Genomic DNA, 72,089 nt, shown 5'->3' on the forward strand with positions numbered 1-72,089 from the left:
TTTGAAGTACGACTAATAGTGGTGAGTACCGAAACACTGTTGTGGGGCAAATAAGCTAACAGCTGTAAGCACTCATCTAGATATATCTAAAAAACTAACTACTGCTATTGGATGCAATTCACATTTAAATCAACAAGAAATATGACAATTAACAAAAAATTAATGCCACAATGATAGATAAAGGAATATAGTCGTTTTACCTAGCACCATAAAGATGCCGATTACATAATGCAAGACTGTAAAGATACATAAAATCAATCTCCTTTCGTGCAGATTCCTAATGTAGCCGGGGGGGGGGGGCAGAGCATTTTATTTCTAAACTTCCTATCACAACCACTATTCCAAAACACAGTTCAATCAATAATCAGATTGATTATGCAATACAAAATTACATATAGTTACATGCAGACATTTGCTTCTCCATTCCGTTTGGCAGAGGCACATAGTTTTGCACTGCATCAGAGTTGACTCTATTGCATGACCTATCAAGTGTGACATTACATTATTATATATTGACAGGAAACGTCAATATGGTTGATGTTAGACAGTGTAAAGAGAAGGTTTCAGTGTGCTACCTTTGTAGTTTATAATAACAGCATTGATTTATAGTTCAGTGACACAGTTTTCAAAAGTTCACAGCTAATTTGCACAGATCTGCATTGGGCCATGGAGCCCAGTGGAAAAGAAATGCAGCCATGGCTCTGCAACATTTGATCAGTTGCTGAAGAGTTACGACTGAGTCTTGTTTCATTATATTAACTGCAGACCCACTTTCAGATTTGACTATGGAATATTTGTCATTCATTTGCAATTGTTGTGCTCTTAGTAGCTACCATTTTTCACAGCCAGCTTTTCCTTTGCAGTCCATCTTTGTCAAGAGCTTTCAAGCAGGTTCTTTCTCAAGCAGATGATACCCAACTCTACCTCTCCTTCGAATCAGAACCAGTGAGGGCAGTAAAGGTCCTGTGTGGGTGTCTGGAGGTGGTTGGCGGATGGATGGAGGCTAAATCCTGACAAGACAGAAGTACTGTTCTTAGGGGCAGGTGGTGGGTAGGTATGGGGGACTCCCTTGTCCTGAATGGGATAATCATGTCCCTGAAAGACCAGGTGCGCAGCCTGGGAGTCATTTTGGACTCATAGCTGTCCATGGAGGCACAGGTCAATTCTGTGTCCAGGGCAGCTGTTTACAAGCTCCATTTGGTATGCAGACTGAGACCCTACCTGCCTGCAGACTGTCTTGCCAGAGTGATGCATGCTCTGGTTATCTCCTGTTTGGACTACTGCAGTGGGCTCTACGTGAGGCTACCTTTGAAGGTGACTACAACTAATCCAGAATGCGGCAGCTAGACTGGTAACTGGGAGTGGCCACCGAGACCATATAACACCAGTCCTAAAGGATCTTCACTGGCTCCCAGTATGTTTCCGAGCACAATTCAAAGTGTTGGTGCTGACAGTTAAAGCCGTAAATGGCCTTGGCCCAGTATACCTGAAGGTGTGTCTCCACCCCCATCGCTCAGCCTGGACACTGAGGTCCTCCTCCGAGGGTCTTCTGCTGGTTCCCTCACTGCGAGAAGTGACGTTACAGGGAACCAGGCAGAGGGTCTTCTCGGTAGTGGCGCCCTCCCTGTAGAATGCCCTCCCTTCAGATGTCAAGGAAATAAACAACTATCTGATTTTAGAAGACATCTGAAGGAATACTTGTTTAGGGATGTTTTTAAGGGTTGATGTTTTTATTATGTTTTTAGATATGTTGTAAGCTGCCCAGAGTGGTTGGGGAAACCCAGCCAGATGGACGGGGTGTAAATTATTATTATTGTTATTATTATTATTATTATTATTATTATTATTATTATTATTATCAGTAGTAATAGTTGTGGTAGTAGTAGTAAGTGAACGTAACTGGAAAAAGTGCTGAATTGTCAAAATGATGTGAGGAGGAGCACAGATAAACAGAATTAGAACCTACTGCAAATTCTGCATGCAGAAGACATGATTTAAAAATAATGTTGTTCTTGTTTTAAAAAATGGTGGGTTGTTGAAGCATCTTTTCTACTGTGGGAATATCACTTGGTCATCCAGGGAGACATCAGTATAAGCAGAACTTCAGACATATCCCTTTTTCTGTGTGAAGATATGTAGCTATTCTGTGGTTTTCCTCAACCAGCTTCTCCATCTGTGGGTGGGGTCATGAACCACATGTCCATTAGTAAGACTGAAGCCAAAATATATTACAGACCTCAAAAACTGTCCCAAGTGTACTGTGAAAAGAACATAGTTGGAAAACCGTGATAGAGACTTGCTTGTCCAATGGATAAATAGTCCCCTGTGTGACAGAATAAACCCAGAATACCTGGCAGGTATATGCTATCATGATTTATGCTTGTACTTCATAGCTAAGATTGCTGTCTGAGAGACCAGGAAACACTTCCCTAAGTGAAAATCAAAGTACCCCTCTTGGCCCCCAGGCAAAAGTAAGAGTTGCTATTTTTTCCTCCATTAACTTTTCCTTTACTGCAAAAGAATAGTTTAGCTTTTTGTTATATTATAATGTCTTCAGTCTTTTCTGCCGAACAGTAGAAAGCTTTGGATTCCCAAATCATCAGAACACACAGAAATTACTGGAGTTACTGAACAATAGAATGCTAAAATGAAATCACAAAAAGTTCAGTGTGAAGATCCAATGTAGTAGATTTTAAGAAACAAGGGTCACAAATACAAGTCCATGCTGTATTTGCATTTCTACGAATCCTGGAACTACACAAAACTTATTTCAGCGCTCAACCAAATCTAGCATCTTGATGAAAAGTGTTGCATTGCAGTATTGATTCAAAAGAGGAATCCCAAATTCCACTGATTGAACTCAAGCAGCACTGTTTGGGCGCAATACATAATGACACACTCTATATTAGCTAGGATCCTAAACCATGAACTCATGCAAGCCGAAACTGAGACTGCTGCTTGCATATGTCTGCCTCAGGAGAAAATGGAAGAGTGTGCCTTCAAGGATGAGTAGCAGCAGGGCGCACCTTCTCAGCATGAGTAGCAGGTGCAAAGTCGGTTCATCCTCAACAGCTTGGTGGCTGATCCCTCCTCTCTCCATCTTCTAGCTATGTCACATGGTATTGTGAACAGTGCTGAAAACACCTCCTGCCCATTCTTTGAATTTATGGGGAAAGATCAAAAGGCTTTAATGAGTTATTGTGAATGTGCCCTGCTTCTCTGAAGCAGCTTTATTCCCATGAAACGGGTCATCCTGTAGTGTCCAGCAAATTGTCAGGTAGCCCTATGTAATTTTCAGAAATTGAATTATTAATTCATAATTCTCAGAAAGCTTACCTTCCTGCACCTTTAGCCTTTTCTACAGCTTGACTTGGCTTTCTTCCTCTCACTCTTTTCTTCCTTTTCAATTTAAATAATAAATGGCCACTCTTAGTCCCTTCATTTTTAAATTGTCAAGCAAGGAGAGACCACGACCTTCTAACATGCACTTCTCCAGTAGCAAACCTGTTGCTGTTGCTATGGTAAAAGGTGGTCCCCAAATGCTGAACCTTGGAACTGCTTACAGTGAAGAAATGATTTCCCATAAAGAGAAGCTCTGTAAATCATCAGACAAAGAGCTCACAAATAATTACAAATTAATCGGCTCATCTGAAATAGGGCTGGTCATGGATTTACGGTGCAAGGGCAAGTAGGCCGCATTGTGTCACATACATAGGGAGAACATAATAAATGCATGGCCATGGCAGGTCACAGATCGTAAGAAATAAATATGCACCAGACTATTTTCTAATGAAAATCTTTTTTAAATGACTTGTTGACATAACAGGCATTAGGAGATGGGAGCTTTCAATAGAAGGGACTGGAACAATTTTGTTTCTATGCTTGAATTGAGTTCTGTGGTCTTCTGAAATGCTTAGAGTGCTGGAACGACATATTAATGCTCTGCTTTGGAAAATCTGGAATATGCTTCAGCAAGTTTTGCATCCAGAGAAGAAGCATTGTGGCAGGAGCATTACATACTAAGAATTTTCATCCGGGTTGACATAATGTCCTAGGATCTGCCCAGCCTATGATGGTGCAGGCTCTTTCTTAAGAATGTGGAAGAAATCTTTATTGAGGGAGAAAATAAATTCAAGCTCAGCAACACAAAATGAGTCCCAGAAGCTGCTGTGGTCAGGCTAGATGACAAGAAAAGGGGTGCCAGCATTGAGGAGCAGTGGTCTACATTTAAGGAGTCCAAGGTCAGGGCAAGGAGATTAAAACTGCATGGAAATTTCTGTGTTTTCCCAGAGGGTTGGCTCACACACTCTGCCATGCTTTTAAAGATGGAGAAAAGTGAAACTACTACTACTACTATTAAAATTGTTAGTCATTTTATCTTGCCCAAGGCAACCCAAAGAGTCTTACAACCAACCAACCAAGCAGACAAAAAATATCCCACCCATTTCTAAATGGCCATAGATAGTTAAAAGCCAAATGCTTGGTTGCAGAGGAAAGTTTTTGCCTGGCACCAAAACATATATAATGATGGCACCTGACAAGCCTCCCTGGGGAGAGCATTCCACAAACAGGGAGCCACTGCAGAAAAAGCTAGTTCTCATGTTGCCACCCACTCTCTTGGAGGGGGCACATGACGAAAGGCCTCAGACACAGACAATCTCAGGGTCTGTGTCAGTTCATATGGGGAGAGTAGGTCCTTGCAGTATTGTGGTCCTAAGCCATTTAAGGCTTTCTAGGTCAAAACCGGCATGTTGAATTGGGAAACTAACTGGCAGCCAGTGTAGTTAGACCAGGATTAGTATAGTATGCTCAAACTACCTTGCTTCAGTGAACAACCTGTTTTCTGAATTCTGCACCAGCAGAAGTTTCTGAACTGTCTTCAGAGATAGCCTTTCTTATAATGCATTGCAGTAATCTAGCTCCAGGAGTCAATATCACTGGTGTACTGTATATAGCATTGTTTACTAGACTTTAAAACAGAATGCAGTATCCAACAAAGTCATACTCAGTAGAATCACAAGTAGGAAGGGTGCTGCTCTGGTCCGATCCTCCTTACAGGGTTCCCATAGGCATCTGGCTGGCTACTCTGAGACCAGGATGCTAAAACTGATGGGCCCTGGGCTTGATCTAGCAAGGCTCTTATTAGGTTCAGTGAAGACTCGATGGAAGTTTTAAACAGGGGGGTGGAAAGCAATGCTGCTTGAATTAGCACACAAAATAGCTTTAAAGGCTCTTCAATTAAGCATATAACTTAGGCATGGTGGAGTTTTACCTTTAGGTGCAATGCTGTGCAAGAGAAAAAAAATCATTCAAGCGTCTCAGCGGAGAATGAGAAATCATGAAGTATGAAATCGGACCAAAGTTTCATTCTTCTCTTCTTCTTCTTCACAGGATGCAATTGTTTAACAAATGACATTTGGTAATATATGTAATTGCCGAGTTTACTGCTCATTACTTCTTTTTAAAAAACAAGAAGAATAGTAAGAGGTCTTTGATTTCCTTAAATAAGAAAATAATTTTCATTATAAAGGTTAAAACAAAATAAGTGATCTTTCTTTCTAAATTTAATGGTTTAGTTCCTGCTTCTGTGTGATATTTAAATTTTGTGGATTAGCATTTCAATTACATCTGGGCAGACTTTTCAAAAGCTGACTTGAAAGGTGAACTGTTAATTTCACTCTGTAAAATGATTTCCAACCCCTCCCCCTCCCCACACATAATGTTTTGTTGAAATCTCTTGGAATCTCCTGAGATGAATGGTGTCAGATGTAACTTAGCACAGTAATTTGGTTTCTATTTGTGCACCATTTTTTGTCATGTACTACAGTTCAACCTTTCAGTCCAAATGGTCTATGGAGACATCCAAGGCAGGTGAATGACAAGACCTGTGCTTCATTCTCTTGTGGAGCTGTCTGAGAAGACTGACAGGAAACTTAAGATAGTGCAAAATCTAGTGGCTTTGCTCCTGCTGGGGGTGGGGATGGTCACCAGTTTGCAATGCTCCACTGTTGGAACTAGATTAGACACAGGTTCTAGCTTTAACCCACATTATCTTGAATTAGATTTGATTCATACCCAATTTTGGCACTCTGAAAAACAGACCTATTTGGCTTAGACTAACTTAGAGATTGCCCAGTTCAGCCCAGGTGGTCTGTGCTGGTTTATTTACTCCACCCATGTTGAAAACTGGGGGAGATGGCTATAACACCCCACTTTTGACAGAAATGGATAAAATTTGCAGGTGTAGTAGTTTCTGCAGAGACAATAAAGTCTGCTAAACTACAGGGGGAAAGGTTCAGTGGTTTTTGTGTTGAACACGTCTAAAATGTAATTTTCCTCACAAAAGTATTTCTTTAAAAAATTAGCCAGAATAGGATGAAAATTGCAGGCAAAATTGATATTTCTGAAGGCATGCATCTAATCAAATTCCAGAAGGCTGGGTGCAGTGGTTTTCTTGCAAGGACAAATGTTACAATTTAAGGGTGGATGAAAAAGAAAATGTAATTTACTTGTTTTGTGGGCAATTAGTATGAAAATTGTAGATGTAAGAGGCATTTTCCTGAGCAATAAACCTGCAAAATTTCAGACAAATGGATGAGCCCAAAGTTACTAACAAATTTAATAAATAATAATAAACAAAGAGTAATGATTGAGGTAAAGGTAAAGGACCCCTGGACAGTTAAGTCCAGTCAAAGGCAACTGTGGGGTGCAGTGCTCACTTTTCAGGATGAGGGAGCCAGCGTTTGTCCACAGACAACTTTCCGGGTCATGTGGCTATCATGACTAAACCACTACTGGTGCACAGAGGACTGTGACGGAAACCAGAGCACATGAAAATGCCATTTACCTTCCCGCTGCAGCAGTACCTATTTATCTACTTGCACTGGTGTGCTTTTAACTGTTAGGTTAGCAGATGCTGGGACAGTGCAACGGAAGCTCACCCCGTTACGCAGATTTGAACCGCTGACCTTCCAATTGGCAAGCCCAAGAGGCTCAGTGGTTTCGACCACAGCACCACCCGCTCCCTTACAACATAAGGAATAAACAGTGACACAACATAACTTATTTGGAAGTCCTACTGAATTCAATAGATTGAGTGCAGAGTAGATACGGATAGGTTAGGTTTGCATTATCCATCCCCCTACCTATGTACAAGACTGTTTTTGTTCTTGTGTTCCTGTACAAATTGTTAAATTGAGAGTAACTTCCTCATTGTTTAATCCATGACACATGTTTGAATATTCACTCCTGAACTATAGAACCCTCTTTCCTTGGATAATTCCTTAAACTGTGGGGATTTTTTTTTTTTTTTTTTTTATGAAATCAAAATTTTATTTTTACAGAAACATTAATGTTGAGTACTGGTTTTAGTTTTAGTTACAAACTGCTATAATTTTCCTCTTTCTTATTATATGTTTGTTTCATTCTGATCGCAAATTGCCCAGAAAACTTCAATTAAAGGGTGGCATGGCATGTGAATCTGACAGGTGAACATGAAAATAAAATATATTGTTGTACGACTGGTTCGGTTATATTTGCCGTGGAGAGGTTAGTTGAACATTCACAGTTGTGATGTGGTTTAATTCTAGGCCATGAATGATTAAAAAATGCCACAGGACTGTACATATTTTCACCTAATAAAGGGCAAGCAAGGTACAAACACATGTTTAATTAAAGAAAGTCTTTAATCTTCCCCATCTAAATATGAACTTGATACTAAGGGAATAATGGAAAAGCTCAGGGTGCTTGCGAGAAAGAGGAAATGCTACCTCTAGAGATCTCATAGCAGCTGATGCCATTCTTATTTTCTATTCTCTTCACAATTACCCTTTTGACAACTCTGGAGACAAGATATTTTATCTTCCCCTCATTCCATAACTCTAAGGGAATCCAGGAGCAAATAAGCCCATTTTGTTTCTAAGGGAATGAACACTCTCAATGGTCTGTTAAAAGTCAGCCACTTCCCAGGGTAACAAAATTACATAGAGTTCTGATGAAACTAATCTCACATGGTCTTAAAGCAGGAACTCATGAAGCTGGTTTTTTAAAAGGAAGAATGTGTACAATGAGTGGGGGTGGGGGGTGGAACCCCAGCATGATGAGAATGATATAAGTTTGCGCCTTAAAATGGATGGAAAACTCATGTACCTTGAGACTTGCAATACTTCTCCTTTCTTCCAGGTTGTTTTCTTATGTGTTACAAAATATGTCATTCTGTACTTAGGTGAGATCCTGTTAGCAGCGCTGCCAATGAGTGGGCTGGCAGCACACAGGAAGGCCTTCTCAGTGGTGGCCTCCAGGCTGTGGAATACCACTGTGATATCTCTTCCAATCATTGTATAATGTTCAGAGATTAGTAAAGGCACATGTCTTGGCTCAGGCTTTTGGGAAGAGATGTCGGAAGACATTTCTTCCCCTGCTGTTCTGTGGTTGCAATTTGATTACTGTTTTCATTTGTTATTGATAACTGTTGTATGTGAGGTTTGTATATTGGTTGCATATATAATAATAATAATAATAATAATAATAATAATAATAATAATAATAATTTTTATTTATACCCCGCCCTCCCCAGCCAAGGCCGGGCTCAGAGCGGCTTACAAGCAATAATAAAAACAAGATGAACTTAATGCACTTAAGGGGAAGGTGGGTTGGAAATGTATGCAATAAAAAAGAAATGAAACGAATTTGGCTCTGCAACTTTGTGACATGCCAAGTGTGATGGTGCAAGTTTAGAAAATTGGTGCAAGTTCTGATGTTTATGTCTATTATTTTAACTTTTCAAAAGGCTTAAATTGTTTTTTTTAAAAAATCTTATTGATAAATTGATACATTTATTATTTACAATAAGAAACCGAGGGGTTGTTCTGCAATCAAGCAGTGCATAAATTTTATGAAAGAAGTGTGGGTTGAACAATGTTATTGATTATGATGTCTGATCAAGGGCAGATTAACGATATGGGGTGTGATCCTAAAGCTAGCCAAAGACTCGCTTGGAGAAGATATTGTTGATGGTTCAGTGGGAGAACAGCATTTACTCTGCCAGATGCTCCTCAGGACATTTTACATATTACTTGGGAAGGCAGGCGAACTAATGCCAGTGTACTGGAAGAAGCAAAGATCACCAGTGTCGAAGCAATCATTCTTCAGCATCAACTTTGCTGGACTGGTCATGTTGTTTGGGTGCCTGATTATCATATTCCAAAGCAACTACTCTATTCCCAACTTAAGAATGGAAAGCGTAATGCCAGTGGATAACAAAAGAGTTTTAAAGACACTCTCAGGGCAAATCTTAAAAATAAAATAAAATAGTGTAAATACCAACAACTGGGAAACACTGGCCTATGAGCACTCCAATTGGAGAATAGCCTCTACCAAAGACATCATGGACTTTGAAGAAGCATGAACTCATGACAAAAGGGAGAAACAAGATAAGAAGGAGGCACTGGCCTGGTGGAAGACTGACCATATAGCATGATATGAGTTAGGAATGATTGGGAGAAAAGAGATACAAAGGTGAGGAGGGTGTGTGTTTTTTGGCAATGCAGCACAGACATCTCAATATCAAGAGATACTTCTACACCTGTTAGAAAGAAGTACACCTGCAGAAATCTCCATCAGCAGCAAGGTGGTTGTAAAATCCCTGGGGCATATGAGGGGCAGCTGAGGAACTGCTGGATGCTAAGTCTCGTCCTTCACCTGAAGCAATAAGCGGTGGTAGCTCTGCCATGCAATCTCTCCTGTCAACACAGGATCCTAAGTGGACCCTTTTTCTACAATCCTCAGTACAGGAGGATATACCAACTACAAAGGGAGAGGGAGGAGGGAATGCCTACTGATTCCAAATTTGGTAACACACCCCACCATAGCTCTGATGCATAAATCTATAAATCTATTTATGTATAATGTATGCATTTTAATGAACAGTTTCATTGTATAGAATTAAGGTGAAAAGAGATAATTAATAATAATAATAATTTATACCCCACCCATCTGGCTGGGTTTCCCCAGCCACTTTGGGTGGCTTCTAACGAAAGATTAAAAATACATTAAGAAAAATACATTATAGTGCGAGTCCATGCCATACTGGTCATTGAACAGAAGGAAATCCACTTGATAGTCCCTAGTAGCTTCCTTCAACACTTTAGTAGGCAGTGAAAGTTAAAAACAGATCAGTGGTAGATTGCTTCTGCATAGGAGTATCAAGATCAAGTAATTTGAAAGTCCAAGATCTGAGTGTTGGTTGGGAAAGAATTGTATTACCATTCCTACCCATTACCATTTCTGTCTTTGTGAGTTTTATGGATTTTTAAAAAATAAATCAGCTCTTGGAATGACATTTGAGGTCAATAAAAATGTATTAAAGTTATCTATGAATGAAGTCAGATCTAAATGCCCTTTAAGAAATGTCCTTTAAGAAAAATAAATGCTTTGGCCTGAGTTGTAAATATGAAAAACAACAACAACCATCTATTCATGATAATGTGTCCTGGAACAGCAAGCCAGCCATGGAAATTCAGCTTCAGCTTTTATAGCTCCACCCACCTCTGATACCATTTGTATAGCTTTTTTTTTGTCTGCACATATTTCACTTCATGACTGTAAAATCATGTGTGAATAAGCAATCACAGCTCAAACACCCAAGACAGAGCTTGAAGGCAATGCTTCTTTTTTTCAGGGGTTAATCAAGGGTACGCAGTACAGGCACCTCTTTTGTTGTTGTTAAAAAAGTGTGGCACTTACTTCATGGTGAGTACCAGCACCTCTCTTTTTTAGTTAAAAAGTGTGACACTTACTGTAACAACTTCATGGTGAGTACTGGCACCTACTTTTCTAGAAAAAAAGCACTGTTTGCAGGACACCTAGCAACCCCAAGCACTGTTTGTGTGAACTGAATCCTGATTTTTGAGAGTCTGTGTGGAAACTACATCCAAACATCAACACAAGAAATCCAAAGATTAAGTATTCATTTTAGCAGGCTGTGAACTGGAGTCTAGAAGCTTGACCAACCAAGCCACCAAAGACAACTCCAGATGCCCATATTTTCCACTTTTCTCTCTGCTGAATTTTGAAAAGATCCTATTCCAAACTCAATGTACCACTTCTTCATATTTTACACATGCCTATACACTATTCAACCAACCCTACACTTGGGGATGAATTCTTAACATTCCAAAGAGCCATGATTTATAGGCTTGCCATATGGTGTCAATAAATAAACTTCAGTGGGTATCTTGTATTCCCTGAAACATACATCAACACATATAATTAAACACCAATTAAGCTACTGTTAAAAGCGGGCATACAAGAAGTGGGTTTTCCCTCTAGTCAGCTGGAATTGGCTGGCTCTGCTTTCAGCATTTGACTGATTGGTGGCCATTTAAAGTATACGCAACAAGGAAAGCAGAGATACTGTAGTTAGCCAAAATAATAATAAAAAACCCACACAGCACACATTAGCGATATAACTTCCATAGTAGAACAATGAGACACTCTGCTAAAGTCTGGGATGCTCTTTTAGTGCACTGCTAATTATCTGTGGTTATCAGAAAATGAAACGACATAACTCATTTTCAGAAGTACAGAAATCCATCGTGGTTCATAAAAACTTATTTCTGGCTCTGATGGGTAAACAGAAAAGAGAGAGAAGAGCTGGAGAAGGTTCTGTTAGGGCAAATGGGGCACTGCTTACCAACCTCAATCTTCTCTCAGCTTCTTCATACCTATCTCCCTTCCTACCAGGGCTGGCCCAATGCATTTTAGCACCTCTAGTGAACTACAAAATGGTGCCTCCCTCCCTCCCAGGGGTGAGTGAAGATCTGCATCAGGAAAATGGAAGGAATAAAGATTTACACTGGGACCTGCTGCTCCTTGGATCCTGCTGCCTGATGCGGCTGCCTCATATTGCCTCATGGGTGGGCCAGGCCTGCTTCTTACTTACAACTGCCCAAGGCAGTGTCAGTTTACAGTCTCAGAATTGTCCTTGCAGAACAAGGTTGCCATATTTCAAATAGGAAGACCCCAAAATTGTCGAACTTTTTTTTTTACATCTTCGGTTTACTTGCCGAAGATCCAGGACAAACCGCTGCCTTCCGGAAATTCCCCCAGGACGTTTACTTCCCCATTTGAAATCAAGTTAATGTCTGGGAAATTTCAGACGTATGGCAGTCCTATGTAGAACTCAACTGGCAGGAGGATGGGGATAAAACTACAATAAGTTGGCTCTGCCTATCATTGGCTGTGGCTCCACCTGTTCTAGCAATCCCAGCCTATCCTGCTTGCCCCCCCCCCCAGGCACCAAGTTATATGCTAGTTACAGCATTTGGGGAGACCTTAAATAGTCTGCTTATCACCACCCATTCACTATATTGGCCCCCTGTTGAGTACAATCTAACATCTTGAAAGTACTCCCTGGTGAGGTGACACATGGCACATTTTAAACTGTACTGATTCCCCCACCGCACTTGCCTCCTGTTTGTTTATTCAGTGCAATTTTGATGCTAAGCAACAGGCAATTTCAAATTTGCTTTTGCTTATATAGAATGCCCTAAGCAAATGAACAGCGACCCGTACACTCCCAATTCCTCTCCCGTACTCTCTCAGATCACGGGTAACCCAAACTGCATATGGTTGAATTTCTAACATATGAAATTATCTGTTATCAAGATAGTGTAGGCAAAAGAAAAGGAAAAGAGAGTGCTTCTCCTTAGATCAAAATGTTGGAATATAATAAATTTCACTGCAGCTTGATAATGATATGTCAGTACTGTGATGGCGTGCATTTATTTCAGTTCAGAGCCTGGTTTATACCAAGGACTGAGGGAAAGTGAGAGCAATTGTACATGATACAAGCAGCCTGTATCTTTTTCTCTTTTTTACTGCATTTATTTCACCAAAATGTATGCAAGTTGCTTTGTGTAGCCATTTTAATTTCATGTTGTTGAAAACTATGGTTGCCCAATAAAATTATACGTTTACTTCTACAGCTGCTGCTGATACTACTCCTGCATTTGGATTTATTGATATATGTATTTATGCATTATAAAGCACGTATATCTTCAAGGAAGGGCCACAGGTCAGTGAAAGAGCATCTGTTTTGCCTTTGGAAGGTCTCAGCTTCAACCCCTGATGTCTCCAAGTAGGGCTAAGAGAGACCCTTTTCTGAAATCCTAGAAAGCTGCTGTCCATATAGACAATACTGAGATAGATGGATCAATGGTCTCATTCACTGTAAAGCAGATTCCTAAATTCTCCAATGGCTAGTCTGTCCTCCCTCTAAGGAGCTCAGCTCACTGAACAGTACTTTTTGTGTTCCTTCATTCTTGTAGCCTAGCTGTGTTGAAGGTTAGGCTGGGAAATGGCAACTGAGCCAAAGTCATTCAATGGCCTTCATGGCTGCATAAGGATTTAAACTTAGGCCATTGGTCACCCAGCCCAACACAATCCACTATCAACTTAGTATTATCTTATCTACTATAAATTACCTCTGGATGAAAGGCAAATGTAGGAGTTAGTCCCTTAAGCTGAAGCCACTAATGTTAATTGCTCTATCATTTCCCCCCTGGTTCTTCCTTATATAAGTTCATATCTTTCATAAACTTCAGCAGTAAAACTATGCTACAGAATAGAAGATATCAATGAAATTTCCTTACAAATTGTTTTTCTTTCCTTTCTCTCATTTTATTTTGAAAATGATTAATATTATCTGCAACAGTCTGCAGGAGTTCTTGGGCATTGAAAAGATATTCAAGCAACATGAAAATGCTTAGCTGTCTATATATTCTGTGACCAATCAGAGGGAGTAGTGTGGTTCCCTTTAAGGGTGGCATTGCCTCAGGAATGGCCACTTCAGGCCAGTACAACAGCCCACCAACCCAAATTTAGTCAACCTTCCTCACAATGCTCTTGGGGCCATGAAGTCTGAATGCCAGCCAGTGGGAGCCTGTCTCAACTCACATTATATTCTTCAACCTTGGATCTTCAGATGTTGGAATCCAGCTCTCATAATCTGCAGCAATCTTAGTGAATAATCAAAGGTGATGGGAGTCTCTGCCCAACAATCTCTGGGAGTCTGAGGTTGAATAACACTTTTTGTTGTTGTTGTTGTTGTTTAGTCGTTTAGTCATTTAGTGGTGTCCGACTCTTTGTGACCCCATGGAACAGAGCACGCCAGGCACTCCTGTCTTCCAGTACCTCCCGCAGTGGACTTGATGGCAGAAAGTGAGGAGGAATTAAAGAACCTTTTAATGAGGGTGAAAGAGGAGAGCACAAAATATGGTCTGAAGCTCAACATCAAAAAAACAAAGATCATGGCCACTGGGCCCATCACCTCCTGGCAAATAGAAGGGGAAGAAATGGAAGCAGTGAGAGATTTTACTTTCTTGGGCTCCATGATCACTGCAGATGGTGACAGCAGTCAAGAAATTAAAAGACGCCTGCTTCTTGGGAGAAAAGCAATGACAAACCTAGACAGCATCTTAAAAAGCAGAGACATCACCTTGCCAACAAAGGTCCACATAGTTAAAGCTATAGTTTTCCCAGTAGTGATGTATGGAAGTGAGAGCTGGACCATAAAGAAGGCTGATCTCCGAAGAATTGATGCTTTTGAATTATGGTGCTGGAGGAGACTCTTGAGAGTCCCATGGACTGCAAGAGGATCAAACGTATTCATTCTTAAGGAAATCAGCCCTGAGTGCTCAGTGGAAGGACAGATCCTGAAGCTGAGACTCCAATACTTTGGCCACATCATGAGAAGAGAAGACTCCCTGGAAAAGACCCTGATGTTGGGAAAGATGTAGGGCACAAGGAGAAGGGGACGACAGAGGACGAGATGGTTGGATAGTGTTTTTGTCGTTAGTTGGTGATAAAATGCTCAAATCAGTCAACAATGGGTGCTCAGCTTTCAGCCAGGGTGGTTTCATCCACTGGAGGAGATAGATGGAAATTTCCAACTACCTTCTCATGATATATATGCCACTTATGCTAAGGAGTTGCCTTTATATGGCTGCAGATCATTTAAGAAGTCAGATTTCTATGAGTCAGTTCTAAGTATTAGCTTCCCACTGACATTTCAAACAAGAATAAGAAACTTCTGCTGTGAAATAGGTTTTGTCATTGAAAGCTTTGAGTGCACACCAGTCAGGAAGTTGGACAACAAATTACTGTTACTTTCAAACAAGAACAATATAGCAATCAGAAACTTTTGATTTCACAACTAAATCCAGGGCCACCTAATAACATGACACTATCCACACATTTCAAATGTGTGGAGGAATGGTACAAGCAAAACCAATTAGAAGCCAGTTGGACAGTAAATATGGGATCGACTTTTACACGTGCGGTCATCTTTCTTTCTTGGAATAAATGGATATCACAGAAGCGATCAAAGTGTCCAGAAGTCCTGCTCACAATCACCCACTTCTGTTATGTCCTGGTCAATAGCAAAGTGTCTAACAAATGACCGTTTTCTTTTAGTCTTTGTTATTTATTAATGCGGAGGAACAGACACACTAATTAAAAAGTTAGTGAGATTTCATGAAGAGGCTGGTAGGTGTTGCCTCCTAAGATACCTGCTTCAAAAATATTTCTAATCAGAATAGAATCTGGTCTCAACAGCTGGTTACAAATAGATTTTTTAAAAAACACACAACAGAAAAGTCAAAGGACAAATGGGAGCTTCAAAGAGGCAAAAAATGTTTCTCTTCCAGAGTCACAGGCATGCCACAGATCCTCTTTAGCATCAGCTGCTTTGAGTTTCAAAAGCATTTTTCTTCTTGCAAGAGCCCCCAAGCCACCCAAGCTTAAGCGCTTGTATAATATTTTACTCTCTTCTGTTATAGACATAACTATCAGCTAAACCATTTTAGTGCACATGAAAGGGGGGAGGAACACTATAAATTTATATCTGCTTTTGATAGTCGGTGAGTATTATTTATTTGCAGCCGTCTGGGGGTTAAGAACATGATAAAAGCAGCACTGCATCTGAGCAAAGATGCATTTAGTCCACTATCCTGTTTCTATCTGTGACCACCTATGTACAGTCTGGCTACGTAGAAGGCAGCCTTCTCTGTTTGCCTTCTATCACCTGTACTCAGAGGAGCACTGCCTTTCCCTCAGAGAATCTGAATAGCTGTTGAATAGATCTGTGTCCCATGAAACTGCCACAAGCTTCAATTCTTTAGGCAGACAGCATACTCATAATCGGCATTGCTTTAGAGATGTTGTTGATTACCCAGCTTGACATGGACCATCTGAGCAAGGGGGAAAAATGTATTCCACTTACTAACGATTTAAGAACATAAAAGGAGCCCTGCTGGATCAGACCAAAGGCCAATCTAGCTTAGCACCTTGTTATCACAGTGGCCAACCAGATGTCGGTGGGAAGCCTGTAAGCAGGACCTGAGCACAACAGCACTCTGCCTGATAGAGCTCAACTGCAAAATAGCTCAGTTTTGCTGGGGGACTCCGTTACACACCCACCACACACACACACACAACATCCTGGAACAATGCTAGTCTGGCATTGCAGAGGATACAAAATAGTTATCAAGAGAGTTGTTGCTGTCAGTTACAGGCTAGCACACAGTGTGTGTCAAGGTGAAGGGGGAGTGAATGAGTAATAAACTGTACTACCACCAGTGCCAATGGTGAACCCCATCTCCAAGAAACTGTCAGAGAATTTCTCCTCCCTCTGAAGGAATTTTGTGAAATCCCTCCATTCCTATTTCTCTGCTTTCAAATAGGGTGGCGAATTCTGAGAGGCCATTAATTTGCCACTCTAATTTCTAATGACCAGGTGATTATTATTATTATTTTGCCAGTTGTGTGTAGTTGAGTAAACTGGAACATGGAGGGTCCTGTCCCAGAAATCCTAATACAGGAGACACTTGCTGCTTCACTTCCAGCAAACAGGAAATTCAGGCAGGTAGCTTTGAAAGCATGAGTTACCTTCTGTTTGTGTGTGTTTGAGTGTGTGTGTGTATGTGTGTGTTACCTGCACTTGCATGGATTCAGTCCCTTAATTCCCTACAGATGATCAACATTTTCAGAGATGATAGTGCCCATTTGTTTGTTCAGTACCAAATACAGAAGGCTTTTCCATGCAGAGGAACACTTTTTTTGTGACAGATGCCAAAATTTTGCAGCCTTACATCCTATTAGATAACTCTTCCTATCATTAGGCTGATCTGATAGGCGGTTCAATTATGAGGAGAAGAAATCCAAGCAGTTTCTGTGAGAATCACTATAACTATCTCTTAAACCAATACAGTCATATTCTATAACAGCTAAGTATAATGTCAGTAAACATAAAATATTGAATCTGAATATAATAGCCGAAAACCAGAGCCCTATCTCCAGCGTCCTTTTAAATTACAGTGGTGCCCCGCAAGACGAATGCCTCGGAAGACGAAAAACTCGCAAGACGAAAGAGTTTTTTGTTTTCTGAGTTGCTTCGCAAGACGGATTTCCCTATGGGCTTGCTTCGCAAGACGAAACGTCTTGCGCCTTTTTTTAAAAACCGCCAATGCATTCCTACGGGAAACCGTCAACACACAGTGGTGCTTCGCAAGACGCAAAAACTCGTAGAACAAAAAAACTCGCAGAACGAATTAATTTCGTCTTGCGAGGCACCACTGTATTAGCTTACAATGGAGTACAGCTAATGATTGAATCAAGGGAGCGTGCAGGATACAGTGTTCATATTGCTGGTATTTGTTTATGTCTGGCCTGATTTCCAGGCTTGTAGGAAGAGATAACTTTTGTTATTACTGGAGCTAAGAGTGCAATCCTAAACACACTTGTTTGGGTCTAAATCTCACATCATCACCACCACCATCATTTTTTAATTTTTTAAACTTATACCCTGCTCATCTGGCTGGGTTTCTCTGTGCAACTCACCTCTGAATAAAACTGCTTAGGATTGCTCTGTATGCCTATTACCAGTTTTTTTTTAAAAAAAATCTTCTAAATATTAAGACTAGATTTTCCTGTGTACTTAGCCATGTGCATTATAAACAAGAAAAAATGCGTAAATGGATGAGCCAAAATGAGCATTTTATCCTGGAAATGCTTCATAGAAATGTCTCCACCTATCTTCTCTATAATATTAGGAATTAGCCCAAGGCAAGACTTTCTGATACCTAGTTTTGCTGGAGGTGAAAGAGTTTTTGCACTTTTGAAATAATGGTTTAAGATTTCACAAAGTTCTTTTCTCTGTAGTATACATACTATTAATTTTGTAGTAATATAACATTGATCAGTTCCAACAAAAACTGTAGAGGTTTCCATCAGTCACATATAAGAAGGGAAATAGAACAGGAACTCTGTCAAATATATGAATCATTGAATGCATTGCCAAGCCTTCAACTGTCCATCACATAGCCTCTCTGTACGTAAGGAAGAGTGGCTGAAAGTCTAACATTAACAACACTTCTATTTACATAGCTGGGGGACCATACCTTGTCAAAATAATTCTGTCTAGTTTAGACTCTAACAACCATTTTGTGTTGTGTTATATTCTAGGAAAGATGCTTGGCCAAACTCATTCCACCTACAACTCAGCCAAACCACAGCCCAGGCAAGCTGTGGAGGAACAGGATGAGTTTCTTTGCAGGACAGCTCTGCAACAACCATCCTGTTCTGCTGCTGCTTCCTTTCTCCTTGGCTTCTGATGCTGCTGAGGTGAAAACAGCATTGTCTATGTGAGGTACACAGCAGCAGCAGAACAGGACTGTTGCTGGGGAGCTACCCTAACATGCCCTGTCCTGACTGGTCCTCTGCGGTTCACCTAGGCCACCTGCCACATGTACTGCTCACCTGAGCTGCCCCTGCACTGCCGGTCAAGGCCCCCTACTTGCTGCTCTGTCACATCACAGCTCACAAACTGCAATTCGCTAACATCCATGCAATGTTATTATATAGCAATACAGATTTTTTAGATTAATTGAAAACAACCTTAAAATTCACTGTCAACAAAATCTGCTCGCCAGTGGTCTTAATAATAAAAGAGGCTTTAGCTGCAGTGTGGACAACCATTTTCTTTTGGTCCTTTCACAATGGAAGGAGAGTATTTGAGTATTTTGAGTATTATGGAGTTCACCAGTCACTAACTTCTGAAATTTCCAAAATAGGCTGCTTCTGCTCTAAACTCTCATGCACACTGCTACTACTATTCAACATAATTCGTGTCATCGGTAAATTGTATGTTAGACAGAATAAAGCTGGCATTGCCCATCTTTCTTTCTTTGCATCTTCCTCCCAGTGCATTATGTAAGTCTAGTCCAGCATTTTCACTCAAGGATTTCTGCAATTTCCATTTTCAGTCAATTTCCATTTTCTGCAATTTACAGAGAAGAAGACTCCTGTAAGACATGGAAGGAAGGCTTGGGAGGAGAAGCTCATCTTCAGCGTGCCTCCCTTCTCCTGCTCTCCCCTGAAGATGACAGCTGCCTTGCTACCCTATGAAGCTCTGAAGCACATCCAAAGCTTTGCGATGAGCCCACTTTGCTTTAGACTGCTTTGGAGAAGACACACTTCACTTCAGACAGGGCCCAAAACATATCTATAGAAGTCTGCTTCAGTTCAATAATCAGAGAGCACACCCCTAAAACATATATAAGCATTTTAGCTAAATAAACGTATTATTTAAAAATAATTTCAAAAACATGTGTGATAGCCAGGCTGGCTGCACTATCTGAAAATAGCTGGTAGGGAAGCTAGAGAGTTGCACGCACACACTCAGCAATGACTCTTTGAATGATACATAGACAGAGATATATTAACAAAAATAGGATCTGAGATCATTTGTACACATATCAAAATTATGGAAAATAAAGCCTAGTAAAGGAAGTGAAGAAAATCATGCAGTAGAACCAGCTTTTAGATTTCCTGCATTAAGCAGGTGGTTGGACTGTGCTTCAAAGGTTTGGGGGACTCTCTGAGACAGCTTTTGGGTTAGGGTGCATTACAAGGTGCCGCAGAGGTGAAGGAGGATTGCTGAAAATTGCCTCCCTCCCTGTTCTACTACCATCAGCACACAGTTATGATGGGGTGCCACTCATTCCCTATAAGGGCTATGACTGTATGGAATCGAGTTCCCCTAGTGAACGCTGGGTATTCGGAATCTGTTTTCAGCAAAGCACTTGATGTTCTTGTCTACATGTTTCTCTCTCTGTGTGTGTTTGCATTTGCATGTGTGAAATATTGATTATATTAAGGAAACTTGTCATCAACCTGCCAGTCACACAGCCAATTCATTGTTGCATTACCTGAGTATAATCCCTTGGGTTGAGTCAGAAGCTTGAGATGAGGTAGATGAACGCTTTTTTTGGAACTGAATAATGAAAAGAGAGTGTTGAGGTCTACTAAATCTTAATAATGCAGCATCTAGGCATTGTGTCAGGCATCTAAGATATTCTTGTTTCCTGGCATCTGCCCAAAGCGATAAATTAAAAGGTGGTATTTGGCACAAATGAGGATTCAATTTGCAGATGAAAGAGCAAGCACCATGGATTTCTATTTCCATCCAACCAACAGCTTTTCACAATGGCAAGGCATGGTTGTTCCAGATTATATGTTATGCTTGGAACAAACAATACATATTTATCACTTTGACCAGTCCTGCACTTTTTATCTCATTTTTATTTATAGTTTTTTAAATACCTGCTGTCTAAGATTATTAGGATGGCTTGCACAGCTGAATATCAACAATAAAGACAATCTAATATGAAAGTAGCATATACAGATCATACAGGTACAGCAAGAAGAGGAGCTTCTAGCCTGATCAAGTAAAACTATCTTCACAGCAGACCAAAAAGCAGGTGAAGATACGTCCAGGTAGGCCTGCCCCTGGAACCTACCATCACACATGGTGGAAGAAAATGGACGCAGCATCAGCGTCACTGATATGGAAACAGTTCTTTTGACCAAGTGCTGGACAACTCAGAGCTGGGGGCCAAATGTGGCCATCTAAGCCTTTTCTTACGGCCCTCAGGATATTCTGGCGGCCACACACCCTTCCCTGTCATGTCATTCAAATGCCTTTTGCTTGTTAGGATGGATGATAATGATGGGTTTGTGAGGGCATGTATAAATAGCACAGAGGTATATTTTGTATTCATTGCTCCACCCACTTATACTTCTGGCCATGCCCATCAGTGGATTTTAAATGTTGTCCAGAGGGGAATGTTGCCCTTAGGCCTAAAATTGTTTTGTCCCCTGTTTTTGAATCCTGGGTACAGAGCTGAAACAGAAAGTTGGTAGGAACCATGATTCAGTGTGCAACATCTGATTCCACTTCAATCCCTGGCATCTGAAATTAAAAAGGAACAGGGAGCAGGTGTTGAGAATGACCACTTCCTGTGTAGCTGCTGCCAGTCAGAAGAGACAGAATTGGGTCAGATGGGCAAATAGTTTGATGAGGTATAAGACTTCCGACATATATTTGAAGTCCTAGTGATGTCTGGTTTGGTGGGTTACACATTTTAGAGATTTAAACCATCATGAGCACAAATTATATATAATACTTCACATATCATCAGTAAAATGCAAATATAAAATAGACCAAGGACTTATGTAGTATGGAAATAGGCACCAAAACCCCAACCCCTATCCCCCGAAAAAATCCCATGAGAGGCTTTAATGTCAATTATAATATCCAACCTATGAGTCAGGATAGTGGTAAGCAAGCATCCATAACCAATTAATGTTATTTTTAAAATCCCACAATCACATAAAGTTGTGGTCCTGACCATTTTAGCCCTTTAGGGCCTTCTTGGTAGTGGCGCCCACCCTGTGGAAGGCCCTCCCATTAGATATCAAAGAGATAAACAGCTACCTGACATTTAGAAGACATCTGAAGGCAGCCCTGTTTAGGGAAGTTTTTAATGTGTGACATTTTAATGTATTTTTAATCTTTGTTGGAAGCCGCCCAGAGTGGCTGGGGAAACCCAGCCAGATGGGTGGGGTAAAAATAATGTATTATTATTATTATTATTATTATTATTATTATTATTATTGCGATAAATGGGTGAAAGCCATCTAAGCTGGCCATGCTCAGAGCAGACCTGCAGAAATTAACAAACTTAAGTAAATTGTCCACTATTCCAATGGGTCTTTTCCAAGGATGGCCTAGCTCATTATCACCCAATATTATTTCCTCTTAAAGCCATTTTTTTTAAAAGTGTCATTAATGCCCCCATTAGTTCTATTGATGCTTCCAGTGAAGCTTCTTTTGCAAAGCATAGTCTTTGAAAAGTCTTTGTATGAGTTAAATCATGCAGTTTTAAAACCAATGGAGCTCAAAGCAGGGCATGTGAAGCGCTTGAGGAGCCCAGATGTGTCTTCAGAATGCACATTGAATATTTTGTTCTCACTTTTGCATAACAAAGAAGCTTCCTTTTACAGTGCAAACATGCATTTGTTCACTGCACTATGGACAGCAGCACTTACTCTGCTCATTTGGTTGTTGTTGTTTATTTTTTCTGCTACAGTGCAAAAACTATTACAGTGGTTCCTCAGGTTACATACACTTCAGGTTACATACGCTTCAGGTTACAGACTCTGCTAACCCAGAAATAATATCTCAGGTTAAGAACTTTGCTTCAGGTTGAGAACAGAAATCATGCTCTGGCGGCACAGTGGCAGCAGGAGGCCCCATTAGCTAAAGTTTGTAATTTCTGCAGGTCTGCTCTGAGCATGGCCAGCTTCAGGTGCTTCAGGTTAAGTACAGTTTCAGGTTAAGTACAGACCTCCGGAACGAATTAAGTACCGTATTTTTTGCACCATAACACTCACTTTTTTCCTCCTAGAAAGTAAGGGGAAATGTCTGTGCGTGTTATGGAGGGAATGCCTACGGGTGGCATGCCTACGGATTTTCCTCCTCTAAAAAGTACGTGCGTGTTATGGTCGGGTGCGTGCTATAGAGCGAAAAATACGGTACTTAACCCGAGGTACCACTGTACAGCATTGCTGGCACAAAGCTGGTGGTAAGGTTTGAACTTTCCTGACCATTGCTTAAAATTCCAGCTAACCTAGGAACCCACTGTCTGATCCTAATCAAATTAGTATCTTTAAACTGCATGTCCCCATTTGAAAAGTGGAATCATAATCTCATATGTTGTGAGGATATCCGAAAGAATTACTGTAAAGCACTAAGAGCTCAAAAGGGCCATAAAAGTGATTAATAACTGTTTGTTTTATAACGTGGCAGTGTGTGTTCTTCATAAGAGACTGTACTGTTCTCTGCAATCTATCACATTTTAAACAAACACTGAATATCTAAGAAGCAGCCTATACTTGAAAGATGATCCAAACAGGACAGCAGGGATCTTATAGCTGCCTATTTACAAGAAGTCTCAGTACCCACTTCAACAGATCCAGCAGTTTCCTGAAGTTGGATTCAAAATTCTACAGACACTAAAGAATTGTCCCTGTGGAAAATACCCAGTCATACCAAGTCTGCCAGACTTTCAGTAGAGAGATGGGGCGTGTTTTTAATGAGCTGCCAGGAATCCCAGGAGAATCTAGAAATGCAGTCCCCTATTGCCAGTGGTGGCTGATACCCACTGAAGCTGGTGGAGTGGAAAGCAAGGAGGCCAATAGCCAATAACAGGCAGAGGTACCACTTGACTGATGATAAATTTGTGGGGCTGGCTGAAGACAGATTGAGATTGGTGGGGCAGTGCCCCTTTGGCGTAGTACACCAGCCTCCATTGCCTGTCACTTAAAAAATATAAGCCCTTTTCAGGTGGAGTGTCATCAAGAGGTGACTTTTCTAAAGGAAACTAGCTCCACCTCACCCCGCCCCTTTGCTGCCTTAGCTACTTTCCAACTTGTGAAAGCTGTCTGTCTGAAGCAAGTAACCTTTTGTACCTATGAAGGTGCCCCATGTTGTTTGGACCCTGGAAAACCAAGCTACACTTATTCAGTTCCATCAACCTTTTCACACAGGGTGTGTTTTCCACATGGCTGCCCATCTTCATTGACCTTGTATATATCCTTCTTAAACTTCAGCAACCAGAACTAGCCACAGTACTCCAAATAAGGTCTCCAAATGTGGTGAATGAGTACAATGGCCAGTTATTACACACATTAACTACTCAACGTCCATTAACCTTGACCACACACAAATACACCTCTCAGTCAAAGGCATGAACAGGGCTTTTTTAGCCGGAACTCGCCGGAACTCAGTTTCAGCACCCCTCAGGTTTAGCTCCATTGCCATTATAATAGAACAAGGGAGGGGTTCATGGTGAGTTCCAGCACCTCTTTTTCTACAAAAATAACACTGGGCATGGAATATGAGAATCTTCTCAGAATCAAGACTTCAAAAATGGATATTCATTTGTGCTATTATGAATTTTTCAAGCTTGATTAATCAATAACACTTATGGAGTTTATAAATGTACAAACTGTCCATTTGAATATAAAGATAAACTATGGGCTTTTAAAACAGCCTATTACCAATGCCATCGAGAAATAGTTAATCATATTTGGACATTTATTTGTTACACTTTAATCTCACCTTTCCTCCAAGGAAATTGGATGGTTTGCTTGTTTGTGTGTAAAACTTTCATGCCTTTCCTTTAACAGGCCAATGGTATCATACAATATATCTGGCATAACAAGTTTACAAAGCAAGTCAATGAGTGGTTCTCAAGTGCTGTTCCAAATACTCATCAGGCCCAGACCTGCTTAGCTCCAGATGTTGAAGACCATGACAATGTTTTCTAAGTCTGTACAGTCATGGATGGCTTAGAGTACACACAAGTGAAGAAGCTAGACAATAACTTTCACTCTCTCAGCCAAGAACAGAACAACCACACAAAGTACAGTACTAAATTTAATAGTGATACTCAAACATATCTAACCAAAAGAACAGGAAATTTGACTTCACTGAGGTCAAAGATGACAAGTCTTCTATTTTTGTTTGTTCACACAAATCTATTTATCTACATCTTGCTTCCTTCTTCCAAAGAGGACAGATGATTTTCTCTGTTCATTCTCATGATAACTTGCCCAGATTGAAGATACAGTGGTACCTCGGGTTAAGAACTTAATTCGTTCTGGAGGTCCGTTCTTAACCTAAAACTGTTCTTAACCTGAGGTACCACTTTAGCTAATGGGGCCTCCCGCTGCCGCCGCCCTGCCGCCCTGCAATGTCTGTTCTCATCCTGAAGCAAAGTTCTTAACCCAAGGTACTATTTCTGGGTTAGCGGACTCTGTAACCTGAAGCGTCTGTAAACTGAAGCATCTGTAACCCGAGATACCACTGTAGTATCTTGTTCCAGGCCACACAGTGAATTTATTAATGGACTGGGATACAATGAATTAGGTCAGACATAGGCAAACTCGGCCTTCCAGATGTTTTGGAACTACAACTCCCATGATCCCTAGCTTACAGGACCAGTGGTCAGGGATGATGGGAGTTGTAGTCCCAAAACATCTGGAGGGCCGAGTTTGCCTATGCCTGAATTAGGTGAAGTGGATTCTTGGTCACAAAAGCATTTGGCACAATAGTCTTTCAGATACAATATTTTTTTTGGATATCTTTGTTTTGTGTGATTCTTGAAAAGTCACAGCATCCAGTGTGCACATCGAAGGAGGATATCATGTCCTCCCCTGGCCATACCTGATCGGAGGCCGTCTCAATTCACCATAGCCATGCTGGACAGTTACCTCCATTCCCCCTCAAGGATGGCAGTAAGCAGTCATTGTCAGGACAGATAAAAGAAAATACTTTTAATGCAGGAACTCCCACAGGGAGCAGTTATAGCCACCAACCTATATGGTTTTAAAAGAGGATTAGACAAATTCATGCAAGAGAGGGCTTTCGGTGGCTACTAGCCATGATTACTAAGCTCTACCTCCACAGATGGAGCCAGCAATGCTTCTTGATACCAGTTACTGGGAACCACAGGAGGAGAGAGTGCTCTTGCGCTAGAGTCCTGCTTGTGGTTTCCCAGGCAAATCTAGTACATGTGGTGTCTTTGCCCTTTAACAGCAACAAGAGTCTCATGGAAATATGGCTAACATTTCCTTATCGAGTCAATAGGCTAAATTAAGGTAATTATTATAAATGGCCTTTCATCATTCTTTAAACATAAAATAGCCCAGTTAGAGCTATAAAATAGGCCACTCATTTGCACTCCCCACCCCAAAGCGATGCAATTAAATGGCAAAAAATTATAATTATTTCAAGACTAGGTTGGCTATGTTTATCTCTCTGAAGGTCAGTCAGTCTTTGGGTGTCTTTTTTAAGGGGGGAAATGTATTTAGTGGCATGCTATCCACTACATTTTACAAAGAGCTTTAGAGATAATAAATCTGTACTGGACTGAAGTGTATGCATGCCAGATTTTATTGGTGTGATATGTCTGCAGGGATTCTTAATCATTACTACATGCCTTATCAATACTGAACAAACAAGCATGCTGCTTCCAAAACACTTTCACACATCTCCAAATAAATGAGAAAGTAGTACTACAGCAGGTGGCAGTGAAGCTAATCTCCTTATGGAAACCCAGTGAGGTCAAATATTTGATCCTGGAAATCTAAACCTAAAGCTAAATTGATTATTTAAAAAATTCACCATAATAAGGAGGATTAAAAGCTGCATAAAAAGCTATGAGGAGATAAGATGAGACATAGGTCCACTATACACCCATCCATTCAAGGACCCCATAAAATTCAGACACAGGAAATGTATGTGTTTGAATGGATAGCTGATAAGCTATTTTCTCTTTTGCTTTGATGTGCATCAACCACTGCATTTCAAGCAGAAGACAAAGCAAATACTGCTACCTGGCCAGATACATGATGACCACTAGTGTCAGGCAAAGGCAACCAGTAGCTGGAGCGCCTAACTGGGATATTGTCACCCACCAAGAAGGCTGGGTCACAATGAGAAAGACCTCATGAGATGTTGCTGAGTCCTGTGAGACTTTGGACAGTTTCTCTCTATTGCTGGCTCCACTGAGTAGCTTTCTGGGGCTGATGGCAATCAAAGTTCAACTGGAGAGTCAAAGATTGTCCACTGGTGACTCAATGAGTTCACAGCAAAGGTGAGGTTCAAACTTCCTTATTGGAAGCTCAGCCATTATCCCATGCCGACTCAGAATTAATCAATCACCTGATAGTCACCAAACCAACTAATCAATATATCTGAGCTTAAACAAATTTGAAGGAAGGCAAATGTGCTAGTTTTGTGGAAGGAGATTTAGTGTTGTTTTGTCAAGGTTTGTTTATTTATAACATTTATAAAAATAGCTTACATAAAGATCAGAACATACATAAAACACAATGAAATTGTAAAAAAAAACCTAAAATAATTTTCATACATTAAAACTGAAAGCAGGGTAAAACAATTCAGTATTTAAACAGGGAGACAGGACCTTAACCCACAAGAATATGAAATGGGAAGCCTTTAGCCACTGGCTTGAAGATAGAAGAGAGTTTTCTAATCAAATCTCTTGTTGATGAGAGTTTCCCAGATTTGGGGCCATCTTTCATCCCAACCAATTGTGCTTCTGGAAGTGGTGAGACACATAGGTTAGTTCAGCAGGTGGAGAGGATAATATGGGAAGAGGAGGAACATCAAATAGCTTGGTCTCAAACTATTTATGTAATTTCATTATTCAAACATATATCTCCGTTTCCAGTTGGACGTTTATGTACTGGCACAAAAAGACAGGACTTCTAAACATACATTTACAATGTCTCTACAGTATCCCTTTTCCTATATCCAAAGTCTAAAATATATGGAAACTAAGGTTTGAGGTCTCACTGTACTTCCAATCTGGCTTTTGTTTGCAAAAACCCAATAAGTTATGATATTATCTGAGCAGGTTTTGTGACAGTGCCATCATTTGTGATATATGATCCAAAACAAATCATATGCACAATAGCAAATGGTGTTGGGACACCGATTTCATTTGGCAACAGTTCCCAAATTGTTCATGGAAAGTGCTCATTTGTTCAGCCATTTCCTGTCTACTCATTCCCCCTCTCAATTTGAAACACTGTAATCCTTTCTACATGCTTCCTTCACTGTGTTACTAACATTATTGTTACAGATCAAAAGAGAGCTTCCTCCTTAAAAGTTTCATTCCCCATCTGTGGAAAGTGTGAGGCAAATCCTTTCACGCAGTCTGATGATATGTGCATCCTGACAGTTTTCACTGTTGCTGGGGCTTTGAAACCCATAGTCCGTTGCCTTCGTACATTGAAAGGAGCCAGGTTTGTCAGTTATAAAGGTACTTTTTGCAGCCTTTGAAGTGGACAACATATTGCTCAAACTCCCAGAATTGTTTTCAAAGGCTGCAAGAAACAGCGGTAAAACTGACAAGCTTCCACAGAAATATGGACGTATCCCCTTCACTGCAGAGATGTAAGTGACAAGATCATCAACAGTTTCACTGATTAGATCACAGGTGTTCTAAATATAACTAAGTTTATCTCTCTGAATTTCTCTACTTGTAAGATTGGTGCATACTTGTTCTTCACGTTCTCTGTTTGTGACAAAATACATGCATTCACCCCCCCCCCCGCCTTCCATTCTGCTTCACTACAGAGTAAATTTTAAGGGCTTTTAGCTGGACATAACTAATCCTGTCTCAGTGCAAGGGGCTGAACTAGGTGACCTTACAATAGCTTTTCATATATTAATTTCTGGTATCTTCTCTCACACCCATGCACATAAGTGTAATTCTTCCAAAGGAGGTGATCTAGCATCTCTTTTTCTAATTATGCAGTTCCAGAGATTTGACGACTCATTAGGGACTCCACTGGAGAATGCATGTGCCACCACTTGACATGTATTAACTTTCTTTTGCCTAGAGCTATTAGACTCTGACCTACAAAATCTATACTGGGCTGAAAATTCTAACACTTCCCAGGCTACACGTATTTGCTTCATGTAAGAATGTTGCACTGCATTAATTTACTTCTAATTTTACACAGATTCAAGGAAATCTGACTGGAAATATGCCTCAAAATGTGCAAGTATCCAAGCTATTGTATCTTGAAGTACTTTAAAGACTACAAGGCATATCAAGAAGGTCATGATACCATTATTTTTACATCTTCTAAGAAACTATCTATTTTCATAGCTGGTCTGTTGCCATAGTATCTGAGTCACCATGACCCATTTGCAGAACTTCAAGTGTCTGGGAAAAAACCCCAAAAGTTTCTTACTAAATAACTTTATCTATATCTTAATGAAAAATGAATTTATTTAAAGAAATCAAAATTGCAATCGGTGTGGATAAGAATGAAAAACAAACCCACAACCATTGAATAACAAATATTATATTTTTATATTTTGTTTTATTTTATTTGCATTTCAGTGTTGGATACGCTCTGAAATAATTTTGCTTAAATGTTGTAGACCCTTTGCTAATCATTATTATTTTCTTCTAGGGCTTTTAAATCCTCCTCTTGTTGGTTCCATTTCCATTTCTTACTGAACCGATCACAGATTGTTGTTGCTGCTGCTGTTGTTATCACTCTTGACCAATTTTTAAAAATTGAATTTGGTATTTGCTCAAAAATGCCTTAGATTCAAAAATGTAAGTGAGAGGTCCTTGTCTTGCATCCAAACAATTATGCATCCCAACCAATTGTATCCCAACCAAACTGAACCCTGGGTGCCTTTGAGTGTAGCAAGATGACTGATGAACCTACTATGTTGCTGAACAGGGATGGGAAAACTTTTTCAGTCCAAGGGCCTCATCTCCTTGTGGGCCACCTTCTGAGAGCCACATGCCAGCAGTTGGAGCAAAGTGGGTGGAGCAACAGATATGGCGGCATCTTTTGTACAGTTGGCTACATTCCAGCCACCCAAAAGTAAGAGCTTTCTACACTCATGCATCTTCTCCCTCCCTCTCTTACACATCTCTCCAGCTTCCATTCAGGCAACCAAAGGCATCACCACAGCTCTGTTAAGTATAATTGTTAAATGTGCATTGAAATGGGAAATAATTATACAATGTATCTGTATTGTATACTGTGAGGCATGACTGGAAATCTCCATGAAGCTGAAGAAGAGTATACCAAGTTAATCATTAACAGCGCTATATCATGGGACTGTATCTCTGCTGGCTCAGCCACAAGGTGCATAATGTCACATGAAACAGATAGTATTTCAGGTCTATGCATATGCTCATTTGGTAGGCATCCATGTTTGGGTGTGAGCTCTTTGTTCCAAGCTGCTAAAGAGAATGGGCATGTTAATCTCTGCCTCCAGTAAACAACCAGAAGCTAATGGAATATGCAATGGAGGAGTGACGGAGCTTTGATTTTATCTCAGGATGTGAGATGTTTGTAATCTTAGTTATCTCACCTTATGCTAGCACCAGTATAAGAAATTATGCAACTCAGTGAATGTATTTTTTAAAAAGGTTGTCTGATGTTAAGTTTTGTAAGTAAAGCCTTTGAACCATATTCTTGGATTAGAATTTTTTTTAATTTCTGTACTATTTCAGCCAGGCAAAAGCACTCAATAAGGGTGCAGAGCATGGCTGGTGAAAGGTATAGCTTGGGGAGAAGGGTGTGATCTGGAGGACTTGATGGTTTCTATCCCTGTTGTAGAGTGATGGATACAAATCTCTCTCTCTCTCTCTCTTCTCCCTTCTGCCTTCTATTCAATGCAATAAATGGATTTTTGTATGAAAATAGCCATGCCTGTTTATTGACTTGGAAAATTAATTATTTTAAATTAATGTGCTTCTGCACCGAATTCGTCATTCAGTGTGTTAATTCTGCCAAACACATGTTTGAGATTTATAGAGAACCTTTTAAAACTACTTTTGGCTCACTCTAATAGCACACGTTCTGCAGATCTGTTCTAAGCAGAAGGAAGGAAAAGGCCACAAGGCAAACTGGGACCACCTGGCCGCCACTTCTATACATTCAGCACCACTGGCCAAATGTCTACTGAAAAGCTGCTATCCAGGCCCCAAACAGCAGCTAATTGATTTTGAATGTTTCCATTGTAATCACTTTAGCCTGAAGAATGCCCTTCCTGCCATGAAATTTCTTAGGAACACTTGTTGCTTCAGACTGCAATTCAGAAAGATTTTATTTGGTGCCGTTGTTCTTTCTATTACCATGTAAAAACACACCAGGGATTTGGAAACCGGCTACACAAGAAAGCCAAGACAAAGAGTGTGAATGTTATTTGTGAAAAGGGGAAAACATTTTCCAGGGTTTTTACATCTGAGTCTTATCTGAATGCCAAAAAGAGGAAAAATCTTAGAATGCCTTGAAGTTATACTATGTCACGACATTATCTCATTCAGGAGTCTTTGGGGTAGATCTGTCAGTTTCTGTTTCTCTCTCTTGCTCATTTCTCCAATTCAGAATTCCAATTTATTTTTCCAATTCACAAACAAAGCAGTTTGTAATTTTTTAAAAAATTAAAGAGTCATAAAAATTCATTAGCATTTTAGTGAGAATTAATCCAAGGAGTCTTCTCTTCTCATGAGGTGGCCAAAGTATTGGAGCCTCAGCTTCACAATCTGTCCTTCCAGTGAGCACTCAGGGATGATTTCCTTAAGAATGGATGCGTTTGATCTTCTTGCAGTCCATGGGACTCTCAAGAGTCTCCTCCAGCACCATAATTCAAAAGCGTCAATTCTTCGGTGATCAGCCTTCTTTATGGTCCAGCTCTCACTTTCCATACTGGGAAAACCATAGCTTTTACTATACGGACCTTTGTTGGCAAGGTGATGTCTCTACTTTTTAAAATGCTGTCTAGGTTTGTCATTCCACAAACCCTTTGGTCTCTAATGCTATGTAGTACATCAGGAAAAGTCCATGAGTAAGCATGAGTAGAATTTTGTGGATTTGGCCAAATATCTACCTACTCCAGCATTCAGTTTATAACAGTGGCCAGTCAGTTGGAGCAGTCTAAATTTATGCAGAATCCTCAAGCAGCAGCAAAATTTCCTGGTGGCCACTAGCACAGAAGCTCTTCTAACCAGCTTGATCCATATTATAAGCAACATTCAAACATTATAGCGCCTTGATGGAGCACTGCAAGATAGTAGCATCATTTTTAGCCAGATAATTGGCCAAGAGAGTTGCACTGTATATAGGACAAAGCCAGGGATTGATGTAATGGAGCCACCTACCAATAGATTTCTGATCATCATAAGTTCTAAGAGCAACTAAACCAAGGTATTTGGATAATACGATGTATATGGCAAATAGTAATCTCTTATATAGTGGAATGGTAGCTGGCTTTTTTCCCTAGCCTCTATGAAGGAAAACAAAAAGCATCAAGGATGAACAAACATGAAACTATCATAAATCTAGCCTGTCCCAGTCCACAAAAGTCCATTTCTGTGCAAATTCCACTCTTTGTATTTACTTCTCCCTTTATTTATACATCAGTGGAACATAATGATCACTTAGCAAAGTTCTGTTCTCTCTCCTCTTTCTCTAACAAAAAAGGCACCCATGATGAGAAGCATCTTTTCTTGGCATCTGACTAGCATTTCTGTTAAAAAGAAAGAGAAAGAAAAGTTTACAGTATTGAATGGGGGAAACTGATCCTTTTCAGTGTCATTAGTCATGGCTCCTTGGGGACAGTCATGCTGGCTCGTCGCTCTAGTACAACATCAAGAGAGGAAGTGCCTTTGGTTTTTTTTGTTGCCGACTCGCCGAAGGTACAGAAATTGCTTTCGCTATATCTCTCTCCCCCACTTTCTCTCTCCTCTCTCCATCCCTTTGTCTCTGGCTGAATAATGAAGCAACGGTTTCAGTTTTAGTGCTCTGGTGCTTTATCTTGTCGAAATAATGTTGCGATTGGTGCTGGTGTAAGCTGCTTTCCTATCCTCTTTGGCCAACCCCCCCCCCCCCCCCGCTTGTTCTGAGGGCTCTATTCGGGTGTGTAGTCTGGTGTTTTTCACTGATGAGTGATATTAAATTGCAGCTACTGTGGCACACAGCCCAGTGGCAGCTCATCTACCAGGGGCTTCTGGGCAGGGTGGCTGGCAGCCCCAGAAGGCTTAGTTCTGTTTGGATAAACTCCACCATCTTTTTGATGTTTGATCTCTGTTGCTTAGATTTGAAAACACAGGCTAGTTATAGAGAGAGAGAGAGAGAGAAACAAAAGGTCTTCTCAAGCAGATTATGGCACTTATGGCTGCAGAGGAAGCAGCACAACAAATATTACTGCATGTAATATTTCAAGGGCTTCTTTTTCTAACTATGACTAGAAAGGGGATATCAGGAATTATTCCAAAGAATGTGGCATGAAGTTGACAGCCAGAGAGTTAGAATAAGCACTCCTTTCCTTAAAGAGCATGCAGACTTAGGGTGCATTCAGATGCAGGGAATTTTTGCCTTGGTTTTCCTGATTATAATGCTAGCTCTTCTGTCTCATTTTCTAATGTTCTAATGTTCCTGTAGGAGGGCAGTACCTGTTGCAGAACTGTGCCTTTTTGACCAATAGCATGCCACATTAAATTTCACTCACACCTGTGGGTGTGGGGTTGCACAACACCAAACATCCATGTTGCTATTCCCCAACCTTTTCACACATGTGTGCTTCTGTTCCCCATGGAAATTGGCAGGAAAGAACTGTATGCTGGTAGAACATCCCAAATTTTCTCATTTGCTCCCAAGATTTCCTGTGTTTATAGGGTTGCAAATGGATTGTTTCTGGAACAAATTAACACAGAAATTAGAACTGAACTTCCACTAGATTCCCCTGTATTTCCAGAAGTGGCTTTTATGTCATGTGAAAGCTCAAATGTAATACTGAAATGGACAATGAAATGTTGGGGGGATGGAATAAACTACCATTCAAATGCACCCTTGATAAGGGATACATAGAGAGAAGCATAGAAAATGCTAATAAAGAGAAATAGACAAGCCAGAAGAATAGCAATTGTATTTTTTCTCATCGGGAAAAGAGACAAAGCACAACTAAGAAAGAGGTTCATCTATTTTCCATTGAAGCCAACGACAACAGAATTTGAATGATTCTAGCTTCTGCCCTAAGACTGAAATACCAAATATACTTACTAGAGAGTAAGTGCCATTGAAAACAGTGAGACCTACTTCTGAGACGAAGTATGCCTAGACTTGCACTACACAGTCTCCTGTCTTGAAAACTGCAGGTGCAAACTATAGCATTGCTTCCATCAGCATGGTTAAGCTGCGTTAAAACCTTGGATTGTTTGAAGAAGTTCTATATAGAGTATAAACAGATATTTACATGCATATCTATGGAGAATCAGATTAGAGAAAAAAGTAAGAGTTCAAGAAAAACAGCTGAGGATCACTCCATAGCCTGAAGAAGTCCCAATTAAGTAGAATTACTGTTGCAATTAAGCAGAATCCTTGCCATTAATCACTGAACTCAAATACTCCCTTTGGGTAACACTCTTATTAAAGTTTCTTCATAGCTTATTTTCTTATCTGTCTAGAAACCACACGGATCCCTCCCCCCCGAAAGTAAGTTTCCGATATTGTCATGCGTGCATATGCATCTAACTTTGAGCTATGAGTGCTTCCAATGGAGTCAAGTGCATACTTACATTTTTGGAGTATCAGGTGCTAAATGAATAAGTAATTCTCCTTACCAGAAGTGTGATAAATTAAATGGAATGTTTTATTGCTGTGTGCTGGATCATGAGCTGGAGTCAAGCTTCAACTTTCCCACAGAAAAATGCAAGGAAGTTTAACATTGTGTTCAGCTCATGTTTGATTTTAATAGCAGGCCTTAATGTCTATGTCAGGAGCAAATGCAGAATGCAGGCTGGATAGATCTGGAGATTCACCAACTACAGCCAGATGCAAAATGGTGGCACAAGTAGACAGCAAAGCCTGACCACCATTACACCAAGAGCTGTGTCAGATTATTTTTTTATAGAACGGTAAAACAAACAAGAACTCAAGATAGCTCACTGTCAGAAGCTGTCAGTGTGTTTTGCTTGAGGTAGTCTACCCCAGTCATCTCAATCCTGGTGCTCTCTAGAAATATGATTTGGACTACAACTTCCATGAGCCCCAGCCAGCATGGCTGTGTTAGCTGGGACTGGTGGGAGTTGTAGTCCAAAACATGTAGAGGGCACTAGATTGGGAAAAGCATCAAAAAACAAAACTACACAAAACCTTCATAGTAGAGTTGCATTACTAAAATCAATGTAATTGTCACTAACCTGCTTGTTCACGTTATAATGAGTCTCACTCTTTTTAAAAATCCAGCATGTGGATATAAGTTGGATATTAATAATATATAGCTCATATGCAATGAAGCACATAGACATATGTTCAGCTTGGGGCAATAGGAATCTGTAACAGTCTCCTCCACTGGTAGTATAATGGGAGTATGTATAACATTAAGAAATGTCAGGCCCAGAACTGCGATCATCTAGATCTGGATGCAGCTATCCTGTGTGGCAAGACACCAGGTTGACAGGCTGAATGGTTTCCTTTCAACTTCTACTTTGTATCACTTTCTTAAAAGTCTTTCAATATATCCTCTGTATGTAAAAGATCAGTAGCAAGAGCAATGCAAATGAGGGCATCATGGATGTTGCCACAACACAACACAACACAACACAACACGTCTGTCAATAATTCTCTTCCAGAACAGGAGTTGAATGAGCACTGTTTCAACAGATGTAGTATCTAGATAATTGCTGTCAAAATTCCTTGGGACCAATATGATTAATCTTGTAAGTTTTCAAGACAAACCTCCCATGCTTTGCTACTTTCAGTGAGTGTCTTATGATAAACAAAATCTTATATCCACAATGACTATATTTGGATCCAGTATAGATGCTATGAGGGAAATGTTATGTGTGCTCTTCTTAGTTCATGCAATGTTGGAAATGTACTTGGTCTTTTATTCCTTCTGAGGGCTCGAATATTGAATAATATTCAGCCATCTTGGATTTGTGCATGGTGAGCAGACATCCTACTTGCAAGAGGGGCAACATGACTTTTCTGACACAGATAGATCATTTCTATCTGAAACAGAGTTTTGCTGTTTACATCAATGAGATGCCTATGATGTCAACAAAATCTGTATAGCCTATTGGTCAGGGTATAACATGTTACTACACATACCTGATAGAGGATCAAGAAATACAGTCATGGTTTGCAGAGTGATATCTCAGACCAGGGGTCACCAATGTGCACAAATGTCCACAGATGCCTTCTATAGTGCCCACGGTGTCCTTTTCCTCCCCTGTACCCTCCACACTGACATTGGGCTTGAAAGAAGCACTCTTCTATAGCCAATGGAATCGACTGTGGTGTGTTCTTGGTTGGGAGGTATGTGTGGGGCCCAGAAGAGATTCTTTGGTTTGTAAATGTGCTCCCAGCCCCAAAAGGTTGGCAACTCCTGTTTTAGCCATCAGCTTCCAATAAACTAGCATTTTCCATTTGGCCTGCCTGTATATCAGTTTATCTTTCCTAACAGTTCATTTGACAATAAGTAATATGATTATTAATCTTTCCTGTGTTTTTATAACTGTAGCTTTATGATATGCCAAGTGTTTAAAGTTCACATGACAGGTATAATGAAAGGTTTGGGAAGAAAACACATCATACAGTGGCGAGTTCAACATAATTAGTAGGTGGCAGCTCCTAAAGCTCACTTGGCAGAAATAAATGAGAGCCTATATTGAGGTTGTCAGGGAACTGCCATCAGTACTGGAGGGGGAGAGCGAAAGCCAGAGGGATTCCAGAGAGCGTCCAGGGATCGGGAGGAGCAGCCCATCTTCTGGGGAAGAGAATCAGCGTAGCACCAGGGGAGAAGGGGGGCAGCTGGGGGAAGTGGCGAGGCGGTCCCATGACTCCTTGCCGGGGACCAGCGGGGAGAGTAGGGGTCCTCCATTGCCCATGCCCTCCCTGCGCAGAAGGCTTCCGCGCAGAGAGGATAGGCGTCAAAGAGCTTCTTTGCTGGAAGAAGTTTAAGAAACGCCCACTGATGGATTCTGCCAGCGATTGAGACGGTCACGGGCGAGTGGCTGCCCGGACAGAAAAGGTTCACTCAGGCAACCCAGCCAGGTGTGTGCACCCAGCCGGGGAGATAGGCACCTGCTTACACACGAGCAATCCCTAGAACCATTACAGAGGTGATGGATGAAAGAAAGAAAGAAAGAAAGAAAGAAAGAAAGAAAGAAAGAAAGAAAGAAGAGTCTATAGTGAGGTGAAGAAAGGAAGAAAGGAGGGAGGGAGGGAAAGGGAAAGGGAAAGGGAAAGGAACATTTCTGTGCAGATTTTCTTTCTTGTGTGTATCAGGTTCATTATTTACTTCAGAACAACAACAACAACAAAAATACTGGTTACAGTACATTGGCGACCTTTTTGGTTTCATGAACCAGCTCCTTTCTCCTTAGTGCACTGACCCAAGCTGTCAGCCGACTGGTGACAGTAAGCATTGACCAAAGGGCACCCTGGGAGTCTGTGGCCTGACCTGTACATAAGTTCACTTAGGCTACCAAAGTTACCCAAAGGGACAAGTTCTAAATGTTTTAGACTGCAACTTCCATAATCCCTGGGCATTGGCCATGTGAGTGTTCTGCCCAGAGGTTCTCCATTTCTTGGGAATAGGAAAGAGAGAGAATGTATCATAAACAGCAAGTTACTGAGAAGGAAGAGTTCGACTGCATACAGAGCTGGGAGACAGAAGGAGCTTAGAAAGAAAGCAGAGCAAGTTGTAATGTGTGGGTTATGAAAAAAGCATAGGAGCTAAGCAGACAGAGGGAGTAACAGAGAAGTAAGCAAACAACAAACATAGGTTGTATATGCATCCAGGAATAGTCAGATTTAAGAATCTGGACCCAGTGAGTGCAGCTTCCAAAAGGGACTGTTTGATTATGAACATGTCTACGGTGGGGAGTGTCTTTTCAACTCAGCTACCTCGGGATACACATGAAGGAAAACTTGAAGAAAAGTCACTCCATGCCAATATCTGCTGAGAGATATTTGGGAATGGAATAAACTTTTGTACCTCATGTATTTTATGTCAAGAGAGGAGCTCTCCCTTAACAACCATATTATATGTATTATTTGGTGAGAGAACTTTTCTGCTAGTGCACAGAACAAAGAGGAGTAAATCATTACTTACTTATTTATTTATTGGTAAAAACAAACCAAGAATTGTGTGCAACACAATAGCTTGAGGCACACAAATGGATGGGGTGGAATTTGATGAGCCTCCCAGAATCCATGTCACAATACAAAATTTTTCTTTTTTAAGATAGAGAAATAAAAAAAAATACTAATGCCCATCACCAGCATCTCAGGAGGACACCTTGAGGGATGCTTTGATGAAAGGGATTTTGAGGATGGGGGCAAAGAGTCTCAAAATGAGGTGTCCTGCTGAGCTAGCTAGCATTCATTTTATTCATTTCAGTGGATCATCTGTGGAGTTCTTATGTGGGTTCCATCAGAAATGATGGAAGCTAAAGGCAACTGCAGTGTTTTCTAGACTGTATCCTTTACCACAAATATATTCAGTGCAAATCCAACAACCACTACAAAACAAGTGTCTTGCATTTTGTCAGCTTTCTCAAAACCATTTTTAACAGAACAAATCCCAGTGGTTTCCAGAAAATTCTGCTAAATATCAGAATTACGCACAAATAATGTGATGTGCAAACAATCGGAGCCAGGGAAATTGCCCTTAAACTGGCTAAGCCCCATTGACTTCAGTGGGACTGAACACAGAATCACTGACTCATAGAATTGCACAGTTGAAGGGACCCCGCATTACCTGCTAGTGAAAATGGTTCATGGCTTGAAGGCTGCAGCTGCAATCTATAAGCAAGTCGCTTCAGAAGAATGGTAGAGCAGTTTCTCAGAGGTCAATGGAACATCACTGGGATTATTTCCGTCAACGTGGTCTGTGGATTTGCAGTCTGAGCGCCCAACAGAGTAGAAAATTTAAAAGGTCATGCAGTATTTAAAAGGGCCTCTAGTAGCTCTTCTGTATCTCGAACCTTTAAGGGTAACAACTGTGCCTTATTTCAAAGCTGGAAAAAATAATATTTCCAGTAGACTAAACATGCAGCTTCTATTCTTGTGGATGTATGAGATTTCAAGCATCCCATGGTGACTATTTAATGTCAAGAACAGATTTATTATGGAATGTATAGAATGGTAGGGGGATGGAAAAGAGACTGGCAGAGTTAAAAGAGATCAAAATGCAATCGAAGTGGCATTCACACAGCAGTTTATTCCATATCCCCAAAGTTTCTCTAATTGTTAATTTCCACATTGTAAGTGGGAAATGGAATAAACAGCTGTGTGGATGCAGAGCTAGTCAAACCTCACCATTCTATGGAGGAACTTTAGCCCTATTCAATCCATAGAGAAGGTTGTATAGGTACATACCATAGAGGACAGAATGAGCGCCTGTAAAAACTTCTCTGACTTTCTTATACCTAATAAAGATGGGTTCATGTTTGGGCACAGAACCTGTACTTTTAGGCCAGCTGGGATTGATATGTTTTATGGCTATTTCACAGACTGATTGCCAAGTCACATAACCTTGACACAATAAACTCTCTCTCTCTCTCTCTCTCTCTGTGTGTGTGTGTGTGTATAGATATATGTAATTTCATTTTGAGACAGCTCTATCTAGGCATATTGGCACCAATTTTAATTGATTACACCACGATTTTCCTCAGCTTTCCTAACAGACATGATACAGTGCTCTACCTCAATCACTTTAAGAGCAACCTACTTCAAAAAGCTTATCATTTCAATTTTTCACACATTCTGTTTGTGGGTGTGGGTGTTCAGTATTTCACTCTTATCTCATCTCACAGCCCACTGCGGTAAGCCGGTATTCCTTAACAATAGCCCTTTTCAATCTCAGACCTAATAAAAAGGGAAAAATGTGTATCACAAGAAGAGAAAGTTGCCTATTTCTTTTTATTATTAAACTCTCCCATTGTTTTACTGATAAAGAAGACTGCCACTTGAAAGGAAGGCTGCCTTTGTATTAGCTGCAATCATTCTGACACTAATGAGAATTCCCCACCATCTCGGTATATACAAGACCCAACTACAAAACATGTACATGGATGATGAATTCAGGTCTTCCACCCCTACTATTCTTATAGAAATCAAGACAGAATTTATTCACAATTCCACTTTTTATTGTAATGCCTTCCCCCCACTTCTTTGCCTTGCAAAGAATTTTGGCCATTGCTATGATTATGCAAATTCTGTGGATCACACGTTAGAATTTCATGCAAACCATATTCTTAAGCAAGAAGTGAGACATAAGGCATATGTTTTTGTTTCTGCATTAGTTCTGGTCAAAGATATTATTTACATCTCATATGTTAACAACGTTATCAGAATGAATCAGAATGGAACATTGCTGAATACCTCTTTCAATACGTTGCTTTCATCTAGCCCATGAACGTGTAGCCACATCATGCTGCCTCTGATGTCACTGGGAGCATGGTGATGCCTGGAGTCCTCCCATCACAGAACCTTCACAGCTACCGCCACTGCTTCCCACCTTCTCTTTCTCAAAGCAATCTGTTGGCAGAAGTTCACAACAGGCCCTCCATTAGGCTGTAAATAAGGCTCCTGTAAGAAAAGAACTGCATGCCCATTGCCTCTGGGGAAAAAATAATACTAGAAATGTGCATTCTCAGATCAGTCATACAATCTGAAAAGCTGGCCCAAGTTGGAAAATTTCTTAGTGATGCAAAGATGTAGTCAAGTCTGATTCGCTAGTAAAGAGCATTGTGATGCCTTGTTACTTAGCATGTGGCCCTAAAGTGCCTAGGATTTACCCATATGTCTGATCCAGGAAACATTACCCTCTTGCTCAGTTGTCTTTGCTCATCCTCTGTGATATCAATTTGTGGCCAAATACTGAAAATATCCATCTTAACATTTCAAAATATAAGAACGTATTAGGGCCATTTATAGCCAAAATAGCAAGTATAGATATAGTGATCAAAGAACATGTATCAATCCAGGTTAACTGAACGATGGGAATGAATGCCAAGCTTAGGATGAATATTCTAAAATGTTTCCTATCTGATTTCGGTACAGAGACTTTTCTGGTGTGCAGCAGTGGTTAGAGGTTTGGATCCAGACTAGGGGATCCTGGGTTCAAAATCCCATTCAGTTAGGGAAGCTCACTGGGTGAGCTTAAACCACTCACTTTATCTGAGCTTAAGCTACTTCACTAGGTTATTGGGGAGAGATAAAAGGGGATAGAGAGTGAAAGATGTAAAGATGGGTGGGAGCAAAATGAAGTAAAAAAGGGGAGCACATTTGAGTAGGAGACTGGGAAGCCAATGTGATCTCTGCACAACTGTGTGTGGAATCAGATGAAGTCTGAGGTCTAATGTGCTGTCCTCACTGAAGTCAAGGTCACCTTCTACTGTGCAGGTTGCAGTTGTCCTCCAGAATCAGTGTCCCATGTAAGATGAATTGGGCCTGTCCAATTTCATTTTATCCCTAATAAGGTTATATATCACAACAGCTGGATGAGGTTGAGGAGTATTTCTTATGGCTAAGAGTGGAAATGCATTCAGTCAGAGTAGGCAGTGGCGGGCTAGATGGACAGACAGTGTATATGACCTGGTGTATAAGGTGGCTTCCAATTCTGTGTCATGCAAATATGCAGGCTCCAAAACCACAGACTCAGAAAAGGAAAGAAAGGAATGGAAACATCATTGTGTGTGAAATGGCACAGGGTGATCAAAATGTGAAATTGTTGTGCACTGTGTGTGTGTGTGTGTGTGTGTGTGTAAGAGAGAGAGAGAGAGATTGTATGGTAGCTATTGCACTACCTTCTGCAATGCAGTGGTACCTCGGGTTAAGAACTTAATTCGTTCTGGAGGTCCGTTCTTAACCTGAAACTGTTCTTAACGTGGGGTTCCACTTTAGCTAATGGGGCCTCCTGCTGCCGTTGTGCCGCCGCCGCACAATTTCTGTTCTCACCCTGAAGCAATGTTCTTAACCCGAGGTACTCTTTCTGGGTTGGCGGAGTCTGTAACCTGAAGCGTCTTTAACCCGATGTACCACTGTACTGGTATTGTGATGCTCAGATCCTCCATAAACCTTTGTGCCTTGTCCTGCTACTGCCCCCCTTTCCTTTGCTCCCTCATTACTTGGTCTTGCAGCAACTAGCAACCCTGGCTAACCTACTTTCCACAGGGTGCCTTAGGATAGACAATAGGCAGCAGGTGATCTACATATTCCAGAGCTCTTTGTAGTCTGCAAGGTAAATAACATGTTCCAGGGATGCTGCAGGGAATCTTGAGGCGAGGGAACCTTCAGGGTGAAAGGAGACCGAAACTGTTGAGGTTCCTTTAATTGCTGTTAGAAAAAAAACATCTGGTGCACCTGCAGGTCTTGTGGTCAGTGTTTGAAGGCCAAGAATGTCACTCTTACCTGGCAACCAGCCAAAAATGAGGTCATCCTTGTGTAAATTTAAGAGGGTTGGTACATTGCCTTTCTTGCTTTGCTGCCTGCTAACTCTGCCCAATTGGCATTGAACTCTGTACCGTATGTATGCTGTGAGTTGTTGTGCTTGCTTTGCATTTGAAGCTTGCACCTTCTACTAGAGATCTAGTGCAACCCTTCACTTGGGTATGTACATAGTGAAACTGCCTTAATGTTCTGGACCTTCCAGTAAAGGATTGAACTGACTGAAAATCTGAAGTCTGACTAAGTTTCTTTAGCACAAAGTACACTGTCACGAACCTATATGCTTGGAGAGACTGCACACATTTAGCATATGCCCTCCTCCAACCGAAACTGCCTGACCCCTTTCTCATCTTCAGGAGGTGGAAGTTTTCTGGGGGTGGCAGGCATTACTCCCTATTTTTAGAAATCCATTGTAACATGACTTAGGTCGCATCTGCACTATACATTTAAAACAGCATCATACCACTTTAAACAGTCATGACTTCTTCCAAAGAATCTGTTCACCTGTGGTTTTCTGAAATATCAGTTTCTAGACTAGGCAGTGGGATGTTGCACTCAGGTCCTGCTTGCGGCCTTCCATCAGGCATCTGGTCAGTCTCTGTCTAGCATAAGATGCTTCTTGGGCTTTTAAGAATAGGAACTGTAGTTTTTTTATGGGTGCTGAGAGTTGTTCAGAGAGCTCTAGTCCCCACACAGAGCTGTGATTTTCAGAGTGGTTTCCTCTTCCCAGGAAACGGTAGTTTTGTGAGGGGACTAGAGGTCTCTTATTGCCTATTGGTTGTCTATGGCCCTTGGCTCCTGGATCACTTCCGACTGGTGTTCACAGCCTAGCCCTGACACTCTGAAACATGCAATATTCTGGTTGCCTGTTATCCACACTTGGGTGCTCTGCAAAAAAATTACATCTCCCAGGTTCCCTGGTGCCTTATTCTGCCATCACTAGTTTAGATGATCATCCAAGTTGGAGATGAACCTTTGGGGAGAATTACAGTCGTTTTGACATATTGTACACATTACAAGCTAGACAAATTTGCTTTCTGAACCACGTGATGACATTCTTTCAGTCAACGTTGCCAATTTCCAAGGCCACGTGGACACCTGCATATTGAATTTAGCAGTTGGACAAAAGCATCACAGCCAGTTCTCCTTCAGCTGCTTGCACTGTGATGGGAGGGTAAATAGAATACTGTATATTGCATAGTCACAAAACATCTTTTTAAAAGCCTCTTTTATCTCCACTCCTTCTCAAGTTTCTGTCTAACCTGCTTTGGAATTGCCACAGACGGATGATAAATAGCAATATCAAAGTCCCTTTCCCAGGTAGTTTCATCAGCTGTTGAATATCCTATCTGCATTTTTCAGATACCATATGGATCCAATTACCTCCATGCTCCTACATACTTTGGGTACTGCTGCAACATTAAGGCATATTCTACATGAATTTGAGTTTTTTTCTTCAGTGGCTTTTGCCTGGTGACATTAGGATTCCTTGTCAATCAAAACACAGAAAAAATTGCCTCTTGCTGTGCCACTGAGACCAAACTGTCACAGAGAAAAATATCACACAGCACAAAAGATGTACCTTTTTGATACAACATGATTATCGTGATCTCATATTTTGTTGTGGTTTCTATTGATTATTCCCTTTCTGGTTTTTTTTTCCTTGCAGAACAGAGTTCGTACTTTGATGCTTTTCTTTGATAAAGTTATAAAGCTGCCTTGAAGATTTCAAATCTGTCATGGGACTGCTCCCATCACAAAGAGTGTGTTGCAAATGATGTCCCCCATTCTTCAGAAAACAGGCTGTTCGCCTCTCAATCAGCCAATATTATCCTACCATGTAGGAAGTCTGTCTTTTTCATCTCTGTTTTTCATTCTGTTCTACTGAAATATTAACTGGGCAATATAATACTGCTGACATGCTGTTTGCTCTATACATCTCCAATGCAATTTATTGCACTAAGACTCCTATGGAATGCAAATCAGTTCCCTAGTCATCTCTTCCTTTTGAATGCTAGTTGGCAACTAATTTTTAACAGAAGCCATATTTTGAACTGATTAAGGGTTGAAGGGCAAGCAACGCTGGCTCTGCCACCTTGATTCACTCTACAGATGGCATCAACGTTTTAGAATATCTGGCTCAAAATACAATTTATCCAGCTTGCAATATGTGTCTGTATTTCATGGTGGGATCTTTTGCCCCTGAAAATGGTCTTCTGCAATGTAAATTAAGAATATTATGAGCTTATTTTGTCCCTTCATGGTGTGAATTCCTCAGACTAGGTGTTCAAAAAAGGCAGTAGCTGTGTTGACAGTTAGTTGGCACAAGTTCTTTCACTGCTGAAATTAACTTTATCTCATAATGGGTACATAATGTACAGATCAATACCATGGTTTTTCACGTACATGCCGTAGGCATTTACATTCATCATATTAATGTGACTCAAAAAGCAAGGAAAACAACACACACACACACACACACACAACTGTATATGGCAACCCTAATATATGGCTGAGGGCTCTTGTGAACAGAAAACTAAACAACCAACCAGTTTTGAAAATTGCCATCGCCACTAATTCAATTACCAACAATGTATGCAAAATTACAGCATATAGTGGGACAGTGAGTATGACTTGGGGGAATGGTGTAATGGACCAGATTGGGGCCCCCATATGGCCTAATTAAGTCTGTGGGTCAGAGGTATCCCCACCCCAATAGAAGGAATCAAACTTCAATAACCTCTGAGTTCCTTTCCAATTATTCCATTGCTCTGTAAGATAGAATGTCAATTCTCTACAGGAACATGACTAGTGTTCCATAACTTCAAAGGAAAGAGTGCTTGGTTGTGGAGTCATGTTGACATGTGTCACAGACATTAGCCCCACTACTAATAATGGCCATATAAATATGACAACTTGTTGGAGGAACCAGAAGCTGAGTGGCTATGCTTTGCATGCAAGAGCCTCAAGTTGGATCCTTGTCATCTCCATGGTTATTTATTTATTTATTTTTAAAAAATCGAGTAGGAGGTGGTTTGAGCTTCCCTCTGCCTATGACCCTGGGCAGCCACTGCTAGCCAGAGTAGACAATATAGGGCTAGATAGACCTGACTTAAGGCAGTTTCCTGTGTTAGGACTGCTGGTGGTACTCATGGCAGCTCAGGGTAGATTTCCAGAACTGTTGCAGCTACTACAAACAGATGATTGTAAAGTAGTATCACACTGTAGAAGATTGTGTGCATTTTATTGCTAGCCATGACCCTAGCACTGAACGAGAGAGACATATGAGAGAACTCATGGGAAACACTTTGAAGTCCAATGCTGCAGCTTCCAGGTGGAATTAAGTTCCAGCCCTTCTCATAAGAGAAATCAACCAGTGTTCACAGAAGGAACTTTACGTTAATTTTAAAATGAATAATTTGAAACAAAATCCTGCATTTTTTTTATGTCCCCCCAGCTACCTGTAGCTTCATTCCCTTACAATTCAGGGAAGGTGAGCCAATTCAGGGAAAGGGAGAGGGGGGGAAAACCCACATTCATTACCACAAACATGTCAGCTTTGCACTGCACTGACAGCCTGCAAAAAAAGGAAAAGGAAAAAAACCCTCTTCTGAAATGCTTGACTTGTGTGTCACAGTTCTATTATTTGGGGCTGGTTGTGCCCTGACACAAGGCTGTATGATGCTTTGCCCGTCATCAGCACAGTGTGACCGGAATAATTCTGGTGAGGCTTTAAAATATGCATTCAGCCGTGTAAGAAAAATCACCAGCTGCATTTCAGCCTGCTGCCCACGTCCAGAGATAATTCTAAAAATGCCCACTCCTTGAAAATATTAAGTGCTTGACCACTTGAAAGAGAGCATGCTGCATTGCTACTTAACTGTTACATTGCATTTATTGAACGATGTTATAGATAAGGATGGACAAACCTGTCTGTCTGGGGTTCTCTTGTTTTCTCATCCCCCCCCCCCCTCAAGCTTATTTGCCGTTCACCACATTTCTGCATCTCTGAGCTTCCTTTTTTAAAAGTCCTCGCAGAAATTTGTCAGCACTTTATACCACATTTTATAGCACATCAATGGCTGCTAGCCATGTAAGTCATGCTCTTCCTTTAGGGCTAGAAACAGTAATGATTCTGAATGCCAGTGGATGGGTACTGCAGGATGGGCGAGTGCTGGGGACTTGCTTGTGGGTTTTACCACAGGCATCTAGTTGGCCACTGTGAGAACAGGATACTAGACCAGATGGGCTACTGGCCTGGTCCAACAGGCTGTTCTTAAGTTCACTTATCCTAAAATACACATTTTTAATGTAATTTTCCATCATGCACATTTTTGGCAAGCATTTCTCCTTAATAAAATGCATTGTTATGTGTTGTTTTCACCAATGTATCCAGTTTTAGGAACCCGCCCCCCAATATATATACTTTCCGGCGCATTCTTTGGTAGCTGCATTTTGGTTCACTCGTTGTGAAAATTAGCTAGGGTTGCCTTAAAACTAAATTAAACTGCTGCCCCATCCCTAGATACTGCATTTATTGGATAATCTTTCTGCGAAATATTTTAATGTTGAAAGGCATTTTAGCCCCACACCCACCATTTTGCTGCTTTTGTAATAAATTGTGAACATCGGCAGTTCATAGCTGAAGACTACATTTATCCTCCTCAGCCCAAACACTATTAAAATGCAAGACTTTTCAAGATGTCTCTCTCATCTGTCACACTCAAGATTCACAGAGTGTAGTCAGCACGCTATGACATGATTTGCATTCACAGCATAACCTGTACAGTTAAACCTTCGCATTTTAGTGTCAAGCCATAAAAAAACCCCATACTGTACTGACCAAATGTATTTCCTAGAATATTAAATCTCTCATGAACTTCACTACTTTCAAACAGATGTTATTACATATTGTGAATACCAAGCGATTTCTGTTTATGCTCATTTTCTGTTGGGATTTATGCCCTATAAATCTGCTCTGATCAATTTCAAATGCCTCAAGAGTTCCCAATTCTACAGTCATAAAGCAATCCAAATCTAAACCTGCTTCTTTTACTGCAAGAACCCCTGCCGCATAGGTTATTTGACTGGCAATATTTTCTCCCTCTCTCTCCAGGAACTTGGGCATAAGATACAGCTTTTGGAGATGAAAATACATAGTGGTTAGAGAAAAACATTCCCACTTTGTTTACATCTGGATGAGTAGGTGGCAGTGGTGGTCAGAAGGGCCTTTTCTTCAACGTAGGCTGGTGTGCCAGCTGCACATGCTCCTTCTGAAAAAGTCAGACCAGACTGTGGTCTCAGTGGTGGAGCAAGCCGGGGCAGGACATTCCGCGGGGCCTCCAAGGAGTCTGACTGCTTCCTCCCACTGAGTCGCCCTACAGCTGGGGGGGGGGGGGAGGCAGCGAGCGGACTGTTTGGGACAGTGTGGAGCCTGCAGGCAGCCAAGCCACCGTGTCACTCCCAGGAGAGACGCATGGCTTGGGCGTGCAGCAGGCCCCACGATGCTTGTCACCTGGCATTTTGTCACACCCTCAGTGGTGACGTCCAGGGCTGACCACCCCACCGCACCCCCTTCCTCTGCCCTGGTATGGTATCTCATACCTTAGTCACATCAAGATTGGATTACTGAAGTGCTCTCTAGATATATCAGGTTAGCTTTGAAGAGCCTTGTTTGTAGATGATGTTCCAAACCAGGCACCATCTCCTTCTCAAAGGCAGTGTGGGAAAAGAGAAAGACTATTAGCCACTCATGGTTTTTTGGGGGGTGGGAACTATTTTTAACTAGCCATATCAGGTTTCAAATTAACATCTTTTTTGTCAATCTGATTCCTGATTAAGTGGGGTGTCTTTTCAATGCATTAACTGTTTTTATGGATTAATGTTGTGATTTGGCATCAGGTACATAGAAGGAGTTGTGCTCTCAGTACAGCCTAGCCTCTGGCTTTCTGGGCCCTCTCTTATAGACTAGGAGAAAGCCAGCTGCAATCCTGCCTTAAGAGCCCTGATGGGCAGCTGTATAGAACCTTATTCACAACGCTTTGGGGGAAGTGATTCTGAACCCCTAAGAAAGGTCCTAGGATGAGGGGAACCTGATGCTCTTCCAGCAGAAAAGAAGGCCTGCAGACATGACTAAACGTGTATCACGTAGCACACGGATGCCTCAACTAAAAACAAAGAGGGGAAAGTTTGCCCCCATAATAATGTTGGATGAACAACTGATTCAACTTCATATGTTTATTAAATTAACTTTCCTTTAACTGGCTGATACATTCCCAGCCCCTCCAAGTGCTCCTATTTTCCAGGGACAATCCCGGATTTACAGAAGCTGTTCCGGAAGCTGCTCAGAGTGATTAATAATATTAAAATTATGATGATGATGATGGAATTAGGACGTCCATATTTTTGTTGGAGAAATGTTGGAGGGTATGCATTTCCAACTGGGGATCACATCTCTGGAACAAAGAACAAAGGCTTGCCACTGGAAATAATGAAGAAGGAAAAAGCACTAAACAAAAGAAAACCAGTGCACTTATTGTGTCTATATGGGTTAACAAAGGAGCAAGACGAAGATCTACATTTTTAAAAATTATGCCACCCTCCTTTTTCTTCCATCTCCCTATAAAACAATTCTAAAGTGCCTTTTTGTTGTTGTAGTGAAACTCTTTTTCAGGGATATTTTCTAATAACTCCTAGATAAGAATCTTCACTTGCTCTTCAGTGATTCTCTTCGTCAACTCGCTGATTTGGCATATTTCTCAATTCCTAAGAACAGCAGGTCTTAGGCATGAAGGGGGGGGGGAAGAGGAAAGAAGCAGTATAAGCACGCACACACACACACACACACACACACACACACACACACAAATTTGGATAGCATGTGGCTCACAAAATCCATTGCACCTTCCCAGCACATATTTGCTAGTGATCATGAGAATGAAACTAGCCGCTGGAAAACAATGATGGGCTGTGGGCAAATGCATTGCTTTTACTGTCATTAAAAAGAAATCTGGTGTCATTTTCAGTATTGCTAGAATGGGCAGGAAATAACAAGGGAAATGAAGAGGCCTTGCTTGCAGCATTGATGAGTCAGGCCCTGGGAATTTACCTATTAGTTTAGCAGCACCCTCACGCTCAACGCAGCTGAGTCCTAACCGTTAGCCTTCTGGAGCTGCAAGCCTTTTCTGTCATTAGCATCTGATGACAAATTCCAGACTCTCCAAACATTTCTCCAGTTACAAGATCCACAGGGTCCTGCTTAATAATATGTTCACTGGTTAAAGGTCTGAGAGCATTTGTCTTAACACAGAAATAGACTTGAAGGGCTTTAAAATAGCCATTATCATTTGTCTTGCCCACAAAAAGCAAATATAAAAGGAGGCACTTCAGCAACATTTTGCTTCTCTCTCTGTGTGTGTGTGTGTTTCTCTGTGTCTGCATCTACCTATCCATTCTTTTTTCTGACTTGATCTAGTAAAAATGCATCCCATATTTTTAAAGGCACTTGACCTTTGTTGTGGTCTTATGCCCTTTACAATTGCTTATCTTTATGAAAAAGTAGCATCTCCTACTGTCTCTCAGAGGTTTGTTTTCTTTTTGATATAAATGCTACACTCCATCCAGTTTATATTCTGGCTCCTTCTACCCTTCCACTTTATTTCAGATATTTTTGGATATCAGCTTATTTGTTTAACCTGCCCTTTGGTTCTCAAATGCCACGTACATTTTATACAACATGCTGAAGAAGAAAAATGGGGGTCATTTTAACCTGGAATAAACTTAGTCCATATTGACCATGATATTATTATTATTATTATTATTATTATTATTGAAAACACAATGTACCATAAAACTGAAAACAATAGATAAGGAGAAATACATATCATTCCAATCGAGTGCAATATCCATTTCTCAACAAATTTAATGAATAACAGCAAATAAATAAATAATATATTCGTTGTCTGAATCATTAAAACCCCTACTATTAACACTTCCAAGCAATGGTCCAATTTTTCTCTGAACAATTTGAGTTAAGGGTTTTGCAATATGAGGCAGTACTATCATGAAGGGGTTTTCCAAAGAGAGGCAGCATGACTTCTCTTTGGAAAACCACGTTGCAGAATTCATTTACAATATCAAGTTTTTTTGGAATGAGGCTAAAAAGGGAAGAACTCAAGAGGAAAAAAATTGGAGTTGAGGTGGTTACATTACTGACATATTAAACCCTGTCCTCTATTTTTGGTTTAAGGTTTCACTAACCTCAATATCTATTTTCAGTGCCTCCAGGGAACTAGAAAAATCACAGCACAGATTTGGAAGCAAGAAGCCAAACTGGTGGCCAAGTTTTATGAACGTTTCATGCACTTGAAAAAGAATGATGGAAATTGCTCTAGCTGATGCTTTAAAAGCATATAAATGTTCTAAAGAGATACAGAGACACACTCAGGTGTTTATGCACATCAGCACACAACCACAAAGCCATTTCAGAACAGGCATGCACCTGCACACGGTCATAAAAAGATAATTTAATTTGCATTAGTGGACTATGACACTTTCATTTCTGCAACTATTTTTAAGCCATATCAGCGCATATCAACATTTATTTTAAATATTTGTTTTAGCATCCTCATTAGGTCACAAAACTGGGCTAAAGGGGGTGAAAGAATGCAGACGTAGTACTTTCAAACAACACTATCAATGTCAGTGTTTTGTGTAGAGTAAAGTAGGCTCCAAGCTGGGAGAGCAGATTATTGTTTCCCTCATCCATGAAGATCACTGGCTGAGCTTGGGCTGGTCACTTCCTCTCAGCCTAACCTACCTCACAGGATAAGGGTAGGGAGATGGAGGACCATGTATGCTGCCATGAGTTCCTTTGAGGCAAGTTGGGATAGAAATGCAATAAATAGTAATCATTAGATTGGGAGTAGTGCCCTGATAAACTATGGTTTATCCTGTAGTTTAGCCTGTGGTTTAGCCTAGCCTCCCTGGGCTCACATGATTCCCGATCTCCTCCATTACTTCATCTCAGTCACAAGAAAGAGTCCATTTTTATTATTATTAACTACAGCTTTCATATTATTCCAACCTGACAAGCTGTGGCTAATCTTAACCATGAGATGTTTGAAACAAGCCAGCTTCATATCCCAGTTTATGTAACTGACTTGTTTCAACTAACCAGAGTTGAGATTGGCCAAAGTTGGGGGTTCAGAAATAACTTAACATGCAATTGATCCCAAATAGCAGCAATATCTCCTAAAATCCTCCTCATAGTCTAGGCCCACAGGCATGGCCAAACTTGGCCCTCCAGCTGTTTTGGGACTACAGTTCTCATCATCCCTGACCACTGGTCCTGTTAGCTAGGGATGACGGGAGTTGTTTGTAGTCCCAAAACAGCTGGAGGGCCAAGTTTGGCCATGCCTGGAGGGGCAAGAGGAGTCGGAAGGAGGCTAGGTTTGTTCCCATCAGGATAAACCATGGTTGATCAAGATGTGGTGTAGTGGTTAAGAGCGGTGGACTTGTAATCTGGTGAACCGGGTTCATTTCCCCGCTCCTCCACCTGCAGCTGCTGGGTGACCTTGGGCTAGTCACACTTCTCTGAAGTCTCTCAGCCTCACTCACCTCACAGAGTGTTTGTTGTTGGGAGAAAGGGAAAGGAGGTTGTGAGCCGCTTTGAGACTCCTTAGGGTAGTGATAAAGCGGGATATCAAATCCAAACTCTTCTTCTTCTTCATTATAACACTAACTTAAGGTATAGTGGCAACAGTTAATGCTGAAACTTATTTCACACTTTTTAGAGAATTTCATGAAGCTGTCCATTTAGAGAGCCTCACAAACGGTGTGTGAGAAATGATGGCACCATATTAGACTTCAGCAGCAAAATCTGTGCTGCAAGCATCTCTTTTAACATTCTGCTCTCCCTAAATCTTCCAAATCCAGGATCTGTCTAAGAAACAAGAAAATGAATATTACAGTGCTGCCAAAACTAGGTGACTCTATAATTATCAGGCTTTTAAACTTGCCCATAATTTCCCCGTTTTCTGACAATGGGTTTAAACGTATTATAATCATGTCTCACTCAAACGCATTATGGCTCTCCCCCCGCCCACCTTTACTAAGCTTTTAAAAATAGGCTTTTTGTTAAGCTTCAACTGCAAAATAATTTGTGTGTGTGTGTGGTTTTTTTTTTGAAAAAATATCTCTTAACTTATCAGTTTTCCGAATCTGTACTGTGAAGTATATTGACAAAAAAAGAGAGCAAGAGACCACAATACATTTGCAGCCAATCTTATCTGAAGTTATAATTGCTATGGCTATTTACCAGACTCAGATAGAGCACAATGGATCTCCCACTTAAGTGAGCAAATAATAAGGTGACAATAATTGCACTATGCCATATGTTTTCTATTCAGATATTGATAAGAATGTTATCAAACGGATTTGCTGTGTTGCAGATGAGATATTGGGGGCGGGGGGGGGATCTTGATAGAAGCTAGTAATATGAATTCACCCCATGCCACGTGTAGAAAAGGAATTTAAACCCATCAGGAACTAATCACATTTCATTTTCTATTTTTTTCCCTCTCTCTCCTGGTCAACATACTAGTACGGCTGAGGTGTGTGATAATCAAAGTCTTCTTCATGGTTGAATAAATTTAATACCCTTGCTTCATCAATGCAGCGCATTAAAAAGTCCCTTGACATATTTAGCTTGATTGTCTAAGGCATTACACTAGAGCCATGATATTAGAGATTTCACATACAATACAGGGGGGTCTTTGCTTTCATTTATCTGTAACATGACATACAAAATTGGATCGAAATAGCTTTCTCTATTAAAAAAGACCAATTGATAAAGTCGTAATGCAGTCTAGGCTGTACAAGTGGAGAAATAAATGAACATTAATTTGGTATTTGTAGAAGCAGGTTGGACCGCATAATTCAGGTATCTGGAAGTGTAGAAAATAATAATAATAATTCAGCGATGCAATGTAATACGAAACAGAGATTTGTTTTTAAAGCAAACTAGTTAAAAACAGTTCCAGCATGTTTCAAATGCTAAGTTGTTCTGGATTTTTCCCTCGTGGAATAGTTTAATATGTATATTAGGAAAGCATTCTCTGCTCCAATAGTCATATCCATTTTAATCATGATTTTTTCTCCCCCCCCCCCACCTTTCTGCATTAATTTATAACAACTAACATTATGTTTGCTTGGCTCAAGAGACTCAGAAAATGCAAGGTGACTGGCAACTTCTCTTTCCCCAGGATTTCATAATGGGTTTTTTTCAAGTTACATAATTCAGTCTCCATGGGGGAAAGGGTTCTTTTTGCTGCAGAATCTCCCAGGAGATTCAGTTCTGTCAGATTAACAGAAAATATTCACAAAAGGCCAGCACTGAGCATGTTTTCACTGTCTTGTGGTCAGAGCTGAACATCTGGCAATGGCAACAGATGGAGGAAATGTGAAATGGGTGGGAATGATGGGTCCTACATTGTCAATTCAGAATGCAGAAACAGATGGAAATCCAACAGGGCATTCTACCTTCACAGAAGCATATCCTGAGGTCCTTCCTGTCTTGTCTAACTTGTGAAAATGAGAATCTGTACCTGAACCATTGTTGGGAAACATCAATGCTCTGGCAAATAACCGTGGTCAGGTGGGAATTATGGGTTTGAAAGGGCTTATGGACAGGTTGGCTAGTTTAGCACTTGATTCGGAATGTAAAATGATGTCTTATTTATCATTCATTTCTGATGACTGGAAGACCAGCTGCACTGATAAACCAACAATTTCCCAAAGGTTCCAATGTCCCACATAACACCCAAAATGTCAAAAACTTGACTGCCTTGTTGGTGGTGATTCTTGTTTTAATTGTGTCACAAATTCCAAAGGTTTATCCCGTACATTGGGAGGTATCTAACTGTCCTTCCATTCAGGGAAGGCTCTTTGATCTAGTGGAGGCTTGCTTCAGCAGAAAGTAGGTGGAGTCACTCTTCAGACTTTCTTCTTTCCTTCTGCAAAGGATCCCCAAATCATTTGGATCAGGTTTCGGGGCCAATGCAGGAGGGAAGAGTGAATTAGCAAAAATCACATCCCACCTTTCATTCCCTGAAACATCTGCTGGATCAAAGAGTCTCCTGTGACTGGAAGCACACAGTGGAATACAAGCCTTTGGTCTGAGGTTTTTTGGTTTGTTTGTTTTTTAAATGAACTCTAAATTTGGCACTGGTTGAGAGCAACCATCATTCCAGCACCAACTAAACTTCATGCTGTAAGGTCAACATACTCAAGTCATACTTTACAAATGATGCACAAAGTAAAACACAGCCATCCTTTAAAATCTGCACTTCTCTGAATTTTGCAATACAGATCTTTGGCCAAGTAATGTGTACTATTATTAGTGTATAAATAAAATAAATATATAATCGAATCCTGGACACACCAGAACATAGGAAGCTGCCTTATACGGAGTCAAAGCATTGTTCCATCTACCTCAGTACTGTCTATACTAACTGGGAGGAGCTTAAGACAGAGTTCCATCCCAGTTTTACCTGTAGATGCCAGGGACTGAACCAGGAACCCTCTGCCTGCAAAGCAGATGCTCTCTAGTTGAGCTAGAGCCCTTCGCTTATAATCTTGTGGGGAGGCCTCTTCATCATGATGATGCATGAGGATGACTTTAAATATTTATTTTAATATTCTTTATTTCTGTTGACTAATTGCCTAGTTATAAGCAGCCTTGAGCATTTCTAAATGGAAAGTCAGGGTATAAAAGTTGTCAACTGGTTGAATCAATAATCATATCCTGGCTTCCCTGGTGCACACTCATGTAAAACATAGTAATATGTAATTTTGGGCAATAATAGGCATGGCCTGCAGCCAATTCCATCAATATTTTTACAGCTTGCATGATGATGGACCTAACTAGTGCCTGCATCAGGCCACATATTACATTTCCCCCCATATGTTTTGCAGAGGAATGGGGTCTGTTTACATAGTCAAGAAACTTTCCTCTCCTTCAGACTATAATTGAATCATACCAAAGTAGGATTTAAGGATGCACGTGTTGCTGCAAGACAAGCATATTGGGGGAAATCAGGAAAGCTAAGGCAGCAAAATGAATTGTAACTAGAACAAGAAGTGGAAGTGAGGATTTTAGGCACTTAGGCACTTTGAAACCCTTCGGGCTTTATAGGCTTCTGTCAATCCATGGGCTCTGACAACTGCATAGAACTGCATAGAAACAGGAATGGAAATTCACTGTTCTTTAACGTAAATACAAAAATGAAGGGAACTGAAACCACTTATGTCTGCTCCCTAGAAATATCAGGTCCATTACACAGTGCAAATAAATACATGATGCCCAGATACTTTTTGAAACAATTATCTCTCATTCCAGCAGGAATTCTCCTTAAAAATCAACATCAGATTCCTGTGTGCAGCAGAATCTGATTTTTTAAGGCTAGCATTTTGAAAGGAGCTGTTCTTCCCATAGGGTCTCGTCAGAAAAAGCCAGAGTTGCTCTGGGGAAAATATCACTTAAGTACATTTCTCTCTAATTTCATTTCTTCTACAACAAGATTCAAATGGAGCAGCCAAATTTCAAAAACTAAGACATATCCTAAACATTGCAAAAATGGATGTAAGCCTCCGGAAGGAAAGCTATCAGGCTCAAAAAACAAAAACAAAAAAAAACACACCACACCAGAGTAGTTTCAGGTGCTTGAATTGAAGGTGTTCCTTCAATACTGAAGGAAGACCAAGTTCAATTTCATGAACACAACCATATGATCGTGCACTATTTTCCAGTGCTAATCCACACAAGCACAAGGAATTGCATATTTATTAGCTCTAGGAAGTAGTACTTATCTGTGGCTGCATTCACAGAAATGGTTCTATGGACCATTTTAGAGCATCTGAAACAGGTGTTTTTTCATTGCTGTGCATAGATTTGAACTACTAATGCTTCATCCCACCACTGCCTGTGAAGCAGTCATCACTGCCCTCCCACACATAACACCCCACCCCTTTATCTTGAAAAACATCACACATTTTGAGAGCTCACTTTAGTGCTGCATTAAAGGTAACATTTGATTAAGAATCATTTCAATAGTTTTGAACAACATCTCTGTGAGCTGCCTAGAAGACTATCCGGGTTTGTTGTAAATTAAAAGGAAACTTCTCAGTTATAAGAGGTAGATTGGCTTTATGGGAAATTCAATTAAAAACAACAATATTCATTTTCCTGGATTCTACAATAGAGTGGATAGTAATGACCCGTTCTCAATAACTTGAAACTCTCTTTGGGACACACTTCAGGGAACAAATTTTCTCATCATTAATAAAGCATTTCATATTTTAGTGATCAACCACAATTGGTTCAATATAGCTGTGCTGGACGACAGAAAGCTAAAGACAGAACTGCTTTTTTTTGTTACTTTTATAAAGGACTCAACATTCCCTTCTCTTGACATTCTGCTTCTTTGTTTGGTTTCTGCAAAGTCTGCTAACTGAATTTTATTTTCAGCTCCTATTTCTGACCCAGTGCAGCAGATTATCACATAAACTCAAATCCATCTGAATTTTTGAATTTCATTTGTGCTGCCATTACTTCAATATCGCCAGTTGCTCAAATCAGTTAAAGGCCCAAATTCTCCTTCTCCTTCTACACTGCATTTAGGGCACTTAAACTGGTAGTCTTTCTTGCATGAATGCATTGTGCTTGCAAGAATGAAGATGGTTTACTGGGAGGGGCTTAAAATATCACAATAATAAATATTGTTATTTGCAAGATTACAAAGCAGGCTGCCTCAACCTTGGCCCTCCAGATGTTTTGAGACTACAATTCCCATCATCCCTTACCACTGGTCCTGCTAGCTAGGGATCATGGGAGTTGTAGGCCAAAAACATCTCGCGGGCTGAGGTTGAGGAAGCCTGGTCTAAAGGGACACCAATAGTGTGGGCTACATTTGCCAAGTGTTCTCATTGGCCAAAGCCAGTCATATGTGATAGCAGTTTTGGTTGCAATGAATATTACAGGTATAGATTTTAACCCTTTATTTCTGATAGAAATAGAGCCTACATACAGGATGCTCTATAAGTTGCATTCATCTTAAATTTATCTTAGAGTAGACTCAATGAAATGAAGCCGTATATTTGTTGTGTATGTTTCAATAGGTCTACTTTGAATAGGGCTTACACTTAGTGCTATTTTTCTGGAAAAAGAGGTGCTGGAACTCATCCTGAATGAGCTATTCCCTTAGAATGGCAATGGTGCCCACCTGAGAGGTGCTGGAACTGAGTTCTGGTGAGTTCCAGCTGAAAAAAAGCCCTGCTTACACTGAATACAATCCTATTTCATTAAATGTTATGCATGATTTCTTTCTGTATGTATGCCACTCATTTATTTGAAGGAGCTACTTAAGTAGCTCACCACCTAGAACTGATAATATGTTATCATATAAAAGCCATATTGAATGTAAAAGTGAACTTTTCTATGTCTGACTGACAAGCAATGTGATTTTGTGCAAGTACCATTTATTTTAATTGAGCTGGCCTAAGCTTTATGTTGCATGGCCTATGGAATATTTTAATTATATTAAATAAAATGCATAAATCCACTTAGAAACGCATGTACAAATAAACATGTTGTGTTGTTTACAATAAGATATAATCTGCTCTTAGCTTTTGGGACAGTTTAGATTCTATTGTCCTGCTTCTGCTAAGGCAGGCATAGGCAAATTCAGCCCTTCTGATGTTTTGGGACTACAATTCCCATCATCCCTTGCTAACAAGGCCAGTGGTCAGGGATGATGGGAGTTGTAGTCCCAAAACATCTGGAGGGCTGAGTTTGCCTATGCCTGTGGTAGGGGCTATAAAACATATATGGAGGGAAGTGGGAAATACAATACCTCAATGGGAAAACACTTATGTAAATAAGTTCTGTACACACAGTTACTCTATCTGATTTGGTAACCAGGGGTATGCTCTCATAGTCCACTGAACAAAGATGAAATCCCACTAATCACCTCTTTGGACAGGGAGGTTTGGAACACTAAATTCTGCCAGAACTGTGTGTGTGTGTGATTCCTCTTTAGCCTAACAGTGTGATCACAAATGTATGCTCTTAACATAGAAATATAGGGTGGAATTCAACACACACTTTCAGTAACTCCTTCTGTACATGCATTTCAGCTTGCTAGACAGAATAAACCCCCTTCTCCTCCCCTGCACATTATTCAGGGGTGTGAAAACCCCATTGTGCAAGCAGAAGTCCTTGCACAGGACTACTACCAGAAAGTCTCTTTAGGTGAATCTTGCCCATAACATTCCTTCCTTCCTTCAGAAGTTTATTTTGTTCCATATCAATACATTATTTCTCTAATGCTAATACATTTATACTTGGGACCTTCATAACAAGTTTGTGTAAAAAAAAACACCGATGACTGAGGAAGATAATTTAGTAATAATTTTCAAAGTGTTTGCACTTAGTATGGTATTTAACTATTTTGAGCTGCTATGTTTTACTCATGGTGGACTCGCTGAAATTAATAGACCAAACTTAGTTGTGTTTCTTCATTTTAATGGGTATGCACTGAGGAAAAACATCACTGAGTACCACCTTTTACTTCAAATCTTCCAAGTTTTAGAAAATTTAGTTGTGGCATCACATAAGAGATATTAAAGAGAAACAGCTGCTTTGTTTCCTTTCAAAGCAAAGTGGACCAGACAAAAAAGATAAAGAGAAAAGACTGCATGTTTATTTGGCATGCTGATTAACAACATGTTCACAGGTCAGGCAACTTTGTAAGCCCACTATTCTTGAGAGAGGTCAACCAGGGCTCCATATGGCAGGAATCAACTCACACTCTGTTTTATAGCATCTGTAAGGCAATTGAAAGTGTATTAGGGGAATGTTTATAAAGCTGGGTGATGTCGTGGAACATATCATCCCAATAACTCTTAGAGAGATGGCTCAGAGCAATCTGTTATGCAACACCTTTCCTTTTACTCTTATATTCTCTTGTATCCCAGGATAATGCTTTGACATAGGACTGCAATTCTGTAACTGCAGGACAAATTCAGCCCATGTCCAAAATTCACTAATTAGTGACTTGTATCCAACTGAGTTATACTCAGAGCAGACTCACTGAAATTATTTGCCCTACATTTGTCATGTCCATTACTTTCAGTGGGCTTACTCTAAGCGTGATTAGAGAGACTAGGCTTGCCGTGAAGAAGAACTTCAATAAAGTTGAGGAGATGCCGTAATCAGGTTGCACAAAAGGATGCTAACTAGAGCCTAAAGTCTACCTTGCAAACCGACTTCTCTTTAGAGCAGGAGTATGAAACCTTGGCCCCTCCAGTCCTTCTATCCAACCCATAGGACTTTCTTCAGACCATACACCTCAGTGGCCTCACAGACCCTGATCCTTCTCCTTTGCATCCTCTTTAAGTGTTTTTGCCTGGTTGGAATGTGTCATGGAGCTGTGATAATGCCTCTTGCTTGTCTGAATTGAGAGATAAGTTTGTTGTTGGAGCAGAAGCCTCTGACTTTTGTGTAACTGGAAGGCAAGACTCACATCCATTGCTCTTTTGCCTCTGACCATGCCTGCCCTGGAGGCTGAAGAATTTCTCCTTGACTGCAGTAGGTTTCCCACCCCTACATCAGATTCTCATCTGGACTTCTAGCAATTTAGAGGGTGTTCCAGCCCAGCTTCACAAAGAACAAAGGATAATGGCTGCAGGATGTGAATGAAGGCACATGTGTAATTTAGCCCATACTTTCAGTCTGCTATCCCAGTTGACACTGATGACTCCCCTTCCAACTCCTTTTCTAAATCTTTCTACACCAAGGGAAAATATTATAGGAGAGGTTCCAGTCATAAAAAGAGGAATCTATTGTTCTTGGAGATTAATATGAATCCACTTAGGTAGATGGACTGGAAGACAAAGTATCTTGAGCATATTTAATGATCCAAGAGGTCAAGTTTCCAAGCCTTGCACTAATCCATTTGAACAATTGTTGATAAAAAGAGGGCATGGGCACAAAGTCTCTCATTGCTGTGTCAACAGCCAACTATTATGTTTTCACTCCTATAACACCAAATTGCCTTTGACAAATGCCAAGGCAATTTTGTAGGAAATTCTTTTCCCCCTCCGAAATCTCTAGTTTTGTTCCAACATCTAACTAAAGTAAAAAGCAAAATAAAAAATAAAAAATAATTCTATCAGAGGTGATAGCAATTTGTTTTTTCTTCTTATTCTATTGAAGTTCCCTCAAAGTTCTTTTTAGGCTTTTTTGTTTTTATTCTGTATCTTCATCCTTTGATGAAGTTTCTCACATTCAGTCTTTTGGTATTAATTAGCATGTCCACATTGACAATATTCAATTATTTTCTACCTCCAATCTGGCCTCAAATTCTTGTGATAAACTTTCATCTTGTCGTCTACCCATTTCATCATGGCTGTCTGCTCACTTTTTGAAGCTAAATCTTTCAAAGAGAATTTCCCACCACATTTTCCCCCTGGATCCTTCACTTCCTGTTCCTTCTGTTTCTTTACTTATGTCTTGTGTTATCATTTTGCCTTTGCTTCTTTAGTTTTGTATTCTTTTGCTTTTTTCTTTCTCTTTTCAGATTCTATCATTAGCTAAGTTTTTGTTTCCAGTGTCAAATACTGCTAAAACTCATTGTGAAGGTATGAAACTCTTCAAGCCACTGCTGTGTTCTTAGTTGTTAAAAATTGCCTTTTGTTTTGGGGTTGTTCTGACCAGAAGCACCAAATGTTCATAGGAGGGTCAAAAGTTTAGTGCAGAAAATTGAACTAAAGTGGGGAAAGAGAAACCTAAAGAGCACTCTGTGATCTTTTTGATGGGTCAAAATGTTGGCATGAGGAGTAAAAATAATAGAAGCCTGGCAAATAGGCTGGAGTACACACTAACCCATTTGTAGCACATACAACTCAGCAACACTTCCTTAGAAGTCTTGCCCCTATGGGGCAGTAGCCAGGACTGAAAGTCCTTGCCTTCCACCCTTTCCAAGGTTCCTCCTCTCCCAGATGTTTCCCAGGCAGTCTCAAACTGTGTCTGTGCACCTCAGGCCTCTGTTCAGTTATCCTCATTATTCTGCATGTTCTTGAAGACCAAGAGGTGATTTTCAGGGGTTAAAAGGATGCAGTAAATCTAAATTGAGTGTAGACTAAATAGGATAAACAAGTGCTCTGGGAAGAATTCAACATCATACTAAAATGATAGCTCCATCAGGGCAAGCATTTCAGCTTGGCAGATGGAATTATCCCCTTCTCCTCCCTGTGTACTGTTTCAGGGTTTCCCTGAACCAGTTTTGAGGTTGTTAGAGGAGAAGAGTTGAAGAAAGCTGCATTGTGCAAGCAAAATTCTTTACACTGAACTCATTAGTTGAACTCTCCATTCTTCTGACTAAATTATGACTAAATTATGATGGGAACTCAGAGGCACCAGCTGAGATTGAGGGGCCCCAACACAATGTCCTGATATTACAAGCACAATCAATTGGGCAAATGTTTCCTGCATTTCAGGGGGTTGGACTAGATGACTCTCGTGGGTGCTTCCAACTCATCATAGAACTCTACAATTCTATGATATTGTGCGATGTCCTGATTTTTTGGGGGGGGGGCTCTGAATGAGGGTGGGGGGCATAGGAACCCTTGTGAGAACTTTAGTAATGCTGTTTATTTATTTACCTGGAAATTTATGCCCGTGGCTACATGCCACTCAGGGTTAATTACAACATTTAAAAACTATAGCTGCACTCCTATATAAGCCAATGTCAGAGAAAGTGTGATTGAGCTCCCTGGGGCTGTCCTTTGAGTAGTGATGTATAAGACGTAATGTAACATTTCATAAATTGACAATATAATAAAACAAAGGCAAGATCAGCAGATTGAAAAATATCAGATATTCAATAAAGCTAAAGCTAAATGCTGTCAGATTATTAATTTTAACCACACAGAAAAGCACAGCAAAAGATGGGGTCAATCAAGCTTTTTGAGACAAAGAATTCTATATGTGTTTGACCACTGAGAAGCTCCTTCTTCATAATCAATCATACTTTGACCATAGTCGGAGAAGAGCTGGCTATGAATACATGCACCAAACTGTGGTGTTCCATCTAGCACAGCTATTTAGTTAATATCAAACCACCTGCTATGCTCTTATAATAGAGAAAACTTCATTTGTATCATGTGCCATTAGACTGAGGCATAATGCTATGTGCATGTTATTAACAAAATAAAAATGAGCCATGGAAACAGTGCATTAAAAGGCTCTCCACTCCTCTTTAAGGGGCAGCCAAGAGTGCTTCAGCCAAGGACGACACAAACCTCTGTCTTCCAGCTGGGAAACTTGGTAACTGAAATGCGATCTCAAAGCTTTTAAAAAGATATTTATTGTTACTATGAAGTCTATTAGAGGGCCATTAGTAATAACAACACTCAGATAATGAATTGTGCAACTTGGCGAAGAGCTTTGAGATATACTGCTATTGTCTCTAAGATATACATATATTTTGAAAGGCCACATATCAGGCAATTAGTATCCTTGCTTCTACCTACCAAAAGGTTTAGCCCAGTCTCAATTACTGTAAAGCAAAACTTATTACTGGGAATAAAACTTAATTCTAGGAGCAGTTCTGTAATCAGTGCCTCATATTTCAGCAGCCTGGAAAGAGGAATGCTAGAGGTCTATTGGGAGCAGGAATGAGTTTCTATCTTCTGAATTAGGGAACAAAATGAAGGAGGAATACTGGTTTTGTTTTAGTTCTCTGCTTCTGAGGCACTGGACATGGCAAAACCTGAAAACGGCCTCAAATAAGGTGATCCAGAATAAATATAAATTTCATGTACATTGCTGTAAGCTGCATACAGCCATTGCAGGCACCCATTTTGGAAAATTACTCATCCAGACTCTAGGACTCAAAAATATGTCGAGGCAATAGAAAATTGCACCCTTGTGGTGCAGTCTTCTTAGTGTACCTCTTGCGGTTAGAGCAAGACAGATTGCGTTCCCACCACACTGCTTGAGGAACATTGTGGCAGGTTGCATTGAAAGTGACTATGAGACACAAGGTAAACTAACTGCTATGTTTGGGATGCTGTATCCAAGTCAAACTGACTACTATTTTAGCCGGGTTGTCATAACTGACAGCAACCTTCCCCAGCCTAGTGAACTCCATGTGCTTTGCTAGCTGTGACAGATGGAAGTTGCAGGTACAGTCTGGTGCAACTTTCCACTAGTCTGCGCCCTCCGCACAGTGTCTCCCAATGCTCCTCCAAGGCTGTGGAGGAGGAGGAGGACAGCAGACAAAGGGTGGGGGCAAGTGAGCAGGCAGGCAAGGAAGGGGTAGGCGGCAGCAAGCAAGGGAGCAATGAGATCAGTGGGGTGGTGAGAGGGGTGCCCCAAATTGTCCTCGCAAAATGTTGGGGGGGGTATGTCATGGGTAATTGAGTCAATGTCCCAAGCCATACTGATGTTCCAGGAACCAGGTGGAAGAGGTCTGCTTTAAATACAATCTCTTTCCTATCCTATGATTCTCAAGGAAATCACCCTAGAGTCCTGCCCGTTGACTCAAGTGACAAAAGGACAGTATCCCAATTCCAGCTTGAGAGAAAAGAATTGTTGTTGTTGTTTAGTCATTTAGTCCAACTCTTCGTGACCCCATGGACCAGAGCATGCCAGGCACTCCTGTCTTCCACTGCCTCCTGCAGTTTGGTCAAACTCATGCTGGTAGCTTCGAGAACACTGTCCAACCATCTCGTCCTCTGTCATCCCCTTCTCCTTGTGCCCTCCATCTTTCCCAACATCACGGTCTTTTCCAGGGAGTCTTCTCTTCCAATGAGGTGGCCAAAGTATTGGAGGCTCAGCTTTACGATCTGTCCTTCCAGTGAGCACTCAGGGCTGATTTCCTTCAGAATGGATAGGTTTGGTCTTCTTGCAGTCCATGGGACTCTCAAGAGTCTCCTCCAGCACCATAATTCAAAAGCATCAATTCTTGGCGATCAGCCTTCTTTATGGTCCAGCTCTCACTTCCATACATCACTACTGGGAAAACCATAGCTTTAACTATGTGGACCTTTGTTGGCAAGGTGATGTCACTGCTTTTTAAGATGCTGTCTAGGTTTGTCATTGCTTTTCTCCCAAGAAGCAGGTGTGTTTTAAATTTGTGACTGCTGCCACCATCTGCAGTGATCATGGAGCCCAAGAAAGTAAAATCTTTTACTGCCTCCATTTCTTCCCTTTCTATTTGCCAGGAGGTGATGGGCCCAGTGGCCATGATCTTAGTTATTTTGATGTTGAGCTTCAGACCATATTTTGTGCTCTCCTCTTTCACCCTCATTAAAAGGTTCTTTAATTCCTTCTTACTTTCTGCCATCAAGGTTCTGTTATCTGCATATCTGAGGTTGTTGACATTTCTTCCAGCAATCTTAACAAAATGGCTATCACCACTGACATCCATCTTGTACCTTCACAGTTAACGGAAGTGCTACCACACATTCTAGTTGGTGCAAAAGAATAGGCTCTGAGCAGATTATTTAACCTTCTCTGTCTCCTTGAGCAGAAGGAGGGAAAGGTCTGTTTTCCAGCCAAAAAAGTCAGCTTGCAAGGATGACTCAGAAGACTTTCCTTTTAGGAATAGCAACCAACCTTATCCTTGAATTTGGCTTCAGTGGCTGAACTTCATTTGTCTCTTCATATCTAGACACTTCACAGCAATTGCTCTGCTCCCAGGGGCGCTTTTCTCAGTGGAGACACACTTTGCCTCTTTCTCCCTAACTTTCAGTTTCCAAGCAATGATTGTGGTCTCATTTCCAACTGTGTATCTCTGGCAGCTGAAATTAATTCTCAGAAGACTCCTCTTTGGATAGAAACAGATGGTAAACATACATGTGTTTTATTTTGGATTGTATCAGTTCTGAATAATTTAAAGTTCCAAAGATCTTCAAAACTACTCTATTCCCATTTCCCAATACAATTCTTCCCTTGCTTTAGAAGTCCCACCCTCCCCCATCTTCTCCTTTTTTGACATTTGGTTACACCACACACACACACACACACACACACACACACACCATTTTATGCTCTGGCTTTATTGCCACATGCCTGCTGCTGTTCTTTGTTTCAATTTTAGATAAGTGTGGCTTTAGAAAACTAAGATGCTTTAAGGAACTGTTCTGCCAATGATTTCACTCCCACCATTTGCAAAGCATTTTTTTTAAAAAATAATTGTATACATAAATAGCACTCTAGCTAGCCAATGTCGTTATCACATTTTCCATTGGTCTGCACTTGGCACTATGCTATAGAATTACCCAAAGAGAGGATTTCTTTCCTTAAAAAAAAAAAAGTAGCTCTAGAAGGTACTTGATTATATATGAACCAAGCTGTATTTTCTGCCAGTTTGTTTAACAATCAGTCCAAATTTGGGGTTTTAACTGCCATTCATTTTTACTTAGGACTTCAATGACAGTGTTCATGCAAATGATGGTACAGGATATTGCCCTCTATTAAGAGAGATTGTGAGCTGTAATTGCCCGGGATAAAACATAAGAAGGAAAGCTTAACACGATATCCAAGAAATGTTGGATCTGTCACTGCCTGACAGTACAATTTCATTAGGTTGTAACCGAACAACAGCCACGAGGAGAACCTCCTTTAATTCATTTAGAGAGATGTGACTTTCCTTTGAGGGTATAATGGAAGTGTGCTTTTAATATTGAATTGGTTTTGACAAGGGCATCAATCCCTCTGTTCCAGTTGGGAGGAATCTTTGCTTTCACATATAATATGTTTTGTGCAAGTTCCGGTTTTAAAAATTCACAAGAACACCCATAATCTCAGGAGGGCCATAACATCTCCTGGGGATTCATGTTACTGTTCATGTCAGGACAATGTAGTGTTAGTAATTTACCCAATTCTTCTGGCTGTCACCTAACCCACCAGGATAAATTAGATAATAGGCATACATATATTCAAATGAACATCATGGGAAGTGTCCAACTAATATGCCCTGTCAGTGTAAGGAGTTATACTAGTGGAATGGAACGACACCTCTTTCCCCGCAATGTCTTACCCAAATATGCCCTGAAGAGTTGGATTTAAGGGTGGAGAGGGAGGGAATGTTGTTGTACAAGCATAAACCCTCATGCTGTTAGGACACATTAGTTGGATGCCACTCCATATCTCCACTTCAGGCCGATACCACAAAAATGGTAATTTTTACACAGAGAATCTTTGAAATTGTAGTTTGGGGAATGCTGAAAATGTAGGCTAGTTCCTACACTTCCCTCCCCCAGACATGGTGCCCCAGAGCTGGCACCAAAGAACTACAGCTCCCATCATTCCTGACTATTGGCTGAGGCTGATGGAAGTTGGAGTCCAACAACATCTAGGGGAGGGCACAGGTTCCTCACTCCTGCTCTAGAGGTTCTTGGAAAATGACTATTAAGCCAGTTTGTGAATATATGTTTTAAAGTAATAATAATAATAATAATAATAATAATAATAATAATAATAATAATATACCACCCTGTATCCAAGGATCACAGGGTCGTTCCCATATAAAAACACAAAAATATATAACATAGTAACAAACTAAAGCAATACCCCAGCCCCTGTTTAAAAGCTCTTAGTTGTTTAATAAGCCAAAGGCCTGGGAGAAGGGGAATGTTTTCCCTTGTGCCTAAGTTATGTAACAAAGGCACCAAGTGAGCCTCCCTGGGGAGAGCATTCCATACTTAACCCTGTCTTCCATCTGAAAATAAAATAAAATAAAATGGCAAATGGCATCATAACACTTGTTATGAAGTGAAGGAAGCGTTGCACTTGTTTCTCAAGCCAAGTTGTAAATCATAATTTGACTTTTTGAAATTACATTAAAAACTGCGGTGACTCAAAGAGCTGAGAAACTTTTCATTGGGAAGAAATTCAGTGTACGTTGACATTTACAATGTTTCACTTCCTCTGGGTAGGAGTGTTGCTTTATGTTCCATGGAGTCCACATGCCAAAAGAGATAAGAGATAGTTCCCCACCCCCCTGTTTCCAAACCCGGTTATGTCAGAAGTGGAATGCAATCAGGATACAAGTGGGAATCTAAAGCATGCTTTGCGCAGAAGGAAGTGGTCTGCAAGATGAATGTGAGAAGCCTCAGTATTGACAGCTGGTATGCTCAGAGAATTACCTGCATTGTACTACTCTGCCTGGATGAACATTTGAAAAGTTAATTTTAATTGCATGCACATCTTGAGGGCAACAACTGCTTCCGTACTTTATCCTGGCAAGATGCCAGCTAGAAGGTTCCATCCAGTTCGGTCCCAAAATTGCAAAGTGTGGATTTAGAGCCTTCTGTGTTTCCTGTGATTGTTTCATTCACATAGCTCAGGTACGTCATGCCAAGACCTGGAAATGCATCCAGATCACCTGCTGAATTTTACAGCCAAATATCTGAACACTTCATTGACATGTACTTCCCCTCATAAAGGGCACAGCTTGATATATTGAGAGAGAGAGAGAGAGAGAGAGAGAGAGAGAGAGAGAGAGTGTGTCTGTATTGTGGGTGGGTGGGAATACTCATGGAGCAGCATAGGGTCAACTTTTCTAAGATTAAATTCCAACTTTGATATCACAGCCTTAAGACATTAGCATGCATTGATTCATTCTGCAACATCCCCCAGTCCTTTCCTGGAAATGGATTTGTGTTGTGACATTTTCTCTTCTTGCTACAATCTTTGTCACCAAAATGAGGTACCCAGAATCGCATTGTCTCATTTCCACATTGCTGTGCTTGTACTTTGTTGACCTTTTCAATATTCAGTATTTTGAATAGCTGACCATTCCACTCCTCCTCTTTACATTTGGAGGGGGGAACGGAAAAGGTAACCTGTTGCAAAGCCTTGGAGTGACCAGCTAGTTGAAATGAAGTGTTTTGAAAAGGTCAAAGTTGTGCAGCTGCAGATAGTATTTCCACAAAATTTATTAGACATTAAAATGTGGGTGCCTCCTTTTTTGTCACAATAGCTGGATGTGCATCAAAGTTTTAAATGGTCTAAGTATCAGGGCAATGGCCTGGAGATTGCTGTGCTAGAATGTGGGCTTCACTGGGAATATTAGGCTTTTAAAACTTATGCTTTTCACTCAGTGATGTGTTCTAAGAACAAATATTGATTTTAATTTGATTAAAAGGCACTGATTTCTTATGTGCTTCTAAAATATCTGTGGCTGTGTACTATTGTAGTGAAATGATTATTATTTTTTTGAGAGAAAAAAGTCTTATGCATAAAAGATATTAGATTTTGTCCCTGCTTCTTCAGCAACCCCGGAAACACTTTCACAATGTAATCTTGATGAAAGTGTCAGTACAGCATTATCAATGGACATCTGGCATTCATTGCCATAAGCAGCAAGTTTAAAGTCTGGTGTTTAGCATATTGAGAGCATCAGATGGGCTGGGCTGGAGGGCAAACATAAATGGGGAAAATATCATGCTCAGTTTGAATCAAAAACTGATCTGAAAGCTGGGTGCAACTTTAAGGTAGAAGAAACATGTTCATGGGCTTTTTTTGTACTTGGAAACTGTTCGTGGGGATGGGCACTTCTCTGTTTTCTGAAAGTTCTTTACCATCTCATAAGTTCTTTACTTGTTCATATGTGAACCACTGGTACCATACACATGTGCATGGTTGTATTGTTGTGTATGTAGTTTGATTTCACTAGTCTTGCACTTACCCATCTGTCAGCACCACCTGCGGAGAATGGAGAATGCCTTGGAAATTCAATTATCACCATCTTTAAACAAACAAAACAAACAAGGCATATGAGACATTAAGAGTTTTAAAAATATCAAAATAGAATTGGTCCCCAAAAGATATTAAAATAAAACACACCTTTAGTCAGATGCTCTGATCATGTGTTCATGAGCTACCAAACTCTGGCAATGCAATTGCATCCCACTTACATTCCATAACTAAAGAAATAGGTATTTGCGTATAGCTTCCACTAGGTGGCTCCCTCTGTAAATATTGTAGCCCTGGCAAAATTTTCACTTCAGAAATTGATCTGTGTATGCACTACCTTATTATGCCAGGAGTTGCCACAATAGACTTTAATGAGGCAGGAAAACTTTTAATAACTTTTGTACCACTGCTCGGAATGAAGTGGCAAGGCTGAATAAAGAACATCACTAAAGATTCACTAAAATTGGAAATAAATATATGCAAGTAGCCTGAGCGTGTTAAATGTTGGGAAAGGGAGGGGCTGCTGGGATGTTGCAAGGTTCTAAACTCCTCCTGATATTTCATAATCCTCCAAGTGACTCACAGAAGTAAGAGAGGAAGCAGAAGAGAAGACAAAAGTTGTCCCTTGGTGGAAGAGTAGGCAGGCAGAAAAAGGAACCCTATAGCTGGAGGATGTAAGAAGGTATTATTTCCCATTCCACTCTGCATTCATTGCATTTGGCACTGTTTCCATTCCTCTACAGAATGTCTTCCACCAAACAGCTATGGTCCAAGGCAAGCCATAGACCTTTATATGCCCAGGGAGCAGACTGAGCTTGCCCCCTGGGAGTGGCTCACCTTCTTGCCTGCTCACAATTGGCCAATGGAGCAAGCAGGAAGGATCAATTTCCAGGGCAGCAAGCTTAACCCAAAGACCTCCCTTGCTTCCCAGGAAGTGGACTGAGGTACCTCCCTCGTCAGATCGCAAAGGGCAGAGGGTATACCTGTCTACAACAAGGAAGGGTGAGCAAACTTCCACCAAAAACTGCATTATTTGTCTCTCCACCCACTGTGGTGAAATTATGTAATTTACCAAATTATTCATGTAAATTACATAAGTTATGTGGTCATTATATTATTCTACCTCATTCATTTCGGTGCAAAGAAAGCACAACGCAGATGGGAGAGGAGAATGTAAACAGTTACATTCTTGGTTATTACATCTTTCGATTGAAAGCAACAACACCAAAGACCAATTGTATTCGCTGGATTGGCTTTCATTCTGGGCATAGGACAAATAAGCAAACATCAGCAATTTCTGCTCCCCGCCCCGATAAACCCGAACAATAAGATAGCATAACTGCCTGTCAACAGTCTCCTTAGGAATCAAGAGCTGTCAGTTGAGACCCCTGAAAATACAACACAAGGTTTTTCATTGTTGCTTAGCCCACAACTGTTCTACAGTCCACCAGTATATGACATTTATGTGCAATTAGTACTTCCTAAAAGCAAAGGAGGGGTGATGGGTGATACATTTTATCTTTCATTTTCTCTAGCACAGCTAAATTCCTTAATAGGTTGTAAGCTGAAGTCCCAATAACAGATAAAATGGGCTGACTCTGCCTGCTCCCTTCTTCAAAACCATTTCCAATTATATTTTAAAATCTTCTTTGGATTCATTATATATTGTAATCCTGCCAATTTGCATCATTTACCGTTTCTGCTTTCCTCCACCCTTTGCAAGTAACAATCCCTTCGCATTGCACTACCCCCACCTTTGGTAGAATTTCAAGTTGAAAATACCTTGCGGCCATTAGCATGCCCTGATAATCCTCCTGGAAACTTATTTCCTGGGTGTATTTGTAGCCAATTTTGGGGCTATGTTGCAATGACAGAAGTCAGGAATTATAGTCAATAAAATGGTGTACAATGAAGGGATCGCAAAAAAGACCTCATTACTTAGCTTGTCGGCTTGCGCTGTAAACATTGTACACCTTGCTCTATCAGGAAATTACTTCCCTTTTGATGTAAGGGCTTCAGTAACTCAAGTGCAGCCACCCAAAGTTGTGGAAATAAAGTCTTGTGACTTCTATAGCCTTGGCCAGTTGATGAAGATATATACAATCTAATTGTATGTAGAAGGGTTGGGAGGAGAAGGTTGTTCAGTTTCCATACTAACCTACCAAATTTGCCCTCCCCAAAGCAATGCATGCACTGAAACAAAGTTCTCATTCAAAATTCACATTTTGCTAATTTTTGCAGTGCAATTTGCCAACCAAATGATATGCACAAAAACGCATGTATAAGTGAAATGTACACACAGACACACACACGTGTATACATGCATGCATGCATATAGTAAGGCAAATAATGTACAAAGATACAGTTTGTTGCAGGGAAGGTACTTGCAAAAAGGCACATACTAGGCAAAATTGCACGCAAAGGTTCAAATATTAAGTGAATTTTCATGCAAACTTTTTAATTGAAAAAAACTGCAAACATATGCAGAACTGAACTGTAGATTGGGAAGATGAGAAATTGAGAAAAACTGAAATTGACAGATTTATCCATATAGCTACTTTGTTCAGGCATAGCCAGAAGGCAGATCAGGATCTACTAGATAATTTATGGCCAATCAGCAAGAGTGTCTGACTCATCACTGCTAATAACAGCAGCAAGACAAGACTCCCTTCCTATCCTAAATTAGCCTCCTAAAATGAAAGAAACCAGGACCAGATTTTTGTGTGAAAGAATGGTGAACTCAGTCTTGGTAGTGAAAACAATAAGGCACCCTGTTCTAAGTATATGATCTCCCTCCCTACTGTGTTGCACTTGACTCTGGCTAATGTATCTTGGAGTTCAACTGTAGCCTTATTGGAGTTCACCGATTGGGTCTGCGTTGCTCCGGGAC

General features: G+C 40.6%; 1 long non-coding RNA gene across 1 annotated transcript; it reads right to left on the reverse strand.

The window, feature by feature from the left end:
* Positions 1-33,177: 33,177 nt before the first annotated feature.
* On the reverse strand, positions 33,178-39,840 carry LOC310679466. Its single transcript, XR_014512281.1, has 4 exons — positions 39,713-39,840; positions 38,741-38,885; positions 34,033-34,198; positions 33,178-33,666 (listed from the first exon to the last, which is right to left on the reverse strand). It is a non-coding gene; the product is annotated as an uncharacterized lncRNA (long non-coding RNA).
* Between the last annotated feature and the right edge of the window lie 32,249 nt (positions 39,841-72,089).

This window comes from Podarcis tiliguerta (genome assembly GCF_965153285.1).
Source record: "Podarcis tiliguerta genome assembly, chromosome: 6".
In the NCBI taxonomy this organism is placed as follows: Eukaryota; Metazoa; Chordata; class Lepidosauria; order Squamata; family Lacertidae; genus Podarcis; species Podarcis tiliguerta.